The sequence below is a fragment of the Protopterus annectens genome, chromosome 11.part0 (genome assembly GCF_019279795.1).
Source record: "Protopterus annectens isolate FY-2018-M chromosome 11.part0, PAN1.0, whole genome shotgun sequence".
NCBI classification, from domain to species: Eukaryota; Metazoa; Chordata; order Ceratodontiformes; family Protopteridae; genus Protopterus; species Protopterus annectens.
In genome coordinates, this window is record NC_056745.1 from 996,478,984 (window position 1) to 996,551,072 (window position 72,089).

Below are 72,089 nucleotides of genomic sequence, written 5' to 3' on the forward strand. Positions count from 1 at the left end.
TGTTTTCTACACCATATAAAGAGATCTTTGGAATAGCCTTTTTTTGCAAGTTGTCATGTTCATATCGCCATAGTATTTGTATTGGCTTTCTTGTTTACATGTTTGAAGATGGCAGTTTATGCATAAAACAGGATACTTAATTGTTATTTTCATATGTGTAATGCTCAGGCCACCCATTCATCTGTTGCACTGGTCATATGATACGTTGACACAGAACATGTTTCCTCATTATACAAACAGACTGCCGAAATGAATTTTTACTGCAAGTTGTCTTATTCATTGTTCTGCAAAACTATTTGTATTGGCTTTTTGTTTTCTTCTGAGAATGTGTGCAATTAACTTCATATGCATTGATATTAATAAATTCAGGCAACTGCTATCAGTTATTAAGGGCACATACATAAGCTGTCACAGAACATTTTTCCACACCATGTAAACAGATCAGTGAAATAAACTTTTAATACAGGGTTGCTTTCCCCTGTTTAGACATATGTCATTTGCTCTGTTCTTTTGTTTCTTTGAGGATAGTTTGTACATATGATACTGGTACTCAACTATTTCTTTAATTCATATGCATAATGTGGGAACGCATTCAGCCTATACCTACATGACCTGAATTGGACATATGGAGAGGTTTTCCACACCATGGAAACAGACTGCTAGAATAGATCTTCCTATAAGTTGACTTTTTCATGATCCTGTGTGCAAACTTTGACTTTTTTCTTCTTTTAGAAACATGAACATATGATACTGGCAATTAACTGTTTTTTTTTTTTTTTTACTTTATACGGAAAGCGTGTAAAGACGTTTAGGCCACACCTTCATGATTTGGTCTGGGCATATGTGTAAGATGACAGAACATTTTTCTACACCATGTAAACAGCCTGCTGGAATGGAAGGTTTTGCAGATTGAAATGTTCTGGTGCTATATGCCCTATTTATGATGCATTTATTTGCTTATTTATGTATGTATGTATGTTGTTTTCTTCTTTTTGCAATTTGTACATCTATAAGTGATGCTGTTAGTTAGTTTCCTATACATAGTGTGGGAACATGTTCAAGTCACTCCTAAATATGTTGCACTAGTCATATGCTTAGGCTCATACAGAATGTTTTCCCACAGCATGTAAACAGGTCACTGAACTGGAATTTTCTGTGAGTTGGCCTCTTCATAGCTGTATGTCCAATAACTGCATTTGCTTCATTATGGGATGTTTGTACACATGATAGTAGGGCTTGAGTTTTTGAAAATCTTTTATTGTTATCTGTAACTTCAGTAATTTGCAACAAAATACTTTAGCTGTGGTGCAGCTGTGGCCTTTTCAAATAAGTTTCATATTTTGCACCCCTGCACAAAAAAGCATAATAAAATTTATTTTCTAGGGCATCCTAGAATGCATTCACTTTCATGCATCATTATTTCATTGAAAATTACACACTTTTTTCAGCATTTACTTTTTTAAACAATGGATACTTTACCATCTTTGTCAGACTGGTATTCTTTAAAAGTTTTTTTTTATTTACATCTTAGTAATAGTGATCAGAATGTATACTCTGGGTCCTAGGCATTTTGTATGGAAGGTGTAAGTCAGAATGTCCTGCAGACTTGCTTTTTAAGACATGTCACAATTTATAATCTGATTGTTGGGTAGTTATTTGCGCGTTTGCATTTAATCAGATGTCTACTTTGTTGTCTTCAAAGCATGGGAGCTACAGGAAGCAAATTATTGGACAGGACTAAATGCACTGGGGTGGGGCTTTGTTATGACAGATTAATGATTGTTTAATTTTGATCATGTAACAGCTGGTACAAGTCACTTTCACCCAGAGAATGCCTCGCTGCTCTTACTCTTTGGCCACTTTACAGACTTTACACATCTAAGATGTCGGAATGTAATCAAATAAAATAAAACTATTAACAATAATTGCCAAACTAATGCATATCAGCTTGATTTACTTAAAAACATACTAGCCCTATTGAATCAGAAATATGACTGTTTAACTGTGGTCTAATGAAAGTATGATTTGGTCTGTTTCATCCACATCTTGGTTCAGTACCCAACAACTAAAGTTAATGTATTTACCGTATATACCGCAGATGTCCTATTGATCAAATGAAACAATAAATACATACATAATGGCTGCCGTAATGCATATCTGCTTATTGCTGTAAAATTGAAACAATAGAATGTATTTCATCATCATCATACACAGATATGGTGTTAGTTACATCACGTTTAATGATTGCATGCTACTTAGTCTGAGATCAAGTAAATGAAAAAATAGATAAATAGTTGTCTTTTTAAGTTGTTGTCAGACACAAACAATGCAGCTCACTGCAACCACATACTCACATACAAATGCATGCCCATATGTATCAATCAATTAAACACACACATACACACGAGTGTGTCTGCGCATGTCCACCAATGACAGACACTTTTCTTGGCTATTAACACCACAGATGTAGTGATTGTGATCTAATAAATAAACAAATAAATATATAATATTGACAGAAATGAATTTCAACTGCCAGGTGCATCTAATGAAACCCACTGCATGCCCCTAAAACATATAACACACACACACACACACACACACACACACATACCTCAGATGCCTAAATAAATGAATAAATATGTAAAGATAGCTACATTAAATATTTTAGCTCAAAGATGTCAGATGCATACAATGTAACCCACTACAATCCCCTGCATACACACACACACACACACACACACACACACACACACACACACACACACACACACACACACACTACTGATTTGCCCACCAACTATAGCCTTTTAATTAACTGAGTATACCTCAGATATCTGAAGGTAATCAAATTAATAAAAGCATAGATAATGGCCACAGAAATGCCTTTCATCTTGTTGATAGACATATTCAAATAAGACATTGTAACTCACACACACACACACACACACACACACACACACACACACACACACACACACACACACACACACACACAAGTAAAGTAAAGACTTCAAAGAAGACAAATAATAAACACTCATAGGTCAGTGTATCCATGGGTTCACAAACAAATATAACCAGTTGGTTATGTAACATGGAAATAATAATATAGTGTTTTTGCTGTGTATCACTGATGAAGGCATATATTTTTTGCCGGAACCGGTCTGATTATTAAAGATATATATAATCAGCGAATATTTGAGTTATTGTATCATTTTTACTGTTTCACATATCTGCTGGCCAACAGTGTTTTTTTGGAATGTTCCGGCCGTGCAGTATCTACATGCATAGCACAGTGTTTGATTGCATTCTTTTATGTTTGGCTCATGATGGCTTAGGCACTAGCCACCTGATGCAGCCTATACAGATAGGAAAGGCTGCTCACTGCTTCATCTAGCTGCCTAAACAGATATATTGAAATGTCATTTCTATGCTGCAAAATGTCAGAAGAACTTGTAATAAGATATAATCACCTTATTCTGTATAGGGACAAATGTATAAATGACGGGGTGCTTTACATATAACCCAGTTGAGTAATTTGCCTGTTTTAGTTATGGAAAATGAAACTCTGCTCCTGAATTGAGTCTTTAAATAAAAAAGTTGATTTTTTTTTTTTAGGAAAAAAATTAAAACACAACAAAAAAAGGTACATAATACAAAAGTAGCAAATCATTTACTATACCTTTAATGTGTGATGGCTGCAGTCCAGCAATCAAATACCAAAAGCTTTCCATTGTCAATTCACAAATGCTGTGATGGTATTTTATAAAGTAAAATGAGTGCAATAACCATTTTACTTCAAATATATTCATTCATGTCCATCAGGAATTGTGTTATAACATTGTGATTCATATGAACAGTATTTGAGTTTAAAGTCATCTTTAACATAGGTTATGAAATTAAGATATATCAAAACATACAGAAGTATCTAGTTTTCTGTTTTACATGAGAGCGTAACCTTCAGGAATCTTGTGACAAATCCACATTGATCAGGTCTATTTGGCTATTCTTTATTTTTACATATTTATAAAATCTGTGCACTCAGGTTAATAGGGACTTGGTAAGGCCTTTATAATGTCAAACTACCCTGCAGACCTGCTTTCCAACACAGCCACACTTTATAGTCTGACTGATGTGTTGTGATTTAATCAGGCTTCTAGGTTAGCAGGTCAGGACACAGGTGCTGTAATGGAATTTTATGTAATAATATTACTATATTAACCATTTTCACTTCAAAGGAATTTGCAACTGTATGATAAAAATTATGGTCAAGAACTATTTTCATTTAGTTAGTAAAATTTTGATAATGGAGTAGGTGGACTGGTGACAAGACCTTTTTCAACCACAAGCCAGGACCATCAGAGTAACAGCTGGTATTAAATATATGATTCGGTCAGAGACAACACTTAGGTTTACTGGTGATAACAGAGCAAAATACTGCATAATAAAAGAGTGCAAAGTTTGCAATAAAGATGTTTCCTAACTGAACTTTCAGAATACGGACAAACTGAAACAGAGCAAATTAGATTTAAGGGTCAATTTGCAGCTAGGGTTACAGGCATAAAGTAAATCTGAAATACATGCATTATGTCTTAGTAGGACTCAAAATTCACAGTTGAGTATAACACAATTAGAAATAATTTCAAATGTGGCACGTTCTTCTGCCAAGATTCCAAATACACCCACCCACCATGCAGCCCTAAGGGAATTACAGAGACTAAAATTCCCACATTATCTAAACTACTCACAACTTTCACAAATCCATTTACCCATCCATTGGTCTAGGTTGTGGTTAAATAGGATTAGGGAAGAACTCAACTTCACATGGATGGGAAGCTTATTCCAAAGAATGGGTATCCTGCTTCAGAAACATATCTGTCTCTCCAATATGTCCTATTTACACATCCCATCCATGCACATTTATAACTCCAGTTCTCATCAATGCATTCCTACCAGACAATCTCAGGTAAGATGTTTTAGTTAGGCAGTTAGATTCCAGGGTTAGAGTATCAACATAGCTTAGAGTTGTAGCTTTGAATCTCCCGTTTTCCAATCTGTGTTCAATTCTGTTCCAAGATATAAAGGACTGTGTGTAACATTACAAAATGTGTATGGTGATTCTGTGATATTTGTAGGCTCATAGTTGTATACAAGGCTAACAAACACTAGATCCCTTATAAGCCTAGCTGTGCAATCCAAATCTGACCCACAAATTTGATTTATATAGGTGGTGATTTACTGACTGCCTCTGTCCATCAGAGACATAGGAGCCAGACTGGGGTAAATTTCTGATTACCCATCTATTGGTCCAAGTTGCACTTAAAAAGCGATAGGGAGGAACTCTGCCTCAAATGGATGGAAAGACCATTCCAGAGAATGAGAATTCTCTGAGAAATATATCTGTCTCTCCAACATTTCTAATTTATTTTGCTAGTAAAATTTAGGTTTTTAATCTAGTAGTTCTGATGCTGTTTGTTTTGTGGATGTGTCAAAGCTTCATCAAAACAGAGTTCAGGGATGCCGTGCTTGCCAGGCAAACATCACCTCTCAGAAGTCTGTATGATATCGAGTAAAGAGACAGGGCTTTGAGTAGATCAGCATAGAACACAGTATTTGCTCCCTGTATTCTTTTTGTAGGGAACTTTTGTGGATGTTCCAGTTGTGTGCATGTGTCTGGTCAGGTACATACCGAAGGGGCATTATACTCTATGATGGGTCTGATGAGGGTTGAGTACAATGGTATGATCACCTCTCTGGACCTAGATTCCATGCCCTTGCTTATAAGTTGAGCAACATAGAAGTATTTGTTTAATATCTTGGAAACATGCTGGTCAAAGGCTTGATTACTATCTACATGAGTTCCCAGATCCCTGATAAGTGAATCAACTTTTAAGGGTGTTTTACTGATGACATAGGTATACAGGTTGGTAGACTTCCCAGAAGGTACTACAATGCACTTCTTGGCATTGAGTTTTAAGCCATGGTTTTGGTACCAAGCATTTGTCTGTACTACATCTTCCTGAAGAGCATTCTTAACTTGGGGGATTCAATGACTGAACCTTTTTGCAATTATCTGCAAATTTGGTTGGCCAAAGGCCTTTGACATTGGCTTTGATAGCCATGAAGTACATGCCAAAGAGGACTGGGCTCAGTACAAAGCCCTGGAGGACTCCCCTGGGGGCCAGCCTCCTTGTGGAGGTGGCCACATTTATTCTAACCTCTTGGGTCCTATCAGTGAGCCAGCTAGCTGCCCAGCATGTTATAAAGGGGTTTATATCTAGTTTCATAAGTTTGTTGACAATCCCTAAGTGGGGTATTACATCAAATGCTCTAGCCAGATGTAGATAAGCAGTATAACCCATTTTCCTCTCATCCATTGCCTTAGCAACCTTTTCAAAAAAGTCCATGAGATTCAGTAAGCATGATCTTCCTTTGAAAAAAAAAAACATACTGGGATGGATCTAGTGTTTGGAGGTCTCATGTGTCCTTGGTGAAAATTTCCATGATAATTATTTCCATGGGTTTGCAAATAAGACTAGTCAGATTAATGGACTTGTAGTTTCCAGGATCTGTTTGAAGGGGGATGACTGCTGCAGTTCTCCATTCATGTGGCACAGTCTATTTTATGACTGTAGTTAAATAATGACTCCAGGGGTCCTGATAAGTCATATTTTAGACTATTCAGGAGGAATCCTGGGATGTTATTAGTCTTTTTGAGGCTGTGTTCTTGGTTTTAGTGTGTGCAGCCAGTACATGCCCCCTAATTATAGCTGGAGGAGTTATGTTTGAGGGTATTTTTGAGGGGATACTTGGTGGTGGGGTAGGTAAGTTGGAACTGAATTTGTCAGTTAACAGGTTTGATATGTTGCTAAGCTCAGTGAACGTGGCACCTTAAATCACCAGTTCAGCACATTGCACTGCGCTGCCCTTGAGGTTTTTGGTGTAGCTGTAGAAAGTCTTATCATTATCTTTCACCTGGGAGGCTATCTTAACCTCAAAGTTGGTTTGCTTGACCTAATTACCCCTCTTATTAGCCTCATCTACTTTGATGATAGAGTTTCTATTTTTATGTGAATTACCCTTCCTAATTTTTGCCATAATTTTTTTTTTTTTGCTTTTTTGTAGATCCTGTTTAATTTGAGATGCTACCAGGGTGATTTGTTTCTAGGACTAGTCCTGGGCTTACTTCTGGCAGGTGCAGTAACCTCTATGTGACCATCGACACGGCTGTACAGAGTTTCTGAGAGCAATTCAACATTGACTGCTGTGTTCCCTGGGGTTGAAAGGCACTGATGTTTGACAATCCATTACTAATAACACGTTATTTGTCTTGGAATAGTTCCTGTTACTGGTTTTAATGGGATTGTGGATTTGATTTTGATTACAAAGAAGACAACTTTATGGTTAGACCTTACCAGGGAGGATGAGACATTAGAGGGAGTGCAGCACTGTCCCATATTTATAAGCATGAGGTCCAGTATGTTGGAGCCTCTAGTGGGTGTATTCACTATTTGGTCAAGGGTGATTGTATTTAAGAAGTCCAGGAATGTCTGTGCCTGTCAGTTGGAGGCTGTGTATGATTCTCAGTCTACAGAAGGATAATTAAAGTCTCCCATGAGTAGCGTGATAGGCTGGATAGTAAGTGTATCCAATTAATGCAAGTATGCATTGTGAGTTTCTTGGGACATGAAGGGAAACCTATAGATGGCTAGAATATGGTATGGGATTTTGTCTGTGATGATCTTCACATGGAGGAACTCCAACACATCATCCTGCTTGACCACCCTAGAGGTATGCTTGTTATTGATATATACTGAGACACCTCCTCCTTTAACCCTTTTCTGTACAGCTACTTGTCTAAGTGTGTGGAAGGCAATAAAACCTTGCACTGTCAGGGTACTGTCTACAACTTTAAGCCATGTTGCAGTAACTGTACAGATGTCTATATTCTCGAATGTGAAGAGGGCTTGGAGGGAGTGGAGCTTTTTATTTAGCCTCCTGACATTGAGCAGTGATACCTTCAGGTTCAGCTGAGTTGATTTTGCTATGTCTATAGGTTTGTCAATTTGGCATTGCCTAAAAAAGGCACTACAGGGATAGAAAAGTTTTAACTAGTATTCAAAAGCCTAGATGGGAAAGGTGCAGGCCATCCTTGGCAAAGCAATGTGGTCTGTTTACCACGTTCTTCCAAGATGACAAATGTTGGATTCCCCATAGAATGATACCACAAAGATAGAAAGTTGTTGAAATCAACCATTTTTTTGCTAATATTGTGGCATCATCCTCACAGATGTAATTCACGGCTGGACTGCCTTCTGTGTGGAGTCTGCATGTCCTCCCCGTAGTCGAGTGGCCTCTGAAAGACATGCATGAATGGGCGTGCCTTCGCTGAAGGTTGGGCATTGGGCTGGCAACTTAGCACCATAAAAAAATCTACTGCCAATCATTAGCGGACCGGAGTTCCACTGTGGCGACCCCTAACCGGGAAAATCTGAAAAGATAAACAATCCTCAGAGATGTTATACGCTGCTTAATGCTAGACTCATATCAGCCTGAGATATAGAGTCTGAAAGCTCCAAAATGTCTACCTTCATATATTCAGGGAGGTAAATCTCAGGTCATTTAAACCTAGATGGACTTTGATGGAATCATACTGGTACCAATGGAGTAATGACCTGAGTGCATGTGTGGTTTTCCAGATTCTGGCTCAAGACAAGCAGCTATCAGTTCTCTTCTCCTTATTCAGCCTGGTTAGAGGGGCATCAGTATATCTTACAATGGTGTCGCCTAGGACGAGAGTCCTGGGAATGTGTTTGCTTGCCTTAGGAGCTTAGTGTTTCAGGCTCCACTGAGAGTGACAATATGTATAGTCATAGGTGTTGTTTTTTCTGAGTGCCTTTGGACTTGCTGAGTCATAGCTTTGACAACGGGTGACCCAGGCAATCTTTGTTGTTTAGGAATATCACTTTTAAGTGCCTTAGCATATGTTAGTCTATGTGTGTTGTGCACTATGAGAGGTGGATGTTGTCTGCATAGTTTTGGTAACCTGCACTTGTATGTGATAGTTAAGCACCCAGTGTCATTGTGTAACTACACCTTCACATACTGTGTCTTCTTCCTTAAGGATTAAGTGGTTGTCAGTAAACATGAGACAATTGCTACATTGCCTCAACATGCCCATGTCCACCAGGCTGGCTAAAGAGAAGTTAGGAAATTGTATAACCATACTGTCCAGTACTTTGATTTGTGAACTACAACAGAGGCGATGTATTGGGGTTAGAAGGTTATTAATGGTGATTTATCAGAGCACATTATGCTTAATAGCACTAAATTCTACTAACTTTGATGTTTACATAATACTGAATTTAACTAAATCTGTAGGTATTATGACTTGACTCCCAACTAACTGCTCTAAGCTTATTGACACATAAGGTATTTGTGCTATGTTATGGTTTTACAGGGTGCAGCTTTATGAACCTTTCTTTTTAGGTGTTTGCTGCTGTACAGGACTATACTCACTCATGCAAACATGCAAAATTTATAGCAGCACAGAAAAACAGAAAACTAACTAATGGGCCCTCTGCCCAATAAAAAAGCTCCACTGTTAGTCCATTTATATATTTCCCAGCTCAGTAAGAACAGGAATATACCTCCTCTGCTACAAGATGAATAAACCCAGTCCTCCTAATTTAAAAACAGTAGAAGAGACACACAACTATAATGCTAAAACAAACCACTTAAACAGCTAGCTGGAAATCCCTTGCTGAAGGCAATTTCAAGACAGTTTTACAGCAGTAATTGTGTGAGGAAGAGGACTTTTTTTTATATTTTTTAACAAAAAAATAAATAAAAAATCAGTGAAATGCACACACAGAAGCAGGGAACAGTAAAAAAAGCTTATAGCTTAAGTGTGATTTAGCAATCAAGGAACTTACATTTGGTGGGATGGCACTGGAATCAAGTAAAACACTTCTTCATTGCAGGCTAGGGCTCCAAGCTTTTCTGAGCTCCTGGAAAACAAGCAGGAGACAATATGGAGTAAAGGAGGTTTACTCATGAGCAATACTGGTTTGCTGGGTGGGCACTCAGTATCATGGATCTATGGAAAACAAGGTGTGGGGTGAATACATAAATAACATATACAACAGCGTATAGCAATGAAAGAGGGGGGACTTTAAAAATCAGATTATCATAAGGGGTAGAGGACAGAGGGACAGCCTTTTTTAAAACAATACTAGCAATAAGGGTGGAAAAACAAGCAGGCTACCTAGAAAGGCATACAATCGAATGAAGGCAATATTGGAGCTCTTTCATAAACTTTACTTAATGTGTTAGTGGTGAATGCAGCAGCTACAGAATGTATCTTTAAGCAAGTAAAAATATGCAGAATATAAAAGCAGTGATGCACAAACTGGAGTAGAGGCAGTTAAATCACTATTGACCTTCTGCTACATTTTAAGGCACTAGATTATGCAATAGTTTACCAGTAACACTGTTTATGGAAGAAATGCAATCAAATTAACTAAGGCTCAAAATCTCATAGGATTCCACAGATCTAACACTGTGAATTAAACTACAAGACTATGGGCCAGTGGGTATTAAAACATTAGTAAAAGACGAAAAAATGCACAAACCACCAAGAAAATCATCGCACAAGCAGTATGCAGGCAATAAGAGCCAGTGAGCCCTGAAATAATCCAATGTGTGCTTTAAATCAAGCCAACATGTCCAATTCAGTACAAGGATGCTTTCTTTATTTAGACAAACAAGTAAGTATAAGAGCTTTCGTTCCAAAAATTAAAGCAGGAACTTCATCAGGTACAAGGAAATTAAGGATGTAAACTGTTTTAAATAAGAAATCTTACATGGCATCACTTCCTGGATTAATGAAAACCATTCCCAAGTCTGAAACACTACACATGAATGTGTCAGCACAAAACAATATACATATCAAAATATAAAAATACATACAAAAACTGATTGTGCAAATGTCAACACTCTAATTATATATTATAAACACAAGAATGAATATGTAAATATGTGTATATATATATATATATATATATATATATATATATATATATATATATATATATATATATAACAATGCATTTAAGATGCTTTTAAAACATATATATATATATATATATATATATATATATATATATATGTATATAAAAATACATAAATAAAATATGCATACAGTTAAAAATCCATTAGGAACAAATTAATATATTTCATGTACATATACATACAACAGGTATGAAGGCCATTTATAAAAAACATTTTTGTACCAAATCCATATCTAAAGGGAATGTTTCACTTATCAAGAGCCCTCAATTTAAGCAGATTGCTTATGGAAAAGTTGTCACTTAAGCCTGGCCAGTGGGTGGCATCATGTCATAATTGCCATAGCAACTCAGCTTTTTCGAGTAAATATGGCCAGGCTGCCCCCCTATTATATCTTTTTTGGACTTCAAGTACTACAAATAAATATTGTGGAAAGAAATATCCAGGGAATTGTTATGGCTAGGCTTGTATAGGCCCTAGGGGCAATAGCCTAGTACCAGCCTATGAACCTCTGAACCTTCAAATTTGAACTGATGATTGTTGTACACACTAATGTGTCTAGCAAGTGCATTCACTTCACTAGCATCCCTTATATTCCTAAGGTGCTCACTGATCCTATTTTTAAGCTTATGTTCCATCTTGTCCACATAAAAACATGGGCAAAAGGAACATATAGCATGATAGACTACTCTTTCAGTTAAACTACACTTCTCAGGTATTTTTATTTTTGTTCTATTAATTTCACATTCACTGACTTCCAAAATGAAGGGGCAAAATTCACATGACCTACACTTAATCATCTGACCCTTCCTATAGATTTCATCATTATTATGTTCGAAAATGTTCTGCAAGTTAGGGCCCTTCTTGAAAACACACACAGGTTTTTCTCCTAAGATTTTAAAAAATTCTCTGTCACTACTCAACAAATTCCAATTCTTACACAGAATATCTTTAATGGTGTATACGTCATTTGAGAAGACAGTGGAAAAACTCATGTGGTAATTAGTTATTTCAGACCCAGAGGAATGGTGCCCCCTATATGTTTCTTGGTTATGGACAATTGTTTGGTCATTCACAACAGTGCCCGTGATTGTTTCAGTTATATTTAACTCAGTCAAATTGGGATGGTCAGTACTAGGGGAGCCCAAAATTGGTGCAAAATACCCGCATTGTCTTTTCTCACTAACCTCCTTCATGATGTTGTCAGTTAAATTGGGGGGGGGGTAAACTCTTCTCAAGAACATTTCCTTCAAGTTAATGCATTCCGTAGTAAAACCTGTCCAAGTTGTCACCATGCATGCTGTACACACAAATTGCCCCTTAATAACTGCACATTTCTGAGTGAATAGGTGACAGCTGTCAAAATGCAGAAAACTATTGGAATAGGTTTCTTATCTGAAAACTTCAGCCACAAATCTCTGTTGTCCCAGATCTTTCTTTAACAAAACATCAAGATAGGAAATTTAACATGCATTAACACTATATGTGAACCTCAAAAAAGAGGTTGGGTTGTTAATATATTTAATGAATTCAAAAATTTGGTCTCTATGGCATTCCCATAAAATAAACACATCATCCAAATACCTCATGTAAGTATTACAGAATCAGAAATATGTTGATTGTTTCAAAGTACGTTTCTCCCATTCCAACATGATGATATTGGTGTTCAGCTCCCCACATGCTGAACCCATAGCAACCCCTTGTGTTTGCAAATAATACTGATTATCAAACAAGATAAAGTTGCTTCTCAGCACCATATCCAAAATCTGTTCATACATATTGATTTTGTCCTGGAGTATTCCCTTAGAAAACAAATAATCACAAAACCATTCCTCCCCAATGGAATGTGGGATGACAGAATATAAATCTACTACATCAATTGTAATAAATAAAAAGTTGAAACTGAAACAAGTGTTATTGATTTTCCTTAAGAAGTCCCAGGTGGGGTTCATCCAAAAGTAACGTCTTCAGTTCAGTATCCAGAAATTTAGCTATGGGATGAATGATTGATCCCCGAGCATCAACAATGGGATGCATGGGTGGTTTTTGAATGTTTTTATGGAGTTTCGGCAAACCAAAAATTGTAGGTATAATTGGAAATTCCATTTTCAGATAGTGTAGTTCGTGGATTGAAATGAGACCATCAATAAATAAAGCCCTAGGTAAGTAGAGAGCAACCTAATCCAATAAAGGCAATATTGGAGCACTTTCAGAAACTTTAGCTTAAGGTGTTAGTGGAGGATGGGGCATTTCTCAATGGGCCTTCACTGAAAATGAGACCAGTGCCTGGTAGGACTTTTCCGGTAAACAAACACAGTAACTAAATAAATCCACAACTGGATAGGATAAATGAGGAACACATACACAAAACTGAATAAAAATCAAAATGCCACTTAAATAACAGGAAGACTAAGCACACAACAGTTAGTTTAGCAGTTTTGTTCTTTAATGTACTTTCAGAACTTCATCAGAACAGGTTCTTAAGTAAATTAAAGAATAAAAGTGCTAAAGTGATATTGGTGTGCTTAGTCTTCCTGTTATTCAAGTGATGTTTTGATTTTTATAAAAGCAATAATTAAACAAAAATAAATAAAAATGTATTAACCATAACTATATTAAATTAAGTTGGAAAAAATGGTAAGAGCACTGAAAGCATGTGCAGCTAAAGCATTGTGTATACCATATATATTTGATAAATATTTGATATTCACCACATTTATTTGCCTACTCCTTTTCTTTGCAGCAAGAGCACATACCATTCTTCAGTAAGGACTCTTTAAGCTTGCTTTTGAACAGGTTGATAATATTTTCAAGTCTTGTTTTTTTTTTTTTTTTTTTTTCTAGAACCATTGATCATTCCCCATATATATATATATATATATATATATATATATATATATATATATGTGTGTGTGTGTGTGTGTGTGTGTGTGTGTGTGTGTGTGTGTGTGTGTGTGTGGGCTTATGGTAATTGTTGCAGGAAAAAACTCCACTTTCATTCAAAATTGTAGTCTAAAACGTTCACTGAATTACCAATAATCTGAGAGGTAAACTTCAGAAAAGGAGTGGTATGGTTGAGATAATGTACAAAAGTAGTAGCCAAATCAGAAGGTCCCATCCACAAGATAAATACATCATCTAAAAATCAAAGGTAAAGTTTAATATGTTGGTAAAATTCAGAACTAAAAACAAATTTAGATTCCCAAGATGCCAAAACCAAGTTGGCAAAGATAGGGCCACATGCAGCCCCCTTGCTACCCCCTTGATTTGTTTGAAAAATTTGCCTTCAAAGAATGTATAGTTGTTACTCAAAACTATTTCCATATAATCAGTGATTAACCTTACATCCAGGGAAGACAGAAATTCAAAGTTCTATAATGCACTGTGGAATATCTCCATACCAAGATCTTGCAGAATACACAAAAATAGATTGCTAACATCAATTGTAAAGAACAATAAGTCCTTGTCCCATAAGCTAGATGTTAATCTCCCCAAAAAAGTTCCAAGAGTCCTTGTACACATGTGTGTTTAACTCTTGGATGGGTTTGAGCAATTAATCAATCAGAACAGCAAACAAATATGTTTTTGAACCAGCTGCTCACACTATCGGTCTAAATGGTGGTCTAGTTATATTTATGTGTACTTTCAGGATGGCAAAAATAGTTGGCAAGATAGGATTAGGATTTCTCAAAAAAACTTAAGTACTTGCATCAATACGTTTCTGTATAAAAATGTCTACCAAGTATTTTGTCAATTTTGTAATAGGCAATATGTAAGTCATTGTGGGACATAACCATGCATGCTTCACTGTCGTGCAAGATGCTATTCATTTAACCAATGTAGTCAAAATGTTCAGTGAGTACTACCCCCCCCCTATCAGCTTTTATGATTCTTAAAGAATGATTCTCCTTTAGTTCTTAACCTAATTTCATGAACTCATAAGTTAGAACCATAGGATTTCATTTTTCCTTTAGCAAAATGTTTGTAGAGTTCTGTCTCAACTGTATTAGACAATGCCTGTACTGTTGGGTGCGGGCAAGGCATAGCAAAACTCTTCTTGTATTTAGATCTTTTAGAGTCAGAGTCTACACTATTGTTGAGTTGAATAGCAATATTTAATTTATGTGTATACAACTTGAGCTCTATGAATTACTTGGCTAAATTAAATCTAGGGGTGGGAAGCTGTCTTGGGATATTTATAGAAATCTGACAATCAACATAAGTGTAAACACAAACTACTATTAAAATGCAGGATAGTGTCCTTAACTATGGACCTCTCAAATAAAACACTATCTTGAGCAATCCTGATACTCTTTCCTAGAACAAATCTTTTGGAATAAATCTATGACACACAAATGTCCATAGTATAAAAAAATAATTAGATCTTCACAGTTGGATATCTCAGAATAATCAGGCATAATCAGAACAGAAACCAGTCTGAATTCACAATAAAAGATGAAGAGATGTTGTTTGCTGCCTACAGCCTACTCTATATGATTATACATTTAGCAATCTTTGTATATATTCAAAACTGTTTAATCTTGTGATGTACCCCACACTAATATGTAACATCAGTAATGGTAAAATTGTACTGTTTACACTTAAGATTAACCTACAAAACACATTATATTTAGTAACACTGTACCTACTTTATACTGCAGAAAATTCATGCTCTGAAGACAAATTATCCTGGATAACTGCAAATATGTCTCTTGAAAAAAATAATCCTAGGTGACCTTAATATTAATTGGGCTAAAATACTAATAAGACTATTCGTTATCAATCAAAATAGTTTAATATAGTTTACCCACACATCTGAAATTATTACTGCAAAATAAATTTACCAATGTATGAATTACTCCAGCAGCAATTATTGATCATGGCCTGGTTATTCCATGTGGAAATGTAACACAGTTCATACAAACATCTGATATAAAGTAGTCAGAAAAGCAACCACATTCAATAAGGAATCTTCATTTTCTATCATTAAGTATAACACCTAGTAATCATTACCCAGTAACCCACTTCACCAAATCTTTCTTCACCATATTAAATTACTAGGCAATCCATGTAAAAATTAGTCAAATCAAAACCTGCAGCAATGATTAAAATAGGAATATATCAGTTAATGCAGATTGCAGATAAAGCATGGAAAAGATAGCATTACAAAAAAAAAAGAATATTACCTAAATGTTATACAAAACAATATTAGCCTACAGGGAAACTACAGTAAATCTCCAAACAGTTTTGGTCAACCATCAACAATGTCATATAGAATAATAAAAAAAAAACAAACAAACAAAAAATACTTTGCCAGATGAAACAGACTACAAAACAGCATGCAGGTTTAGTTCATAGTGCACATCTTTGCTAACTACCCTAACAAACTTAATACATGTATGATGTTAGGAAGTGACATGGACAGTGCCACTTTTACCTTCTCACTTACCAAAACTTCTGCAACCAGATCAAAAAATAAAATGTATTCAAAAATTAAATCTACTTCTCTTTTGGCTGACAACCCATTAGCAGAATATCTCACAAATGGCTGCAAAATCAGCTCATACTCAATATCTTTATTTATAAATGAATCACTTCAAGTAGCTAAAGGCTCCAAACTCTGGAAACAATTATATGTTATTCATACTACATAAAGGCAGCAAAGCTCTTGAATAAGCAAACTGCCTGCACTATCTGTAGATAGCCATTCTTTCACCTCTAGCCAAAATACTTGAAACATATCTCTAGAGATGGTCAATTACCTAACAGAGAAGCAATTTTCTTTCACAATACAACATGTATTTAGGCCAGGCCACAGCACAGAAATAACACTACTACCTATAATAAACTGAATTCATAGAAAAAACAATCAAGGTGAATTGGCTACATCCCCATTTTTTAGACCTTTCAAAAGCTATTGATACAATTTCATATCCCAACTTATTATGTTGACTCAAAGGACTGAGCCTTGTCAACAATGCAATAAACTGGTTTAAAAGTTACATGATCCACCATCCACTATATATATATAAATATATATATATATATATATATATATATATATATATATATACACATAAATATATGGAGGACAGATTTGCTTTCATCTCCTTAGAAAATAACAGTATGTGTGACACAATACTAGGAACTTTAATCTTTAATATGTTCTGAAATAAAAGGCATATAGCCTTGCACACAACAAATTTAATTGAACATGCAGATGGCTAAACAATAGTATGTGCAACGTCTTCAGTCAGGTTTCTAAACTGGCATACAGCATTCTTCAACAAAAACAGAAAACTGCCTTGAGCAATCTAAATTATTTCTAATTCCAAATAAAACTAAACTAGTGGTATTTTGAAATCTAACCTAGCAAAGGATTGCAAATTAACTCTATTATCAAACAACAATAATAGACTTGAGATAGTACAAAATGCAATATTAATGAGAATAATTTATCATAGTTTAAAGATTGGATCAGTACAACCAATGCAAAGTTTCTTTATGAACCTTTCTTAATCAATATGTACATAAGGATGTTATTCAAACCAATCTGTTCCCTGTTTCATTTATGAATCATCAAGTTTCATTAATTTATAGCCTTCTCAGCTAGCCAAACTGGATTCCCATTTTGACTGAAACAAAGTTTGATCAATTGAAATGAAACCAAATATAGACAATATGTAATGTTCATCAATATGGGCATTTTTGAGGAAATAATGGACTGTCCAGGAGTGTTTTAAAGCCCTATGCTGCAGGCATGAGGGTGTTACTGCACTTAGAAAATGGGATATCTGTTACACTGGTTTGTATTTGTTTTACTATCCTCATGTTTCTTTTTTTTTTGATTCTCCTCGGGATTCAGTAAGCCCTGCACGACATGCAGGAATACTGCAGAAGCTGCTGCGCACAATATGTCCAGTGAGCAATCCAGTATAGCTCTCCCAGGACGTGCATGAGTGGTCCTATGAGTGTTCCTGCACAAACACAACTGCCTTATGCTAATTACCTCATTTGCTGGTGAAAACCATGCAAATGAGGTGAATTAACAATCCAGCAAACAGGCAGGTGTTCATGCAGAAATAGTGTAACCTGCAGAAATGTATTCAGTTACTATCTGAATGCATTTCTGCAGATGAGAAAATGTAGGCATGACAGCTTGAAAGAAAGGATGTATTATATCTAGTAGGCATGCCAATGGCAAAATATATGGCCACTGGCATGAAAAATAGTTTTAATTTTTTTAAATAATACTTTTTTTTGGCTGATCTTGGCTGTTTAAGCATAGGGCAGCGGAGCACAAACGGGATCATGCCGAAAATATAAAAAAAAGGGGGGGGCAATTTTTACAGAAATCTGCATTTTGCCACTATAGTCAATGGCATGCAGAATGAATACAAGAGAATAGTGGTTGCTAAGGGGAAAGGCGCAGCCTAGGTGTTGTAACTATGGAGTAAGGCAGTGGTTTATGCAAATGAGGGGAATCTTGAATCATAAATTTCTTCTAAATGTCAGACTGCACCTAACCATTTAGGTGCTCTAACACCACCGTGTATACAGGAGGAACAGCTAACATGGAAAGGGGGTGTGTCATGCTTGCTGTAAGCATATTGGAGCTCAGAAGGGCCACACAGCTCCCCTCCATTACCAAGGTCTCCAAAGGCACAGAGGGACTCGAAGGAGGAACATCTTAAGCCTGCCCCTGTAGGCAGATTGAGGTGTGCCCAGTAATCCCTGTCCTTGGCAAAGAAGCAATGAATAGCACATACACTGATACTGTAGGACCCAAAGGACTGATCTCTCTCTCTCTCTCTGACTTGCACACACAGTAAAATGGATGCCAAACATCACGCCATTTATATCCTATCATGTATAGGCAGTGTACTGTGCGCATCTGACATAGTCAGCCCTCAAGCACCATCCTCACAACAGCCTCAGACATAACGAAAGTCAGTCTCCTTAACAAAATTAATGAATGGAGTGGAATGTTCTGATAGCATATATATGATATTGATTCAAGCATGCAAGGGAATGGGGTGGCTTACTGGGATAGCAGCAGACAACTGACAGCTCTTTGGGACAGCAGGAAGTGTATTTCCAGTACTGGCCGACCCACAACATGCAGAACCACCCTAGTTGACTAATACCACTGCAGTATATGTGGTGAGCCAAATAACTGTCGGGTCATAGGACACACGCATGGATATCAAAGTGGGGGTCCCATACCCACCCCCAGCCTCACCCAGCAGATCAGCTGTAGGAAACCATACAGTAATACCTGGCAAAGCCCCCCACATGGTGACATCCATGAAATCCACACCTACAGACTTTTACGCAGTGATATCACAGCAGGTCTGGGAGTGGTAGTATGGCTTTGAAAGGTAAAAAGTCTGAACTACAAATGTCTATGCCAGAACAATCTGACTTGTGGTCGATACTGTTATGTCTGTAATCTGAAAGATAGGGCACACCACTATGCTAAATGGGACCAAAATGTTAAGCAAATATCAGCGCAGTCTCTCTGCAAATGTGTATGGTGTACAGATGTGTCACCCCCCTCCATAGTCCCATAGAAATGTAGTAACATGTCCCTAGCCTTAAGCAGTATCCAGCTGTCAACTAGAGTGATGGCTCAACACAAACAGAAAGCAATTGTCAGTAACACCCACAGTCAACTTACTGGTGCCACCCCAGGGTTGTCCACTGCCGGCAGCCTGGGAACATATGGTCATCAGAATGCACTGCCTTGCTACAGATGGCTTACATCTGTCACACCTGGCCTACATGCCTCTGGAAAATGCCCATGCCTCACCCACAGTGCCCTGTTAGGGAGTGTCATGGGGTCCAGAACACAAACATAACACAGTCTACAAAATGCAAAGATAGGCCATGCTGCTAACTGCTAGGAGAAAACCTGCCAGTGTCAGAGAACCATAAATCTGGCCAAAGCCATGAATAATGGGGTGAAAAAGGTCCAAAGAGAAGGGCACTTTTGAAATACTTCTCTAATAATGTAATAAAGTTGATGGAATGATTGTAGTAGCATGGAATGTCTGATGGTACAAAGTCAGAAACTGCAATGTAACTCTTAGTAATATCAACCCTGAGTGACTTTCAAAACACTTTTCCTTGAAAACCACACTTGTTTGCAAAACCAACAAGATATATGAGTCATGAATGTGGACATTCTGTGATACTCTGTACAATTGACAGGCAGGGCTAGGAGTCTAAACACTGGAATGCACTCATTGCAGGGAGTCCTAACCCTGGAAGACGGTAACATGTCTGCACCCACAGAACCCTGGCCCAGAGCCATGGGGTATAAAACACCCTTCCCTGATCACTCATCCTGTGCAACATCCAGACTACAGCCAAGCAACATGAGGTGAGCTATACATATATGTCAGACAAACTATGCTATAGGCAAACATATCTGACCCAGGACACCCCCCATATTTATCCCCTACAAATCTATCTGGCGTCTGCCTGTCACCCTGATCCTGTCTGACTTATATTACCCAACCGTGGCCTGGCCAGAACAGAAATGCGCAGAGATTCCACCATTGTAATATATCACCACAGTGCTGGACCATTTCCACAGCTCCAGCAGTCAATTGCTTGTAGGCACACCTTTCAACAGGCTGGATTGTGCCAGAATGCATAGCATTTGGCCCATAATTTTAGTGTGTGCATCATCAATCCTGCATTCCTCTGGTAAATCACTGTGATGATCTGAGGAGGTATGTCACGAGGTACTGAAACAATACATGAGTGTCAAATAGCATATATGTCAGACATCTGCTAAAACAAGCCCTGTAACCCTAGCAACCTATATATTACTGAGACAAATAGTCACAATCACTGTATGGCCCATTGTCTCCCAATTTTGATAGGCTATTTCCAGACATCATGCACCAACAGGTTGAGAGGTATGGCTGTAGCACAAAACAAACTGGACTGGAGTACAACAATCCCTGGAATGGAGTCCCACATGCACTATAGAAGGTCACACTGGGCATGCTCATACACTTGAAATGTCAGTAGGATCTAGGAATGAACAGGTCTTCCCCACCCAGTGCACTTTCCATTGCCCTACTTTAGCAGTCCTGAAGATGTCTGTCACCATAGAAGTCCCTTTCATCAGGCCTTAGCATTATAAGCCCTGTGGCATGTGCGATAACTTTGTAACATTATAGTACAAATAACTAACTAGGTAGGAGATCTAATCTGAGTCCTGCTAAATGTAAAAGTGTGTGTGTGTTTAGAAATTAAAGCTTTTTGGTTCATTCAAACCCAGTACACTTCCCCTTTCCCACTTTAGCAGTCCTGCAGATAGTCACCTTAGAAGTCCCTTTTGTCACACCTCAACCCCATAAGCTCTGTGACATGTGCAATAACTGTGTAACACTATAGTACAAATAACTAATTAGGTAGAAGTTCTAATTTCAGTCCTGGCAAATGTCAATGTCTGTGTGTGTGTGTGTGTGTGTGTGTGTGTGTGTGTGTGTGTGTGTGTGTGTGTGTGTGTGTGTGTGTGTGTGTGTGTGTGTCTGTGTCTGTGTGTGTGTGTGTGTGTGTGTGTGTGTGTGTTTACAAGTTAAAGCTTTTGGGTCCATTCAAACCCAGTACACTTCCCCTTTCCCTACTTTAGCAGTCCTGCAGATATCAATCACCTTAGAATTCCCCTTTGTCAAACCTCCACCCCATAATCTCTGTGACATGTGTGATAACTGTATAACACTGTAATGCAAACAATTGGTGAGGTAGGAGTTCTAATCTCAGTCCTAGCAAATGTCAAAGTGTGTGTGTGTGTGTGTGTGTGTGTGTGTGTGTGTGTGTGTGTGTGTGTGTGTGTGTGTGTGTTTACAAGTTAAAGCTTTTGGGTCCATTCAAACCCAGTACACTTCCCCATTCCCTTCTTTAGCAGTCCTGCAGATATCAGTCACCTTAGAAGTCCCTTTCGTCAAATCTCAGTCCTATAAGCTCTGTGAAGTGTGCAATAACTGTGTAACAGTTGTAGTACAAATAACTAATTAGGTAGAAATTCTAATCTCAGTTCTGGCAAATGTTAATGTGTGTATGTGTGTTTATAAGTTAAAGCTTTTGGGTCCATTCAAACCCAGTACACTTACCTTTTCCCTAATGTAGCAGTCCTGCAGATATGAGTCACCTTAGAAGTCCCCTTCGTCAGGCCTCAGTCCCATAAGCTATGTGGCATGTGTGATAACTGGATAACACTATAGTGCAAATGACTAGGTAGGTAGCAGTTCTAATCCCGGTTCTGGCAAATATGTGTGTATATGTGTAGTTTAAAGCATTTTGTGGCCTCTCACCCAGTACATCACCCATTGCCATACTTTTCAAGGGCTGGTGATGTTCCTCACCTTAGAAGTACCTTTGGACAACCTTCACCCTGTAAGCAATGTGGTGCTCATGATAAATGCATAACACTGTAGTAGCAATAAATAGATAGGTAGGGGTTTTAATCTCAGTCTGGACGTGTGTGCATGTGAGTGTGTGTGTGTGTGTGTGTGTGTGTGTGTGTGTGTGTGTGTGTGTGTGTGTGTGTGTGTGTGTGAACAGTATCCTATCTGTGGGGTGGTTGTTGTGTTTGTGTGAGAACCATATCCATTGGCAGGTGGATTTTGCTACTTTTTGCTGTTTTCCACACAGTACATGTCCCAGTGTCCACATTACAAGGCTCACAGCTGTCATCCACTGTAGAGAGACATGTAGACACCTGCAGCCCTATAAGCATTGTGCCATGTGCAATAACTATGTGACAGTATGGAATAGATAACAATATAGGCTGCCCATCTAATTCTTGGATATCACTCCCCACTCAGGAATCATACACAAACACGCTCAGGTAGGCAGCCACACCTACATACATCAGTAGGTGGCTTGCAAACGGGTTCACAGATAAAATCCACAGTGTGAAAACAGCGGACTCTATGTCAGACTGTGGAACAGTCATGAGTGGAGTCCCACATGTTGTGAACCTGGATTCCCTCATGTTTGGGATCCACACCTCTGAGGACCAGTCCAATACAAAGGCACCCTGGCTGACAATGTTTGCAGCTGACTATAAGGTGGGTGCTATTATTACCCCACCACGTGAGGTTGACATCCTTCGCAAAGGCATCTCTAAGACCTTTGACTGTTGTCAGAACCCTGGATATAAGCTCAATGTCAGATGATGTGCCATCATCCCCTTTGGGTACGGCATGGCTCCCATAAATTAATACATTGATGGTATTCCACTGAACACTGATGCTGGTATAACAGAACAGGGAACACAGGTTGACAGTGAGTTCGATGGTGACCATCACAGTGCCACTGTCTTCTGAAAGGCCTTCCATGTGTCACTTCTCCTGACTCAGGGTGTTGAATCCAAGAAGTAAAAGGACAGTGTTTCCCTTTACACTCCCCTCAGTAGACTAATCAATGTGCTATGGCCCATTTGCCATGTAACCCACTGGGCACCAGGAACAACAGGAGAGGCTGCAAATGTACCTCACAAAGAGGATCTTAGGTACTACACACTTGCCCCATACGAACAGACTCCAACAACTGCAATGAATCTGTCTCACATTGGCTACTTAGGTGTGATCTCTGCCTGATATACACAACCATGTCTGACCCAACCCTTTCAGGAATGCTACATCGGAGGAAACCAATCTGTCCACACAACATGCCCCCGATACCTCAATCCCATCATCACAATCAACAGTACATGCTGGAGGAATAGGTTCACAATCCAGAGATTGGCCACGCTATGGAATAGATGGAACATACATGTCAAGCCAAGCACATCACTGGCCCTCTTCAAGAGAAATCAGGAGGAGTGGATGGGGAACAGAATACCCACACTGGGAATCACTCCAGTGACTATACTCAGTAGACACACTGGGGAGTATCGTCAGGTGGTATGATGACATTTTATTCCCATGGGCTAGCCTTGCAAAGCCTCCATGGCCATTTGCCACGTACACACCTATGACTCTTTGAACCCATGGATCTCAGCACTGTAAAATGTGTGTGTGTGCGAGCGTGTGTGTGTGTGTGTGTGTGTGTGTGTGTGTGTGTGTGTGTGTGTGTGCATTAGTGTGTTTTAAAGTGTTTGTGAGTGTGCAAACATGTGGGTTAAAGTAGTTGGTGGCCCATCTCACCCAGTACAACTATCACTGCCATAACTTATAAGTGCTGCAGATGTCATTCACTATATAGGAACCTTGGGACACACCAGAACCTATTAGTGATGTGGTGTGTGCTGTAACTGCAGAACACTATAATACCAACAACCACATAGCTGGAGGTTATAATATGAGCCCTGGCAAGTGTGTGTGTGTGTGTGTGTGTGTGTGTGTGTGTGTGTGTGTGTGTGTGTGTGTGTGTGTGTGTGTGTGTGTCTGTGTGTAAGTGTGTATATGTGTAGATTACAGTATTTTGTGGCCTATCTCACACAGTGCATCACCCATTGTAATAATTTGCAAGGCCTGGTGATGTCCCTAGCCTTAGAAGTACTTTTGGACAAGTGTCACTCCATAACCTCCATGGTGTGTATAGTAAATGTGTAGCAATAAATAGATAGGTAGGGGTTCTACTCCCAGGCATGGCAAATGTGTGTGAGAGAAAAGTATCTTGTCTGTGTGCAAACGACATCCATTGGATGGGCATGGATTCATATTTTATGCCATGGTACATACAATAGATATTCCTAAGTCTACTGTATGACGTCTGCTGCTCACATCAATCATAGTGGTATCTGTAGATACTCATCAGCCTTATAAGCCTTTTGCAAAAGTATGGAATAGCATGGTACAAATAACAAGATAGGTTGGTCTGCTAATGTCAGTATTGGCAAGTGTGTGTGTGTGTGTGTGTGTGTGTGTGTGTGTGTGTGTGTGTGTGTGTGTGTGTGTGTGTGTGTGTGTGTGTGCGTGTGTGTGTGTATGGCAGTGATTGTGAGTGTGTAGACTTGTATGTGGCCCAATTATGAGTACTCTCACACCCAGTACAGTCACCATTGCCATACCCCACAATACCACGTGATGTTTTTCACCTTTCAGGTACCTTGTAACAATCATCACACTAGTAGTCCTGTGCCACCTGCAATAACCACATAATAGTGTGGTACCACAACTTGATGGGTAGGGGTTCCAACACAACACTGGTAACTGTGATCCTGTGTGTGCATGTGTGTGTGTGAGCGGTATTCTCTGTGGGTTTGGTTGACACAATATCCTCTGGGATTGAGGGCATTAGCAATATGAGGTGTGTTCCACCCACCACACTTACCATTGCCCACTATACCAGAGCTGTCAACCACCATAGACTGAGATACAACCCCTCAGCCCTATAAGCTGTGAGGCACATGCAAGAACTATTGCACGCACTGGGGAAATGTATGCAGATACAGCTGTACCCCAACAATGATGTGGTTGATGTGTTACTACACTGCCATACCCCTTGTTGGTTATGTCTGCAGGACCACATCCTGCTGACACACAGACACCCAGAACACAAACAGAATACAACATGTGAGAACACATTTGCGTAGTGCTACTAACACCAATAATGCATCACAACTGAAAAGGTACACACACACTCTGATGTGTACCCATTACAAATGCCAGATGACAGCAATTTACACAGCATGAAATAGGTACACTCTACTAAAGTCACCCTGTGCATTGGACCCATATAAGCATGTCCCTGCATCGATGGTATGGATGGCATGGATGTGGCACAGTTATCATCATATGCACAGGGTGTTGTGTGGGTTTGCCAGAAGCATAGGCTGGGCCTCATGGTTGACAGCATGTGTGTGTGCATGGAGGTTATTCATTAAATGGGCAGTGCAGGGGTGGTGTATGTGTGTGTGTGTGTGTGTGTGTGTGTGTGTGTGTGTGTGTGTGTGTGTGTGTGTGTGTGTGTGTGTGTGTGTGTGTAGGTGACTTTTCTGATGGTGATGTGTGTGTATGTGTTTATGCACACAGTCCCACCATGTGGGTGCCCTACACCGGGGTATTTTGGACAGCTGTGGGTCGTACATGTGTACAGTTCACCATCTCTGGTCATTGACATGGGAACTGGGCCTGCCGAGGGTACCACTGGCATCACCAGGGCTGAGTCCAGATGCAGTACTACTCCCTGCTGGTAAATGCTGCTTGCTGGATCCGTGTCACTGTTAAGACTGGTCAGGATCACGTGCCCATGGCCTACTGCATCATGGTGTGGACAGCACTCCCCCTTCAGTGGTGCTGTTAGTACTGCCAGCATGGGAATGTGATGGTGCATGGACACGTAGACCCTCATCTAATCATGGTGCTGCCCTACAGCCACATTGCTGCTGGCTAGTGTCCACCAAACACTCAAGCACAGATATTCTACAGTCGAGGAGTGCCAAGTCTGCCACCACCACCTATCCATGACTCCATTATGCTCACAGATGGCTGCAGTGAGTTCATATTGCTATGGGCACCAGGGACGTGCTCATCCACAACCTTTCGTATATGTATGGTATTAAGTTCATTACATGCTTGTGTCCCCATGACAGCTTGAAACATGGCTCATATGTTTGGTCTGTTCCTCATAACTCCTGTGTTTGTCTGATACATTACTGGGTTGGTTTGTGGAATGGTGACATTAAGTAATGTTCTAACTGGAGGTGCAGACTGCATAACCTGCAGTACGTGTATTTTAAAAACAAAGCTGGTTACTCAAACAACTTCCCAAGCTTATAGTGGATATAGTAAATGTACACACACCTGTTAACATTGTAAAGAAAAAAGGCGTACTTGCTGTAGATTGAAACACACTTTATTCCAATAAAAGGTGAGCACTTTCGAGGTTACCCTCTTCTTCAGACCTTAATAAAAACTAAAAATACATTCACAGTTTAAATATATAAAGCAGCCAATAAAAACTTGCAATAAAAAATCATTGGGGCAAGCCCCTTTTCCTTAAAATAGGCTTTAAAGAAACAGCGCTGTTCAAACCAGGTGGAGCATAAGCCTTGAAGTCAACTATCCACCTTAACTCTATACATTCACTCTCATTACAAATGTCTCCTTCTCTAAGGCTTTCTTAAATTTTTTGTAATACTAAAAACTTAAAGGTGTGCTGAGCACCATAGTCAGATACATGCTTAGCTTGTGCATTTGTAGATTTATTGTTGCCTATATCATTTAAGTGCTCCATAACCCTCTCTTTCAACATACGGCTAGTTATACCTATGTAGAATGCGCTGCATAGGTTGCACTTAGCTAAATACACTATATTTTTGGTGCAACAATCAGCATAAATATGAAATTCTGTAAGTGTTAAATGCAGCGGATGTTTGACCATTCAAGTGGACCATATACTTGAACAAATCTTATATGCCCTACAGGCATATGTGCCTTTACGCTGCAAAGTGAATATTTCATTCATTCTGTTACTTTTATAGCATAAACGTTGTTTCAAGTTTCTACTGTTCTTAAAACTAAATTTTCATTTCTCCTCCCCCATTCATAATGGGAATTTCTACCTACTCTCCTAAACTCATAGATCTTGCTCTTGCTTGTATTAAGCTTTTTCTGAATACTTAAAAATACCTAAGTGTAAATATACCCTAAGATTGAAAAGGTTCTGTTTCTCTATTGAAAAAGTTCTATGTCAGCTCATATACCTTTCTCTTGCTTGTATTAAGCTACTCATCCTAAATGTATGAAAGATACCTCCAGTGTAACCCACCCTAAGTTGTAAAAGCTCTTAGTTTCTATATTGTAAATTGTTTGCAGTTCTACAAGATTGTAATATTTGTATATATTTGTACACTAGTCTACTGCATTTCCAAGTCCATAGTAATTGTATAATTGAAACTAAATACCTTATTGTAACCTTGCTAATTGTTTTTGGAGCTTTTCTCCCCAGGGACTCCATTGAAAACAGGTTCTTTTGGCCCAGTGGACTATCCTGGTAAACCAACTGCAAATAAATAAATAAATAAATAAATAAATAAAATAATAAATCTTGGAATATGGCCTACAACCTTACCAATCTCTGGATCTGTCAATATAATGGCCCAATTCTTCTTTACTATGTCACAGATTTTATTGACATCACTAGCGAAAGTGAAGCACAACCTATTAATCATTTCTGTGCCCTTTCTCCCTCCATCATGTACAGTAGTAGCATGTCCTTCAGAGAAGTATGGTCTAATTTTATTACATTCCAAGATATTTGTTTCCTCTATAGCTTTGTCTACTTCATGTATCTTGTATCCCCTATCAGCAAGATCTACTTGTAAATTCACTAGTGCCTCTTGTAGATCTTTCTCATCAGTATACAGCCTCCTGTGATGTAAAACTTGATTCTTGACTATATTCCTAGTTATATGTCTGGGGTGCATACTCGAGCAGTGGTGGATGTTATTCTTCCTACAGCTTTTCCTATGTAGCTTGGTCGAAATACTGCCAAACATATTCTTATTGATGTTAATATCTAAGAAATCAATCTTCATTTCAGAGCAGCATACTACTACCCATCTTTCATTTTCTATGTGCAGCTCTGAAGAAAATGTATTTTTAGTTTTTATTAAGGTCAGAAGAAGAGGGTAACCTCGAAAGCGCTCACCTTTTATTGGAATAAAGTGTGTTTCACTCTACAGCAAGTACGCCTTTTCTTTATAATATATTCATGTTTTGTGTTTATTGGTTCCATCACATTCTTAGTTTTTGACACCTGTTAACATGCCAGGTTTTTGTGATGTATCACATGAGACCTCAGAAATGAGGTAATAACATTGCAATCATTTCATATGAAATATAACCTGTGCATTCCAAACTGAACAACATACACATCAGTTACAGGTAACATCTGGTAAATGAAATAGGTACAATAGGCTGGTTGCATGAGTGTGCACACCCTTAAAGTAATACTCTGTTAAAGCAACTTTTGATTTAATCATAGCATGCAGTCCTCTTTGGAAGATGTCTATCAGCATGGCACATCTTGAGTTGTCAATATTTGCACAATCTCCCTTGCAAAACACCTCCAACTATGTCAGATTGCAAGGGCATCCCCTGCGCACTTCACTCTTCAGGTCACCATGCATATATCCTATTGGATGTAGGTGTGGGCTCTGACCTGGCCAGTGCAGAACATTGCATGTGCTCTGGTGAAGCCATCCTTTTGTTAATATAGATGTATGGTTTGAGCCATTGTTGTGTGGAAAGGTGGAACTCCTCACCATCCAAAGCTATGTGGCAAACATCAGAATGTTTTGGAGCCACAAGGTACCAGTGTTTGGAACTGTTCATAATCCCCTCTAACTTGGCTACAGCCCCAGTTCCAGCTTGTGAACAGCAACCCCAAAGCAGGACACTGCCATCCCCATGCTTCACCATGGGGGTGTTGTTGTTGTGGTGAACAAACCAGTCAGAATTGTGGCCAATGAGTACAACCATGGTCCAATATTACCATAACATACTTTTTGGATACCTGATGCATTGTTTTTAGATTTTCACCAAGCCTGGATAGTGTTTGGTGTGAGGACCTTTTGCCAACTTCCAACCCTACCCTATAGCAGGACATGTGGAGACCATGGAAGGTTGTTGTGACATGTAGTACACACCCAGTACTTGCTGGAGATTCCTGCTTCTCATTCACTGTTGCTGTAGGGCTCCTGGGTGCTTCCTTTGCCCGTTTTGTTCTTGTATTCTCATAGCCATTGGTGGGATGTCCACTCCTTTGCAATGTCACTGTAGCCCCATATTTTCAACACCATCTGATGACTGTCTGCACTGTGTTCCATGGTATGTGCAATGCTGTGGAAATGTTTTAGTACCCTTCTTCAGGCTGATACATCTCAAACATGTGGTCCCTTAGCAGCTTTGTCAGCTCTATGTAAAGCATGGCTGTTGCTGTAGCAGGCAGCTGGGTATATGTTAGGATAATCCAGGTAGGACAGCTGACCATTATTTGCTGTTAATCAAAGAGTCTCTGTAATGGATGGCAGGTGTGTAACCAATAAGATGTACTGCAGTAGTTATGTTGAATGCTGCCTCAGCACAGTACTAGCTTTAGCCTGTGCACACATATGCATCTAGGTTGTTGCACTATTGTTATATGCCATTACTGTTCCCATGACAGATTTGTTTGCTTTACAATTGAATTGTACAGGTTATAGGTCACATGAAAGGTTGGCAATATTATGAACTTGTCTATTGTGCTGTTATTTTTGTATATCACACATACCTGGCATTCTAACAGCTGTGTACACCATTTATATGCACTTTATACCAAATATGACCCTAGTTTTGGGCCTTTGTCTCCCCATTTTGTCGGTCTTTGTCCAGGTGTCCTGCAATGACAGGTTGTGAGGTATGCTATAGATACGTGACAACTCCTGCAGATAGGGCCCTGTCATGACCACTATGATGCAATGCAGTAAACACCACCACAGGTGAACATGCAGATATTGCCAAATGGCTGAGTGTAACAGTTGTGTGCATGGTCACATGCATTAACTTTAGCATGCCTGAGGTATTCGTGAGCCACAACAGGAAATCCCCATACTTACTGGTTTCAGGCTTCTGTCCCATGTGCAGACCAGAGGGACCTATGTAGTTGTGAGGGAGAGGTATTGTCAGCAGATTCACATTAGGCATTGTGACAAGATGAACGCTACATTTCCGCACAGGTACAGTACACACTGTGATATTACACAATTTGCTGTCCTTCACCATAGATGTGCACTTGTGTGCATTACTACACCCCACCCACTAATCCATTTTGCACTGACATATGCATCTAGAGGCTCTGTAGAAAACAGTTTAAATGCTACTTCATTACATTGATGTGCACTTTGGCCGGATGCTCCTCACCTGTTGCCTGGGTGCCAACCACCTACACAACTGCCGTTTCCCGTGTTTGAGTTTGTGTGGGGGTTACCCCAAGGCTGGAAAGGAGCTCCACTGTTGCTGTAAGTGGGGCCTGTGTGGCTGGGTCCCACTGGTAGCAGTACAGTCCCTCACTACAGCAACAGCCCTTTGCTGGGCAAAACGTATCAGGTCAGTTGCTTTATGCCTGACCTGATCATATGTGCATCCATGATGGCCCAACATGTTCACTCTATGGACAATCTCATCCGACAGGGCAGTCCACTCCTCCAGTTCTTGCAGGCTATGGCCAGAAAGGATGCCATAGTTTAAGATTGCAGCTTCTGTGATGGCTGCTGTCTCTGCATCAGTGTAAGGCATTTGCCACTGCATGGCACCTGGATGACATACACAGGGAAACACATCAGAGGACCTCAGACATTGCCCAGGGTTCTTTACAGAGCCAGCACATGCATATGGACTATCATTAGCCACCACTCACAAGCACATCATACCCCTGTACCTGGCAGCACAGTATGAACATGCATTGTACTCCTGGCCCTGATGTGTCATGCCCCCCCCCCCAATGAGGGCTAGTACATTGCATAAACCATCAGTCGTCATTCACGATTGTGTAGAGGGAAGACAGTGGCCATGTTCCTTGCAGATGGGATGTCAATAGTGCTCAGGCGTTGCTTGCATACAGTGTGTAATGGAGCTGGAAGCATATGCCTGGGTTCATGTAGAATGCAGACAGGAATGTTATCAGGCCCCAAGGGAACTTGCTTTTGTCAACTTTGATTAGGCAGTTTGGACCTGATCCATGATGATGAGGGGAGGGGTGCATGTGCTGTGCATATCCACCTATACTGATGGTGATCTAGGGTGGTGATGTCTGCCCTAAACCTGTCTGCAGCAGGTCGGCTGTAGCTATGGTGTATGTGTATGTACTGTGATTGACCACCATTACTGAGTGGGTTGTGTTGGTGCCTCTGAGACTGCAGACATATGTGAAGATGGCCTTGTGATTGCCCTTAGTGGATGTGTCTAATTTGTACTCATAGTTAGCCTTACAGTAATCCACCTGTGACCTATTATGCTCTTTCAGACAAAGGTTGATATGCTGCCCAGTTGATGCCTTCTCCTACTTTGACCTGTACAACTAATATAGCATCACATTATGTGCTTTGTGCATTGCTGCTATCCAGCAAATGGGTTTTCTCTACTTTGGTGGAGACAGGTTTTACAAGCAAGGTATTGCTGAGGCCATACATCTATGTGGGTGGTCATATATCTGTTTGTAGTAGGCATGGACACAGCGTCAGAAAACAGTTGACCACCTCTACAATTTCAGCATGATACTCATGCTTATTTACCCATGTCTATGTCAGGGCAATGACACCACTAGTAGCTGTAGAGGTGTAACTATGTTGGATGCACAGAAACTAAAGTTACACACATGTACAACATGTACAGCTTAATCAACTGATGTTTTGCATCCCATGTCAGTTGTTATGAGGCAGCCAGGTACACCTACCCATTCAACCATATGCACATGTAATACCTGCTATATATTTTTGTTCTATGTCAGTATGGCACACTGTAATGACAGTCTTGCTGCTGAGTCAGTCATGTCAACCTGTTAGGGCAGGACATCTATAGGATGATGCACATACATGGTGGACTATGGGCCACAATTAATGACACTTTCTTCATATTGCTGTAACACACATGTCATTTGATAGTGCAGTAGCCTTTGCATTCACAGACATACCCTGGAGGATGTCTGATGCTCATATGGCAGGCAGAGAGGTGAAAGGCTAGGTGTGTGGTAATGGCTAGCTGATATGCTGGACAGAGGAAAGGTGGATATATCGTGTGTGCCAGGGACCAGATGGAAGGGATGTACAGCTGTGTGTATCAGAGTTGTGTACAAATAGTTCTATCATGGTGTGTATGGGAGGGGAAATGGTGTAGGGGTTAACCTGAAGGAACATTATGCCAAGAGTGTTTGTGGAGGTGATAAGAGTGTCAGGTAGAGTGATGTTCAGGATGCTGTGAATTGATAGTGTAATGCTGACAGTTGTTAGTGCATATGCTCCACTAATTGCATGTGTGATGGATGAGACAGATGTACTTTGGTGTGATTGGATGAAGTGGTGATGCGTGTACCCAAGAGTGAGTGAGTGGCGATTGGAGCAGATTTCAATGGGCATATTGGTGAAGGGGACAGAGGGGATGCAGAAGTGATGTGTAGGTATCATGTTAAGCAAAGGAATGCAGAAGGTGAAATGGTGGTGGAGTTTGCAACAGAGATTGGACATGGGTGTGGTGAATACATAGTATTACAAGACTGAGGGGCATATGGTGGCATACAAGAATGGAGCAAGATGCACACAGGTGGATTATCTCCTATGCAGGTGGGCCTGTTTGAAGGGGATTGGTAACTGTAAAGTGTTGACAGGGGAAAGTCTAGTTAGGCAGCATGGAAGGTTAGTCTGTGGGATGATGTTGGTGATCAAGAAGAGGGGGAGGCGTGTGAGGGCAGCACCATGGATCAAATGGTGGATACTGAGAAAGGGTGATTGTGAGGTTGAGTTCAGGGAAGAGTTAAGACAGGGAGTGGGTAGCAGTGAAGAGTTAGAAAATATCTGGGTAACTACATCCGAGCTAGTAAGAGAGATGAGTAGAACGGGGCTTGGTGTGACATATGCACAGAGGAAGGAGGACATGGAGACCCGGTGATGGCATAAAGAAGTACAGGGGAGTATACAGAGAAAGAGGTTGGCCAAAGAGAAGTGAGATTGTCAGACAGATGAAGACAGTAGACAGATGTATAGGGAAATGGAGTACATGGCAAAGAAAGTGGTGGCAAAGGCTAAGGATGGGGTATCTGAAGGGTTGTATGTAAGGTTGGACACCAAGGATGGAGAATAGGGTCTGTATCAATTGGCTTGACAGAGGCATGTAGCTAGGAAGGATGTGGAGCAGATAAGGCTGAGAAAGGATAATGGTGAAAGTGAACTCACTAGCAAGGACAGTGTGTCAAGCAGGTGGAAACAGTACTTTGATGGGCTGTTGAATGAAGAGAATGAAAAAGTGAGATGGTTGGATGATGTGGGTATGGTGAATCAGGATGTGCAACAGATTGTCAAGGAGGAAGTAAGGATAGCTATGAAGAGGTTTAAGAATGGAAAGACCATTGATCTTGTGGAAGCATGGATGTGTTTAGGAAACATGGCAGTGGTCTTTTTAACCAGATTGTTTACTGTAATTTAGGAAATTGAGAAGATGCATGAGGAGTGGATGAAATGTGTTTGGGTACTGATTATGAGAATAATGGTGGTGTGCAGAGCTGTAGTAACTACAGAGGGATCACATCGATCAGTCACCACATGAGATAATGGTAAAGGGTGGTGGAAGCTAGGCTAAGTAGGGAGGTGAGGATTATTGATAGGCAGTATTGTTGCATGCCAGGAAAGAGCAGTACAGATGCAATGTTTGCTCTGATGTTGGTTGGGACATACAGAGAAGGCCAGACATAGCTGCGCTGTGTCTTTGTGGACTTAGAGACAGCATATGACAGGATGCCTAGAGAAGAGTTGTGGTATTGTATGAGGTGGTCAGGAGTGGCAGAGGCATCCGTAAGAATGCTACAGGATATGTACAAGACTAGTGTGACAGCAGTGAGTTCTGCATTGGGAGTGACAGGTGTGTTTAAGGTGGAGGTGGGAGTACATCAGCAATGAGCTATGAGCCCTTTCATATTTGCAGTGGTGATGGACAGGTTGACAGACATGATCAGACAGGAGTCCACCAAGACTGTGCTGTTTGCAGATGACATTGTGGCCTGTAATGATACTAGGGAACAAGTTAAGGAGACCCTGGAGAGGTGGAGGTATGGTCTAGAGAGGGGAGGAATGATAGTCAGCAGGACTAAGATGGAATATATGTGCTTGAATGGGAGGGAGGATGGAGGAATGGTGAGGATGCAGGGAGTACAGTTTTCAAAGGTGGATAGGTGTAAATACTTGGGAACAACAGTTCAGAGTAATGGCGAGTGTGGGTGAGACATGAAGATGTGAGTAAGGGCAGAATGTGGGTGGTAGGGAAGAGTGTCATGTGTGATTTGTGACAGACAAGTACCATTAAGAGTGATAGGGAAGGTCTACAGCAGGGCAGTGAGACCAGCTATGTTATACAGGTTGGAGACATTGGCATTTAAAAAAGAGGCACAAGTCAGAGCTGGACATAGCAGAGTTACTGATGGTATGATTTGCACTGGATATGGCCTATCAGTGTCACAGTCAGTATTGTGCAACACACACTACAGTAGTGCTAATATGTGAGCCATCCTTTCCTGGGGTGGCTCAGGGCACTGAGCTATGTTCTATGTCACTGCAGACAGACACAGTTTCTATGGCCATAGGTTCTGCTCAGCAATATATATCAGTACAGCATGTGTTGTTGGGACACAATATTGTTTGACCTTCCTATTTTCCACGTTTACATGCCCCCTACTACATTCCATTACAGGTTTAATTGTTTGTCATAGCTGTGTTTATTTGTTTTCAGTTCAGTTGGTATACGTCATCAGTCTCAGTGTGTGTGTGTGTGTGTGTGTGTGTGTGTGTGTGTGTGTGTGTGTGTGTGTGTGTGTGTGTGTGTGTGTGTGTGTGTGTCTCTCTCTCTCTCCCTCTCTGAGACAGTTGTAGGATATACATCTGTTTTGTATAGGCAGCATCTTGCTTTTAGTAGGTGATGTTCATGAGCAGCTGATGGCCTGTGCACCAATTGGACCCCACTAGCTAATTGCATGTGGAGCAGCTGTGGTATGATTCCCATACCCAATAGCATGGAAACACACTCCTATAACTGAGTACTTCATGTGGGTGTTTCCCATTTTCCTTGCCTGGGAGGAGTGCTTCATGGAGGTGTGTGCCAAACAGCATCACAAAGTGCAGTTGGGAATACCTCTTACAACAAACACTGTGGAGACAGCCCAACAAACTGGGGGAGAATGTTCCAGACATAGGGACAAAATGTAAGTATTGCTGTTATACAGTTGAACTAATGCTAGTTTGAAAGGGTTTGTGTGGATATGGCTGCTCTGCATGAATTTAAGTCTGATAGTGTTATTAGTTGACATAACGTCCGACTGTAAGGCTATCCACAGACTGGCCAGAGTTTGGACTCTTAAATTTTGTGTGTTATTCACACATTTTTTGGCCTTGGAAATTCAGTAGCATACTCTGAGGACTGCAGCTAGTAAATGATAACATCCATGTGTGTTTTTGACTTCATATCCCTCAGAACAGATATGTTACAACAACCCTGTTACACCAGCAACTTTCACAGTTTATGACAGCAACATGTCAGTAATGCCCCTGTGTTTGGGCTTCTGCCCCCAAATATGTCAGGCTTTGTCCAGATGCCATGCTGTAAGAGGTGTATAGGTATAGTATATCATTATATAGTGACTGCGTTCCAGATATCATCCCAGTGATGTATAAGACTGCCAGACATGTTACGTGTAGAAGGCCTTATATATAAGGATGAAGCCTGGACATTCTATGGGACTCTATACTGTTGAGAGGACTTTGTATTTCTGGCAATTGCTGACAGATTGTCAGGACTGTGTAGCAGTGCATTGTGAATGTGTTGTTTGGCCTCTGTAGGGAGAGGGGTAAATGTAAGTGTTGAGGGTCCTTTTCTATCTGAATTTGCATGCTGCTCCACCTTCTGGTGCACTATCAGCTGTATATGTTTGTAGGGGCAGACTGAGACATGTCCTATACCACAGTCAGGGGTCAGACTACACTGTGAATTAGGCCAGTATCTATAGGGGTAATGTGTGAGTGGCAAACATGCTAATGATTTTGTTCACACAGTCCATATACTCTACTGTTCCTGTGGCTTACCAGTATGTCACTTTGAATGTGGTGAGATTGGTTCTTGGTATGCACTTTCACACTGGTGTCTCTTGGTCAGTGCTGTTACATCCCTGTAGTGCCTGATATATTTGCAATTACATGTGTATCCCCCCATAGCAAAATTGGGTTTGTGTTGTGTCAGTCTGCCTGTAGTTTAAACAGTACTTGGTGACATGCCTAACAGCTCAGTGTAGTTTCCCTACTGTGATGTTATGTCTCACTAGTAATCAGATGTACTGTTACCTGGCCCCCATATGTGTTGTGTATGTCTGACACATCAGTGGGATGATGTGAAGATTTATGTCAGTAAGTAGTGGGGAGTAATTTGGTTTTGGACTTAGGCTATTCCAGTCAATATATGGTATAACAAACACTGCATAAACTGTGTCACCTTATCTACTCCAGTATTTGGGATATGTTCCTAGTTTAATGGCTTTACACCCTCTCGGTCAGGCTTGGTACAGATTTGTTGCACTAAGGGGTTCTGAGCATACCTCTAGACTGGCCAGATTGTTTCAGACTGTCAAGGATTATTGCTCATATGTATGTTCTGATCCACAGTAAATTATGACATACATTTCAGTTTCAGAATGCACATCCTTCTGGACATGTATGCTGACACGAACACTGTTACTGTAGGTACATTCTACATCTATAACTGCAGTACGTACATTATGTCCCTGTTCTTGGACCATTGTCCCCTCATTTTGACAGCTTTTGTCCAGAATTATTGCACTAAGAGGTGTAGAGGTATGGTGTTGGGTATGACTCCAGTACATGTTATGGGCATATGTATATATATATATATATATATATATATATATATATATATATATATATATATATATATTCCTTTTTGCTATCTATACCTATGTTTATATAACAATATATATGTATATATTCTATACATATTTGTTTATTTGTTTTATATGTATAGCTCCATATTTCTGATGTATATACTTTTTAATATGTATCTATCACCATACACATCTATGTGTGTGTATTTATATATACTAAACATGACTGATTCCACAGAGTTTGCTCCCTGTGCTGAATGATACATTTGAAAATACAGCATTCTTTATTACATCTTAGATGGTGTAGTGGTAAATTATTCTGATTATGGTGTACAGGCTCCTGGGTTCTAGACTTGGCATGGCTGATTATTTTGTTGCTGGGCAGAACAGTGGCTGATGGAGACAGGGTGATTAAGGCAGTTTTAAGCAGTTATAAGCAGGTTTGCACAGGTTTGTGCGATGGTAAGCAATGCCAACACATGGTTAAATGGAAAACAGCTTAATCTATGTAGGCATTGCTTAGCATCACACAAACTCGCTTACTACTGCTTACTGCAGGTTATTCCCACTTACCCTCATGCTAATTTCATTAAAAGAAAATAAGAAAGGGGTGATAAAGTGGTGTAAAAGGGGCATACAGAGGGAAAAACAATGTGACAGATAGCTAAAGATGTGCAGGACAGGTGTAGGGAAGGTCCATAGCTGTCTATTTCAGATATAGCAACAGCTGTGCATTTGTACAGAATTTGGACATGAATTTGGATACTCAAACTGCTGAGAGGGTGAGGACAACAGTAATGTGTTGTTAAGTCAGTTAGACCAGATTACTTGTGTCCAGTGGACACATGTGTGAAATGGACATCTATGCATGGGGCGACCTTTTTTGTGGGAAAAGATTGCCTTTTTTTAATAAGGTGAGATTGAGATGTTGGGGAAGGAGAGTAGGTATATATGGGGTGGTAGGTTGGGTAGGAAGACAGCCAAGACAGACAAGACAACAGACAGGGTGGTGTATGACACATGGCGGATAAACACCTTGGACGGGGAGATTGGTTGGGAATCGGATGCCCACAAGCCCCCAAATTGATACAATGGGACTGAGGTCCCCACCCATGGGCAAACACCACTGCACCTTTTTGGCCCCAAAGTTGGCTGTGCTGGGGGCTGAGCAGGAGGGGCAGGATGACCCTCAAGATGCGCCATGTGGCCCTCAAGCTGGCATAGCAGATCTCCGAACTCATTTCAAAGCTCACTACATACCAATCCTCGGACTTGACAATGGGTGACAGTGCCCTGTCTGTGCCTGCTCCCGGGGGGGTGGGCCCCATCCCCTGAGGTGCTTCCACCCGAAGATGATCCAGGATCAGCAGACGAGGAGGTCCCAGGTTGGGTCCCAGACATGCTGGGGCCTGGTGCCATGGCCAATTGAGGTGGGACAGGCAGATCTACTTGGTTCGACCTTTCCAGACTTGCTATGGTGTTGCAGTTTTATAACATATGTCGGTTAGTCATGAAAAACACATTCCAGGATTAGTATTAACAGTATCCATAGGTATTCCCATTAACCCCAAACAACAGATTTGGAACAGTTGCATTGCAAAGAGAACACATGTATATATGGAACCACAGGGGACATTATAATGGCATGCAGGTTACACTGATAGCAATAGGCCACCAATTATAGTATTTGAACAGGGAACATTAATAGTCAAACATTTAAATATTAAACATAAAGGGAGGGGAAATTTTTCAAAAAACTTTTCTTTCGAATTAATGAGGTAACAGAAAAGAGAAACTAATAGAACAAAAACCATTGACAAAAATATAATCTTCAAATTAAAAACTAAAACACACATAAATCCCAGGCCTGATGGGCTCACAACAGAATTACTGCATCCAAAAATAATATTCACAAAAGGAAAAAACTGATATAACCTAAATATATATATGCACTTTATAGATGCACAGAGGCCTTTGATAGAGTTAACATAAATTTTTACTACAAATTTTACCATACTTTAATATTCCTCAAACTATATAACAATCATGACATACCTCTATATAAATAAAAACCTGGGTATAATGGGAATACAAAATGGTGCTAGACAAGGGATCCCCCCCTATCTTATTATTTATTTAATTAATTTAGAACCCTTATTCTTACAAAACATAACAAATAATATACCATAATGCTCAATATTAACAATAATAACCATATGTCAGCTGGATGATGATGATCTTATATATTAATATACAACACCACCAGTCTCAGACAGAAAAATAATGTTGCTATTAAAGACTTTTCTTCAATATCAAACTATAAAATAAATATAAAAAAAAACATTTTTCCGTTAAAATCACGCAACTAAAATTGCAAATTTTCATTTCACAAGAATTAGTTGGTCTCCACACTGGGCTAAATTAAACCTTAAAATATATTCAAAGTTTGAATATAATATATAAAGCGCTTCTACCTTTCTTAAATGGTGAAAATATAAAAACACCAAAGCTTAATGGAACCCTCAAAAACAAAACTCTATTACTACAAGAACCTATTCAAAATAATGGGTCTTTTTCAACATACATATGATGATTCTACAGCCCATAAATAAAACCTTCTGAAATTAATTAATAAATAATTGACCTGGGAAAAATTTCCACTATTATCTCATATCCACGATTCATGTAGAACAATAGGACACATGTCCTAACAGCAGATTTGGTGAAAAACATACTCATTGATTTATGTGTTTAGAATATTGGTGCAGATAGGGTGCGGGAGAGAGAGAGAGAGAGAGATGTCAATTAACAACTGTATAGGCTTCATTTGCTCACAACCTTAATGATCATTGCTCTAATCATTACTCTCCAGGTATTACCTCACTTTACATCGACCTATGTCCTTGGGTTGGGCAGTGGTATGTTTGCACACAGTCTATAATTACAGCCTTCTTACAACTAATTTATACCTTTTTTTACCTGGCAGACTTGCGAGGAAGTTTCTGTTAACAGTACCCGACTATTTTTACCCATATTCCCATAGTCAGGGTTACATATGTGCATTCATACTGTGTGTGTGTGTGTGTGTGTGTGTGTGTGTGTGTGTGTGTGTGTGTGTGTGTGTGCTACTGCCATACTCTGCCTTGATTTCTATCAGTCACCCTGGGTGTGGGTGGCAGTGACTGCTAGCTGTCACAGCGTGACATTTAACAAACATTTCTTGGAGGAGACTACTTGGTGTATGTATCTTGCTGTCATTTGCAGCACTGGGGTTGGACAGTGGGTGTTGTACACAGTATAATAGTACAGCCTTCTTACAGCTAAGATATACCTTTTCTTACCTGGAAGACCTGTGGAGGAAATTTCTGTTAATGCTACCTGACTGTTTCTACACATATTCACATTTTTCTGGGTGAAATTATGCATACAGCTTGCTACCTCTCCCGGGATTCGAACCGTGCCTGTTTGTGAAAAAAATACAACAAAGTTTATGTTTCATCAGAATGAGTAATTGAGAAGGTGGTGTTTCTTGTTTGACTGTTTTCTGCCAAATATTCTCTTGGTTGTACAATCTGACCTTGTAATTCTGACATTCATGCATGGCAGATAGTTCTTATACTGTGTATTCATACTTTGACATAGCACAGTCTGGAAAACACTAGTTAACACAACATTACTATTCTGGCATCAAATCTTGGTGCATGGAACACTTCATATAGTTAATCTCCTGTTTACAACCCCACAATCTTTGTCAGATGAGCTTTGATTATCTAATGCTTTCAGAACTATAGTTGCTGTGCAAAAACTGTACACATTTCGATTCATACCATCACATACCAAAGTAAACACAACCAGTCCAGAGTTTTGACTTTTATTGACAGGTACTGACACTTTTACTGATATATACCCTATACGTCACTATTACTCTGCTACTGTCTTGTTTATTCAGTAAAAAACATACCCATTTTTAAATACTGACAGGTGACATTCTACTCTTTTCTATTTATTTGCCTTGAATACTACAAGCTAGATTTGTACTCATGAGCCTTGCAACGCAGTCTTAGCAGCCCGCTAGCATGGGCGTCCCTGTTCACACCTCTCTAATCTGTAGCATTACAAGAGATAGAGAAACATTTATGCATACCTATCCATCACATACACAGGCTGGACTTTTGAAAACACTTATTGATACTAATACTTACACACAGCAGGGGACATTCCTCGCCTGTGCATCTTGGATCTACTGGTCCAAGAGCTCCCTCTTCATATGCTTCAAGTCAGCAAAGTGGTGTCAGACCTGCTCACCAGTTCGAGGGATGCTAGTGGCACTGGTGAGAGCACATGCGAGACGGTCCCAGGCATCCACTTTGTATTGGGAGCCCTAATACTGGTCCTGCAGCAGTCTCCTTTCATGGTCTTTTACAAGGAGTCCAACCATGATGCTGGACACCTGAATGCCCCAGCGCGGCACCTGAAAGTGCCCACCCTAACCAATGCCAGCCATAGTGCCTACAGCAATGATCTACAACTGGTTATTGGCTGTATTCCCACCTACAAGGTTTAAATAGGGCTGATTTCCAGCCCTGTGCCATAATTGGATGGTTTTGAATATGCTGAGCTAAGCTAAGCTACTGGTAAACCCACTGAGCTAAGGTAAGCATTGCTTAAAGGGGTAGATGCTAAGCACTGCTTACCAATGTGCAAATCCACTTAGCTACACTAATTCTTGCTTAGAATTTACATTTAAGGAATGCTTACACTGGCTAAGCAGGGCTGAGCTCAACATAGCATTGTTCAGCTTTCATTGTATGGACTATCAGGATTGTGGGGTTCATTCCTCATTAATGACATGTTATGATATGTATGTTGACCTTCCATAACATCCCCCTATGTGCTTTCATGACATTACATTTTGTGTGACTATACTGTATGGGACACTTGTTTATATGAGGGGTTCACAACTTTATTACACTGACACCTCACATTTGGACCTACTACACTACTCAGGTTGGCAAATATATGTTATTTTCTACCTAAATATAAAAAACAAAACAAAACTAGTAGTGCTTTCACATATAAAAATGAAATGTCTTCATTGGGGTTCGAACCGTGAAAGACTGCATGCAAAGCAGACACTCTATCAACTACACTATCTCACATTCCAAGAGCTGGCTGTATATTTCTATTTATTTCCTTGTGATGTGTAAGCTAGGTTGAGCATAGCTGCGTGACACTCACACCCACTCTGCTACACTTAAACTTTATTGCAGACAGAAAAAAAAATAATAAATATGTGTTCTATTTTTATTTACAGTAGGGTTATGCACATTGCTTTCTGCATCTTAGGGTAGGACATCTGGACAACTACATCATACATGGGGCAATTGGTTTAAATGTTCCTCTCAGGAACATGCTTACTTATTTGGTATGCCAGCATGTACACTGGCATAGCATATACACTGGCATACCATTCTGGACATATCTGTGCTGGACCATTGTGGAGGGCTGTCCTTTTGTGTTTCATTACTTCTGTTGTCCACGGACACTGTTATGTTGACATAACAGTGTATGCTGACACTGTAGATGCTTTAGATTTGCCGTACAGCAATTCTGGAGTGCAGGGGGAGTGTGTACTGTGCAAGCACTGCATGGACACACCCCCTGTGCTCGTACATGGATTGTGTAAATGTGTTGAATACAGCAGTGTGCCTTCATGAATATGCAAGGTGCGTTGCTGGTCTACATGGGCATGGCCGTCTCCATGCCAGAATATTCCTGCATGGAGTTTAATGAATCTAGGGGTCTATGTTTTTGATGTTAAATAGTTCCATTGCAATGCTTCAGAGTTGCTAAGCACATAGGAAATGTACTTGTTGTTGGGGGCTATATTTTACATCCAAAATACACGTTATGTTTCTACAAAAAGACAGACAGACAGACAAACTCACATGCGCGTGCACACATAAACACACACGTGCACACACACACACACACACACACACACACACACACACACACACACACACACACACACACACACACACACACACAGAGTCAGCAATTGCAGTCACTTTCTTGTCTATCTACTTTTTAGATGTCTCGATGTGATCAAATGAATGAAAAAGTACATACAGTACAAACCATTACAACATCCTCCTCCACATATACCTCTCAGCTGGCCTTGATTTTTCGCATCAACCCTGATCTCGGCTCTGTGCAGGAAAATGTTTAATTTTCTACTAAAATTTTGAGGTCTTCAGTAAATCCTGATCCTTATGGCCACAATCTATATTTATATTATTTTGAAAATTTATATGTAATTAATCATCAATTTGATGTAATGGAAATTTATTTAAGGGTTTTGATGTTAATTAATTATATATTTACATCAAGCTGATGTTTATTATTTAAATTGGTGTATTATTTGTTTTCAAATAACACTAAGAAAGGCTTTTTTGGCCCAAACCAGTTTATTTGTAGCAATAAATTAGTCTTAAGACTTTTTGCATGTGATATACTTCATTTAGGTGCTGGCAGATAGTGTATTCAGTAAATTCTACCATTATTGTTTGATAAGTCTTGCTATTCACAAAAGGTATGTTCCTGCAAAACATCTTGCTCCAGTAACTTTTTAAGTGAATTAGGGTAATATTTAAAATCATCTCCAATTTTTGATGTTTGTCCACACATTATACTAAACTTTATCTTGAATTCTTAGCAAAGAAGTTGAGAAATATACTGAACATGTACACCTTTTCTCTGTCGGTCACTCACTCACAGATGTACATGCATGCAGGCACACTAACACACATATGCACACACACACACACACACACACACACACACACACACACACACACACACACACACACACATGACCATCCAGTAATTGCTATCGCATTCTTAACTATGTACATTTCGGATGTCTCACTGTGATCAAATAAATGAAAAAGTACATACAGTACAAAGCATTACAACCTCCTCCTCCACATACACCTCTCAGTTGGCCTTGATTTTTCATATCATCCCTGATCTTAGCTCTGTGTAGGAATTTTTTTCATTTTCTACTAAAATTCTGATGTCTTCAGTAAATCCTAATCCTTATGGTCACAGTCTATGTTTATACAATTTTGAATATTTATATGTGATTAGTCATCATTTTGATGTAATAGAAATTTGTTTAAGGGTTTTGCTCTTAATTAAATATTAATTTAAGTTAAGCTGATGTTTGTTATTTACATTCATGTATTATATATTTTTGGATAACACTGAGGAAGGCTTTTTTGGCTGAAACTTTTTTGTTTATAGCAATAAATTACAGTTTTTAGACTTTTTTCATATGATACACTTCATTTAGGTGCTGGCAGATAGTGTATTCAGTAAATTCTGCCATTATTGTTTGATACGTCTTACTATTCACAAAAAGCATGTTGCTGCAAAACAACTTGTTCTGTTAGCCTTTTTAGTGAATTAGGGTAATATTTAAGATCAACACCAATTTTTGATGTTTGGCCACTTATTATAGTAAACTTTATCTTGCATTCTTAAGCAAAGAAGTTGAGAAATATACTGAACATGTACACCTTTTCTCTGTCATTCACTCACTCACAGACATACATGCATGCAGGCACACTAACAGACATACAGGTGTGCACACACACACACGCACACACACACACACACACACACACACACACACACACACACAAACTCTCACACACACTGACACACACACACACACACACACACACACACACACACACACACACACACACACACACACTGCATTGCCATTTTTAACCATCCTACTTAGACACTGATATTTTAATCTACTTTTAAGAATGGGAACCTGAAACAATAACTGCGTAACTGAGATTCAATAACTTTGATATGTTAGTTATGATTTCCCTGTTCACTTACTTTTTTCCTCTGACTAGACTGCCATGTTTAGTGAGCATAAAGAAGATGGCATTGTGTCAGTTATTCCAGTCCATGCTTCATATGCTGCTTTGAAGCTGTGGACTTGTTCCAGGACTTTCCATCTATGCTAATACCGTCTTCAAGCATGCTTGTCTTTCAACTGGGTATTGTTTTGAAGATCTACCAAATTTTTTAAGTACAATATAATAATATAAGTTATATTCATATATATTGGTATACTGTAAATAAATGAAGAATCATTAAAATGACCTGTGATTCTGAGCAATTTTATGTAAGACTCACCTTCTCCTAGAACCACTACTTCTGTGAAAAACTAACTGATTGTAAAAGAAAAAAAAAGTTAAACAAAAAATACAGCATTAACTTGTAGTCATAATTTAACTACATAATAATACTACTAAGAAAATGTGTTTACTATCCTAATGTGCAGGGTTGGGGTTGGTAACATATGTAGAATTAGGGTTAGTTTACGTAAGTAATTGTAGCAAAGGGGTTTCATTTGTAAAGCCATGGAACATATTGTAAGTGACCTCATAAACTAGGATATCAAGAATCTTGCTAGACTTGATCTCCTGCAGTTTGGCTTTGTAAAGGGTGAATCTTGGCTACTGAATCTAGTAAACTTTTTAAGAAGGGTGACAGAGGCTGTAAATGGAGACCATGTGGTACACTCAGCCTGTCATGACATGGTAAAGGCCTTCAAAACCACCCCTATGCTAGCATCATACAGAAACTAAATGCATTAAATTTAACCAGTTTGTGGTATGAAGGATAGCAAAATGGCACTGGAAATTTCAGGTGCCTCATCAGAAAGTATAGAAGTTACCAGTGATTTCTCTCGTGGCTAGGTGATGGGACCTCTTCTGTTTAGCATTTACTTCTCAGATCTTCAAGTAGAAAACCAACACCAATGACTAACAAGTTTGCAGATGGCTGCAAACAGGAAGTGATAAATCACCCAATGGCACCCAAACCTTCCAGAATGAACTCTTCCAAATAAACACATAGTTTACTAAAATGGGCTCATACTAAATGCTAAAAAGTGTAGCATCATCACTTCTGGTAGAAAATCCCTGAGCTCATACCCTTGAGGAAAACATACCAGTATAAAAAGAAAATGAAGCCATGAGCCTAGGATCTTTGGTTGATAACTGCCACTCTCTTGACCATAGTGTGACAACAGTTGTTAGGAAAGCTTTCTGTTTAGCATAGATAACTGCCAAAGGAATATCATAAACTGGTAAATACTCCTTTATTATCAGCATTGGTTAGGCAATTTATGGAGTACAACATGCCTTTCAGAATGTATCTCGCAAAACATTACATACTTAGAAAGGCCTCAAAGGTTCCTAACCAAAATGACCTAAAGTCCATCAGTTATCAAGAGAGGCTGGAAGCACTATTGCTTTATCCAGTATGTTACTGACGCATGAGGAGAGATCTGTCTCATTTACCATGCCATTACAGACCTAGTTGTTCTGGAATCTCTGTATCTCTGCAAGTCCAATATCCCCACTAATAGTAGAATATGGCAGAAATCTTCACAAACAGATATATTAACATTCTGAAGCAGTAGGTTTATAGCCTGAAACCTCCCAATCATCTGGAATACACTTCCCCTGCATGTTAAGCACTATGGCTTGCTATCTGCCTTTCAACACAACCTAGATGACAAGATGAAATAACCGCAAGCTTATTTCAAATTTATTCTGGTATTGACTGGTATGGCCAGTAGAAAGGAGGTGCATCCTGAGGGAGGGTATTGGCAAGACATTAGGTGATCATATGAATCTGTTAATCATTTGGAGACACAGACTGCAGAATAGGAAACAGAAGGCTTATTAAAAAAAATCACATTGCTGTGACTGTCACCACAAAGTCATTTGAGATCTAACAAAATAAAACTTAGTAATGTGTTGCAGTGACATCACTATTGCATTGGACAACAAGATGTAATAAAAATATATATATGTTTTCATTTTCTGGCAATAGTGGTGCTTTAGAGATGTCACAACCTGTCCTTAGTGAGCTGAGTAACACTTCAAATGCTGTTTCTCCCAGAACTTTTATTAATAGTAAAATATATCCCTGTAGGAACCTTCCATAGTTAGATAACCCGATGTTATAGTTTCATAGGTTCATAACTAAATATTAGGTTAGCTGCCCTTGTGGGTCATTTTAAGCCTAGCCAATCTCATTTTCAAAGGAGAGAATTAAACTCTGTTCCTTGTATCTATGAGGTTAACCATTATACCAACCCCTCAACTCCCTTTTTTGTTTTAAAATAGGATGTTTTACTGTGTTTAATATTATCAAATCACAAAAATCAGGATCTTTTAATGTGTTTTAATATTATTATTATAGGTTCATGGCATTTTACAATGTACTTGTATATTATTTAGTTTAACTTTATTTAATTTTAATGTATTAATTTATTTGGGTAAGTGAACCAGTCGTTGTTGACACCCTTTCAGCCAAGACCCTGGCCATCCAGTAATTTCTGTAGAAACTTGTGGAAACTGAAGTACCCAGAGAAAATACACACACACTAGGAAACAACAAAGAATCATGAAACAAACTAATTTAAAAAAAGTGCACATCAATGTGAGGCTGCTAAGCCAATAACATCAAATGGAACCTGAGTCACTTGTTAAAACTTTTTAATATACATGCAAAAAACAATAACAAGCTGATAATAGATAATAACATATGAGTGCTTTTGACCCTTTAATTATGCAAGACATCATCAGATCTGGTGTTGTAGGCTTAGCTACCTCTCATTGACATGAAAATATACACACAGCAGTGAAAAATGCTAATTCCACAAGGGTTATTACTGGAGATCAGAAATGAACCCTAGACCTTGGAGCTGTGAATCAGAGACTTTATCCACTGAGTCACTATGCTATCAATATAGGTTAGAAAGTGAAAACAGAACAGACGCCAAATATGTTTTTAATCATTTTTGCATGGGTTAGTTTTATGATTGAGTAATAACAAGATAATTAATGTTTAATTGTTTTATTGGTAATTATGTGGCAATAATTATGTGTTAATGGTATAAAAGTGCTGGCTTGTCTTGATGTTACAGTTCTGAAGAAGTACTTAGTAATTTGGGATTAAAGTGCTAAACTGAAATAAAGTGTGGTTAATGTGTCTGTTCTGTTTTTGTTTTCTAAGTTTTAAATAGAGTTTTTGATTTGTCAGGTTAGAAAGTGGTAAAAGAGCACAATAACAGTATATATCTACACTGGCTATATGTATTTGAAGATGTTTATACACAGCATGAGAAAGAAATGTATACTCATAGAAGTCATTCACTTCTGGATTCAAACCACCTACTTGTCTAGTTATACAGTATCAACAGTTAGTGCCACAGGTGAAGTTGCAAGAACTGTAAGTAGTCTGTAATATACTACTGGATTCAAACACCAGCCTGTCAGCATTAACACCCTGTACATCAGATGATTATCTGATCATACCACAAAGCATGTCAGTTTTTTCAAAGTCACGCATGAGAAAAAAGTTTGAAGGCTGGACAATGGCCATGATATGAGGATTTCTTAACTAAACAGCCACAGGCTATGTTACATTGCAAAGAGTTGTCTTTCCTTATAAAACTTACGCTGAACACTAAACTAAACTATTGGGTCCCGATAGTTTAGTTAAATTTTGCAGCATGCCTATATTGCATAACAAGTAACTTCATTTTGCTGTTTGTGGTTAAAATAAGATGACAAGCTTAGTATCAATTCTTTTTGAAAACTGAAAATGGGCTATCACAGGAGTAGAGTTTATTTTTCCTTGTATCAATAAAGACTTTAGCTGACAATACTTTCATCTGATTAGCAAGGATCTTTAATAATTCTAGGAGTCTCCTGCAGAGGTGTTTTCAAATTCTCAGAACACTTCCAGATACAAGTTCAAACCTTGTTGTAAGCTATGCTTCTAGATAACATTTGTTTAATAAACTTTACTCTGGCAGATTGCATCAGAACTCTCAAACACTTTTTCACATGTCTAGACCTGATCTTCTCTTTTATTAACTTATCTGACTGAAAATACATTAATTTGTAAGTGACAGAATCCATCTTTTCAAATGTAACTTAAGTTTCCCAAAAAGATAACAATCACTTTAAAGAATAGAGAGGAACGTGTAGATAGATTCTCTTCTAAACAATAAAATACTCTTAAACCTATATATGAGATCCGAGGCTGGGTTTGAGGTGATATGGGGAGCCTCCCTTGTAGAGATAAGGTAGCTGTCATCCTTCATATACAGAGTGCTTCACCAAATACTAACATCCCTGACAAAATATGTCATCAGCTCTTGGTAAACATATTATTATACCTGTATTTTAAGTTTTATTATTTACTCACTAAAATGAGGGGTATGAAATAAAGACAGGTTGATGTGTGTTTTGTTTAGTTTGTCTATTAATGTGATTTTCTGTGTGATATATCAAAGTTATATCCCTCATAATGATTTCCTCTTATTGTATGTTTGGAGAATTATATAAAAAGCATGTTGGAAAGGAAATTAATTAATATCCTTTATTCATTCAGTTATGATGTAAATGCCCATGTGTCTTTCTTTAGAAAGATTCTTATTGGAAGCATACATGCTACAATGAGCATAGCTACGTGGAATAATTGGGAAACAATATAACTTAGTTTCAGGGGTTTCCTTCCTTGGTGTCTAGTTTTGTCCATGCAGTTTGCAACACATAGTGGTTTGACTTCATTTATCTTATTCGCTTCATTGCAATCGCCAGGTAACATGAAGTTAAGATCTTATTTGACAGCTGCAGCAGTTAAAAACTGATTAAAATCCTTTAGATACATTCTTCTCCCTGATGAATTTCAAGTAAAAACAAACAACAGGATTGTGAAGAATGTAATACTGCAATTAGAAAAGCAGCAACGAAAAACATAAAAGGTTAATGACACTGAATATCCCTTAGGGCTGGGATGTTCTTTTAGGTAAATGCCTTACAACTTTCCATGAATTTCTGCTGGCTTCATTTCAGGACACTGCTTAATGCGATCTACAGCATTCCTGCTATATTAGCTGTTCATCGCAGAATTATATTCATAACTGTATTTGAGTTTTGTAAAATAAACATGATGCACATTTACAAATTTCAGGATTGAAGTGTGAGAATTTTTTTTGCATGCATAAAGTAAGTAGTAGGGATGAACTGGAGTCATGGGGACATGAGCAGCGTGTTGTGAAAATAGTATGAAAATGTCTTTCTCTGCAAGATGATTGTATACACAAAGTTAACACAAACCCAAACATTTTAGAACACTAGCAGACTATTTCTATTAATACTTGAAGCACTGAAATGTAAGCCCATTAGTCCTAATATTACATATCCATTATTAATGCATTCTGTGCCTTCTTTAGCAAACACAAGATGATTCTCTGGTGCTGGAATTAATTATACAGTTACACTAGAAATAAAAGATTTACACTGTCAGAAGTGCCTTAGATGCTTTCAAGACATCTGATCATGTCTAAATACTGTTCTTAAACAAGAATTTGAAAAATTTCCACTTTCATTCTTAAATGAAATTGTAACTTTTCTCCCCAGGCCTCAAATGAAAATGGCCTCCTTCCCCATCGTACTTTCCTGATAATCAAATTTCAATAAATAAATACTTACTTTTTTACTGTATAAATATTGTATAATCATATGTGCATGCACTATACATTTATTTGCATGTATATATAACACAGGATTAAATTTTGAACTCTCCAAATAAACACAGGTTATCTCTGAAAAATGGGAGTGGCCCAGTTAGGCTAACTCAGTTAACAAAATATAAATACATATTTCCTAAAAGCCATCTTAATATCTGTATGTTATACTTTCAATAAGCTCAACATTATCATTTTTTTTCCAAACCCACATAATAATAAATATTGAATTTATTTAATCTATGCCCTTTTCCAGTTCTTATCTAATATGTATCTAGAGCCACTGACAGGTCCTATATTCAGTAACAATAATATTTCTGCTATGTCTATCAGTAGCCATCACATTCCTATTAGTGTATTTGCATGGAACATCCTGTTGTAGCTGTCTCACATAGCTGTCTTTATATTAACCTACTTAAAGGTAAATTATTTTTTCACTATTTAAGTTATTTATTTTTTAATTACTAACGTAATCTAAGTAATGCTATTTCATTTCCTTTACCTTGCAAGGTCCCTTTACAATACCTACATAGCTGGGGTACGAATTTATACCAATGTCATAAACAAACATATATATATATATATATATATATGGGTCTATTTTGTCCAACCACTTTGCTGAAAACTCATTTCACTGAATCTCATTTCACTGAACTGCAATTAGTATATATGGCGCTGTGTAGATTACTATAAGGCAAGTAAAAGCTATATGCCCTTTTCCCCACTGTAGTGTAATCCTGGAGTTAGTATATATAGTTAGGGGGTATGTGAGGGGGCACAGCCCCCCAAATTGGATGGTTTGGGGGGTGTATTCCCCCACTTAGTTTGAGTACATATTTTCTTCTGGAAAGAGTTAGTCATTGGTGTTGCAACTATGCATGTCTATTGTTTAAAATATATTGTTTTGAAGTTTTTGGTAAAATACAATATAAAATAAACAAGGTGGGGAGGGCTGTTCCCTCCACACACCCTTAACTATATATAGTAACTCCAGGATCACACTACAGTGGGGAAAAGGGTGTATAGCTTTTACTTGCCTTACAGTACTCTACACAGTGCCATATATACTAAGTTCAGTTCAGTGAAATGGGATTCAGTGAAATGAGTTTTCAGTAATTTGTGTTGTCAGCGATATGGTCAGGGTGAAATAAAATTCAGTGAAATGAGATTCAACGAAACAAAATAGACCTATATATATATAAAGCAACACACCTCATGGAACCAGACCTGATATCAAAAGAAGGGTCCAAAGTCAAATTCTTCTATTTATTTACACCCACAAAATAAATCAAGCGCTTTCGTCTGCCAAACTACAGGACTTTATCAAAACAGTTAACATCCAGTCACAAAGTGCTTTTATCCCTGAATTAGTTAACTGCAATTAAATACTTAAGAAGTTTAATTATCCATTAAAAATGTTCATGAACTTTTAAAACATTCAAGTAGTCGTTCTAAAATCACAATATATTAGTTGTTACCATTTTAAATGAATATAATTGTTATTAATGAATATTAAATAATTGTTAATATGAATACAAAACAAACATATATTGTTCAAAAACTTTCTATAAAAACTTTCACAGTTCATAGTTTAGTTGCTCTTTCTTTAAGTATAGGTACAATGGAAACATAGTCATTCAGACCTGGAGGGTGGGTGGCATTTAACAAAATCTGCCATCTATACTCACTTCTATATATGTTATTAGACCAGTCTTCCCCTCTAATATCTTTCTTAATAATTTCCAAGATACTAAAAGGAAATCCTTGCCTTACCCCACAAGAGAGGTATCCTTGTATAATGCTTTGAAAGTATTGTGTATCTCAATAGCATATAAATGTTCATATATTCTTTTACGTAGGGATCTCTCGTAGAACATGTAACAGTTTTGACAAATAACTATATATACTAACCCACTGCTATAACAGTTCCCTTTTTTCAAGTAAATCTTTCTCAGGGGACTACCATTAATTCCTTACCTGTGTAAATGTACGGACAATACTTGCATAAACCACAACTATTTGTACCTCCTTGGGTGAGTTGTTGGTGGATGGAATGTGAAAACAAAAATTTCAAGTTATGTCCCACCTTAGTTGTAAATAATGTTTTTTTCTCCCAGTTTGTGACTTAGCTCTTGGTTACATTGTAATATTAATCAATTGTGAGTCAAAATAGCCTTGACTTTACTATCAAAAGTTCCAAACTGTGTAACCATAGTGTTGGTGTATTCTTGTTTTTTATTATTGTTGGGTCTCCCCACCCTATTTGTGGTTGTATCTTGACCTAAAAGTGGAACAAACTTGTTTCCCCACCCCCTCAGAATTTTTTCAGCCAAATCATAAACCATTTTTGGGGGGTACCCTCTGGCCAGAAACATAGAACTCAAATTTTGTCGTTCTAATTTAAAATCTGTAATAGTGGAGCACATTCTGGCTCCACGGATCATCTGGCCTCTAAGTAGGTTTCTTTTGATGTAATATGGGTGGCTACTTTCAAATGCCAAAAAACTGTTTGAATATGTGGACTTGCGAAAAACCTTGGATGTAAACCCTTGTGTTTCATAGTTCTTTTTAATGGTGACATCCAGGTAGTTAATTTCTATAGTATGGAAATTATAAGTGAACTTAAAATATTCACAAATGTTGTTTATGTATTCACAAAAATGTTTTACTATTTCTTCTTCCCTTTTCCATAAAACAAAAATATCATCCAGGTAATGCAAGTAAACAAACCACCCTTCTTCAAAACCTGAGTTAAAAATGTACCTCCTTTCCCATGCTGCTACCACTAAGTTGGCATACATTGGGCCACAGCTCGACCTCATGGCAACACCTCTTAGCTGCATGAAAAATTCACTTTCAAAACTAAAATAGTTGTGCTGTCAAATCATCTCCATAGCATCAATAATAAAATTGAAAAGAGGCTCCCTCAATGTAATATATTCTAATAAAGCCTCTGAAAATAATTCTAATCCTATTTCATGTGGTATGGAGCTAAACAATCCCTTAGATTCTAAGAAATATTCTTGTTTAATTCTTCTAAGGAAGTCCCATGAATCTGTTAACACATGCTTAATAGGAATTGATGTATCTTTCAATAAATGGTCAATAAAGACCCCCATTGAGTAAGTAGAACTGTTATGTGCTGCTATAATGAGACGGTATGGTGGGTGAAAAACATTTTTATGCACTTTTGGAATTCCAAAGGTAGTGGGGTCATTAAACAAAAATCTAAAAGTCTGTTCATTAATCACACCCTGGAATAAGCTGTCTTCCAGAAAGAGCATTAGTTTTTTATGGGTTACGTCTATTTCACCTCTGTAAACTATTTCATAGTGATTTGTGTCATAGATTGTGTTTGCTATATCATTCACATAGTCTTCTTTTTCCACCAAAACCACCCCACCCCCTTTATCAGGTCTCATCACCCTATATCGATCTGAGTCCCTTAGTTTTTTCAATTCTAAGGCTTCCTTTCCTGTGAGGTTAAAAGTTTTATTTTTATGCACGTAATAGGCTTGATAGATTTTCTTTGTACATATTCTTTTGAAATCCACTAAAGTAGGATGTATAGGTGGGTTGTATAAGCTCTTATTTATTTATTTATTTATGTATTTATTTATTTATTTATTTATTTCAGTTTGATGACCGGGGAGGTCCACTGGGCTCGAAAGCCCATTTTCAGTGGAGGCCCGGGGAGAAAAGCTCCACATACAAAGACAACAAAACAGTAAAGAGACTATTTTGAGTTTAAATCATAAAGCAACTATTACAGTAAAACATACAGATACAAAATTAATAACTAAGGATGCAAATTTGAGGATACAATTATAATGAGATACTAAATCAGTGACATCATGAGGTAAATAGTAATATAGCAAGTGAGTCTTAAATGAGTGTTTCATAGGTAGGAGGGTAGTAGGTTAGGTTTGGAGAGTGCAGTTGCACTTCCTGTTATGGAGCAAGTAGGAATGGAGTTGGGTTTTGACGTTGTAGAAGTTATTGGTGGTTCTTAAGAAGGAGGGGAGAGAATTCCATTTTTTGGCTAGGGAAAAGGACAAGAGGTGTTGTCCTGCAGGACGCTTTGGTTTGTAGACAGAGATTAGGTTTTGCTGAGCAGATCTGAGTGGCCAGCTAGGGGTATTGTGCTGTAGGATATTGGATAGTGCTGGACATTTAGAAGGGTTAAATAAAAGCCTATGGGCAGTGGTAAGTTGGTGGTAGTCTAGAAGGTTGGGAAGTTCTAGCCAGTTCAGTGAGTCTATTTCCTACTGGGGTTCTTTCAGCCTCTTGTTTAAACTGTAGTTGAAAATTCAGCTTCCTAATATAAATGTTAAGTTCTTTCAGTATATCCACTATATCTACTTTACTCCCAGGTACAAACTAAACCCTTTCCTAAAAATACAGAAATGTGCTTCAGTGATTTCCATGTCTGTATAATTATAAACATGGAACCCTTGTGAACAAAGTAATTTCCCCTTAAATGGTGAAACACAAGGTTGAATCTGTGTACTTAAATTCAGTACCTGTTCCCCTTCCTGTTTCTCCAAAACTGTCTTTGCACTTTGGGCCCTTGTCCCCTTGGTGTCTGCTGTCGCCCTAAAACATTATTGTTGTTTTGGTTTCTGTTCCTATTCAGAATTCTTTCTGACCCCCTTGGAAGAGGGAAATCCTGCTCAAAAACTTCATCTGTCTCATCTTCATATAACTCTGGTTCATAGTTGTTAGACTCATTTCTCTCATCATATTGGCCTATCCTAACTTCTGCATCTTGCCTATTCTGGTTAAAAAGGGGGGGGGGGTCATAATAACTTTTTTGAAAGTGGGAATGCCTCGTTGTGTTGATAGTCAAGTTCATCCCTCCTTAGTTTCCCTTGTTTCCTCAACACATTTTCTTTAACTTGTTCAATTCTGTCAAAAATATTATCATATTTCACTTCAAAATTCATAAAACAGTCATCTTCCACAATATTTTGATATATATATATATATATATATATATATATATATATATATATATATATATATATATATATATATATATATATATATATATATATATATATATATATATATATATATATATATATATATATATATATATATATATATATATATATATATATATATATATATATATATATATATACACTATAACCACCACCCAAACTTTTTTAAATCAGAGTTTAGAGTGGAAAAATAACTAGATAAATTAATTTTAGCTTCTCCACTCTGTCTTAATTCATTTAACACTTTCACAAATATTCTTTTATGTAATAAAAATTCCTTCCAATGTGTATAAGTGCTGTGATATTCCTCAAACTGTTTCTAAATCTTTCAGCTTGAAAAAGAAGAAAGAAGAATTAGCCACACAAAAGTAATTGACTTCCTAATCATAAAGTGGATGTCATCATCCGGGATTTAAAGAAATATTTCTTAAGCAAATCATTTTCTATGCACTCATAATCATCTCATACAGTAAATACAGTTTTAGTAGCTTGTATCCACCTTCAGTTAAAAAGTTTCATTCAAAAGCATATACTTTAGTTTTGCCCTAGAACTATTCTACATCTTCTTCTTCTTTCAGCTTTTTCTTGGTTAAGGGTCACCACAGCGGATCACCTGTCTGCTCATGATTGGCAGTGGAGTTTTATGGTGTTGAGTTGCCAGCCCAGCACTAAACCTTCCACAGAAGGCACACACTCATACCTAGGGCCAATTTAGAGTGTCCAATCCACCTGCAGCATGTCTGTGGGATATGGGAGGAAACCCACGTGACCACAGGGAGGACATGCAGACTCCACACAGAAGACACCCCAGCTGAGAATTGAACTGGAGAACCTCTTGCTGTGAGGCAACAATGCTAACCACTGCACCACTGCGGCTGCCCCTAGAACTATTCTACATAAAATACACAAAACACTCATTTTCCATTTCTATATTCTTTGCAAAACCATTAAAAATGGCAAAAAAGGTTAAAAGTCTAAAAGTAGTGAGATTAAACAGAAAGTGCAAACTGTATTCTAACTTCTGTTTCAGATAATTTATGATTAATTTGGACTTATTTCCCAGATTGCCACTACTGTATTTGATCTTACTGCCACTTAAGCTTTCTCTTTGCATAACACTATCTTTTATTCTAGGAGACCTCAACATTGAGTGGTATAGTATCAACAATGATAATCCCTCTTCTTATATCAACCTACATAACTTTAAACAAACTATTACCACCATTCTGCATCTACCTACCCCCTGGCCATAACATTACTAATATAGAAGATACCCTGTCCTGGATTTCCTCAACCTACCCACAAGAAACTATTATTCTAGGAGACCTCAACACTGACTGGTATAGTATCAACAATGATAATCCCTCTTCTTATATCAACCTACATAACTTTAAACAAACTATTACCACCACTACTAGAATCAACAAACCTAACAACAAAGAGACCATCCTAGACTGGATTCTAGTCAATAAACAAAGACAAAACTATCAAGTAGGAACCCTGCCAGATGATATCAGCGACCATTTGCCCACGTATATCATCAGGCATAAAAACGACATAAACAAACCTCCCAAGTTTATTACTGTCAGAACCAAAAAACATTTTAATCCTGACTTATTTCAAATGGAACTAAATGCCTGTGACTGGAATCCCCTAAAAATCCTCCCACTAGACGAAGCTGTCAGCTACTTTAATCACAAATTCTTAACAATACTAGATACCCATGCACCCAAAAGATCTATCAGGATAAAGTTAAAATCTGCTCCCTGGCTCTCAAAAGACACAAAACATAAAATACTAATAAGAAACAAATCCTGGGCTAAATGGAGAGCAACTAGAGATGTCTCAGAACACCTGAACGTTAGACAACTATGTAATACTACTAAAAAAGCCATACTCTCTGACAAAAAAGCCTATTATAGTAAACTTCAACAGTATCACACTAAGAATCCACAAAAATTTTGGACTGCCATTAATAACCTTCTTCAGCCCGGCCATTCTAGTACCCCTCCACCCCTAGAGTCAGAAAATAAAACCAATCTAGAAATTGCCAATGCCTTCAATACCTATTTTACAGAGACCATTCAAACCCTGGCCACACAGCTAACCTCTACAAACACTAACCTAACTAATTCCCAACATGACAATCTTCCTATTTTCAAGATAAAACCCATCTCAATCTCCTTTATCCAGAAACTAATTCACAAGTTAAAACCCTGTACACCCTCTGATGACAACCTTCCAGCTGAATACCTTCAACTTGCAGCCAGAGCAATTGCTCATCCTGTAGCTATTCTTATTAACCGTACCATTTCTGAAAGCACTATCCCCAATCTTTGGAAAATCTCCCACATCATTCCCTTACATAAAGGAGGCAACTCTAATGAGTACTCCAACTATAGGCCCATAGCACTACTCTCACCTTTAGCTAAGATCATGGAGAAATGTATCCATCATCAGCTAATAGACTACCTAACTAGAAATAGCATCCTGGCCAGCTGCCAACATGGCTTTAGACCCTTTCACAGCACCACCACTGCCCTTCTATCTTTCACCAATACTATTAACACCAACCGGAACAATAACTACCTCTCATCTGCACTCTTCATTGACCTGTCAAAAGCCTTTGACATGGTCAATCACTCCCTACTTATAAATACCCTACAATCCCTCTCTCTGGATTCTAATTCTATCCTTTGGTTCAAGTCTTACCTCAGCAACCGAAAACAAGCTGTTTTGTGGCAAAATCACTTGTCTTCATATCTCCCTGTTTTACTAGGAGTCCCTCAAGGCTCTATTCTAGGACCCCTTCTCTTCTCTCTGTTCATAAATGATCTTCATGTAGCTATTCCTCAATCCACCTGCATACAGTATGCTGATGATTGTACTATCATCTGTTCTGCAAAATCTCTCCCTGAGCTTAAATCTCTAAGCCAAACTATCTTCTCCATAGTAGAAACATGGTTCCAAAACCGGTGCTTACTCTTGAATGCCAAAAAAACCAAATTACTTCTGATTACTCCTAATAACAAGACCCCTCCCATACACTTCTCCATCCTAGCTAGTAATGGAACCCTTATATCACCTGAACTGACCTGTAAGTTATTAGGAGTTACAATAGACAATAAACTCACTTTTGACAATCATATTAATAACACCATTAAGTCCATTAACAGAAAATTAGGCTCCTTGTATAGGATAAGACCCTTCCTCACCCCTAAAGCAAGAACTACTGTTGCCCACTCTCATTTACTCTCTACCCTCCTCTATGCTTCTCCCATTTATACCAATTTAAAGCAAAACAATCTCAACAAACTTACCAAAGCCTACTACAGTATTGCAAGGTTTGTAACTGGTAAGCCCTATAGAACCCATCACTGCATCAACCTACATCAGCTAGACTGGCTTGAACTGCAAAATGCTCTGCTACTCTCTCAACTAACAACTGCTCATAAAATCTTCTACCTACCTAACAACACACCTACACTAAACAATCTTATAACACCCTATAATAATCTTCATTCCCTACGCTCCTCTAATAAACTCCTAGCTTATATACCCAAATCTAACAACTTGGCTGGTGACTCCTTGTTCTCCATCACCACAGGTAAGCAATGGAACATGCTGCCACCCAACCTAACCTCTATTTCTTCCTTTCTCCTCTTCAAACTTAATCTTAAAAATCACCTAAAACTTCAATGGTTATGCCCTTGCTGTAACCCTGACTAATACTCTACTATTAGCTTGTAACCTCACTTCTCACTCTTCCTTTACATTACTACTCTGCCAACAAATGTTATGTAAATGTTATCTTCCACAATTTTTTAATCCTGATGGTTTACTGTACAATGTTATGTTAATTCCTTCCTAATGTATGTGGCATTGCCTCTTATTGCTTTGTTTTTTCTATATTATTATTAAGTATGTGGAGCTTTTCTCCCCGGGCCTCTACTGAAAATGGAAATATATCCAGCTAGACTAGCCCGGTCAACAAATGTAAAATAAATAAAAATAAATAAAAACTGAGGTGAAAGTGTGTCTGCATGTATACATGTGCATGTGTCTGCAAGTGTTTTTGTGTGTTTCGTGTGTGTGTGTGTGTGTGTGTGTGTGTGTGTGTGTGTGTGTGTGTGTGTGTGTGTGTGTGTGTGTGTAAAATATAAGGGTTCCCTCATATTTATTAAGCTGGCATGTGGCCAACTGCTGCTTTGTTGCTCGCAGATGTTTGACAAAACAGCTGATTGGTGCACTTGGGGGGATTGCTGATATAATGGGTAAAGGAGTATATATTTTCTCGACTATTGCTTGATCTCAGATTTGTTATATATACGTAGTGGGAGTGGGGTGGTGGTACAGCTTCTTTGAAGAGAGCATCCCATCCTGTAGTAAAGAGTGCTTTTTAGTTTAAATGTTCTGGTATTATGTTCTATAGAATGTGCATTTTACTGTTAATTTTTTTAAGATTGATGATTTTTGTGTCTGGGATATGTCAGAAAATCTAATGTGTAAGATCAACTTAAATATATAGATAGAAAGATATAGATATATGCATATATATCTATAACTATCTATGTATATCTATAGTTCAGAATATTTACATCTATATACATATATCTATATTTATATATATCTATCTATATATGGGTATAGATGTGCATTATTTGAAAATTTTGAAAAATACACAATGAGCCTTCAATGACTGACTACTGCTTTTCTCCAGACATTTCTGCATAATGAACTGAGGTTTTAAGTCCATAAAATATCACCCATAACTGGGTTCAAATATGTGCTGCCAAACTATACTACAAGCAGTTCATAATTAATCACAGTGTTTACAGAGTACCTGACAGACTTGCAAATTTTTTATCTTCATTTAAGCGTCCTAATCTCCCCATGACAATTATTCCTCTGACCCTATTAATCTTTTTAGTCCACCTTATTCTGAGCATCCTAGGATATTGGGCAGTGAAGCAAGACTTAGGGATAGTTACCCATATTCTGGGGGTTTTCAGAAATGATCCTTTCACTCTGAATCTCCTTCCCATTTTGGGGGTTGTCAGAAATGACTCTTTTGCTCTGAATCTCCTTCTCATTAGTTAACAGGTGCCAGCATTATACTCAGGTGAGCTCAACTCCTATGGATAATTAGAAAACAATGCCCTCTTTGGCATACTTGGTCGCCTACATCCTATCCTTTCACACAATGCTTACACATCATATGATCCGCAAAAATTGCTGCTGCAGCAGGATACAAATTAGCCATTCCGTTAGGTATGGGGAATTTGCTTCAGATGCTCATGCCTGTATTCTACAGAACAGCATACCCAGTTATTCATATGCCATTTTATCATTGTTATAAAGTAGAAGTAGCTAATATAAAAAAAACATGCATGGGACTGTAAACTCATTTCATGTATCGGGGATAAAATATTAACCAATTATATTGTGCATAAGCCAATGCATCCTAAACCTCACACTCATCTGCTCATATCTTAATGTCTTCTTAGACTTGATTTTTTGAAAAATCCTTACAGCAGATAGATAAGCTGTCAAAAATAGAAAAGGAATTTTCTTGTTGCACAGTAAATTTATTGACGGCAGGTATGATTAATTTTAATTTCAATTTCTCAGCCATGTGAATACTTTATATATACTGTGAATAGTAAGCAAATATTTTTAGACTTGCATAAACAGTGTGATGTTTCTGTACCATCAATATTACTAAAGTAAACTTTTCTTAAGTAAGTCCATACACTTGAATTAGCATACTACATATACTTAAACTAATATATTTTAGCAATAACCCAGGGATGGGTGTGGGTAAAGCTTGGTTTACCTGTGGCTGGTCTGGTGTCATCATTTGGAATAGGCTGCTCATGTTTGGTTTTCCAGGAAAACCCTGCTGTGAAAAGGCCCATTTTTTGGAAGGGGGTGCAATGAATGGATGCATATGACATTTATTTACAAAAGTCAAAGTCAGACAAAATTAATTATAATATTCATTCATGTCATTGATTGGCTGATTGTTTACATTTGAAAACTATTTTCCAGAAAATTGTTTTCATTTTTAAGTTATTGTTTTTACTCAATGATATCCTGTTATATTAATGAAATAATACTCCTATTTTAGAATAAAATTTTCTTCATTTTATTTTTCCATACCTTAATTTCCCTGTGAGTTTAACAGTTTCATTGGTGCATTACATGTGCATCAATTATATTTGAGCATACAATAAACTGATTTAATTTTTTATAGATTATCAAAGTAATCAACTTATTGAAAAAATAAATAAATACAGCAGTAAATTAATGTTCATATAAATAAAGTGGAAAGTTTACAGGACATGAAAAGAATGAACTTACAACTGGAGATGCTAAAGCAGGAGAAAGCAAAGAAGATAGGGAATTGTGTAGCTCAGGCAGTACTACACATCCTACTGAAGGCTCTTCAGTGGATTCTAAACTAAGTTGTGCTTGAATACTACTTGCAAGAATCATTTACCTAATGTTGACATTTTCTAGCTGCTCCTTTAACTATAATAATGCTTCTGCCCTTCGCTGTATTGACATGTAGAGTGTAAAGATTCAAAGTGAAATCAGTTTTCACTGTTATTTGGAAGTGGCCATTCTGCTCTTGGGCCAGATTCCAGAACATTCACTCTCAGAGTAAGTAATTTACTGTGAGACTTGTTCTCAGAGTATGTGACTTACTCCAAGAGCAAATCTTTTGGAATCTGGTCCTCTGGTGTGAGTCTGATTAAAGGTAGGCCTTATAGGACACTTACACCAACAGCAAGCTTTTTGGAAGCAGGGAAGACTTACTTGAAATAAGCCTCTTACACTGAGAGCGAGCCTTATCTTCATCACATAAGTGCTGCATACCACAACAGCAAAACTATTTTGCATGGATTCAAACATACTCTTAAATCAGATCTGTTGAATCAAACCTAAAGTAGGTGACGAAGTGATGGAAAAAAAATTAACAAGAACCCTGATTTTCCACTTGTGGATAAATGCCAGTAGATCACAAATTTAGACTGAACACTGAGAAACCATCTGCTTTTCTTGAAATTTGTCATTTTAGGACAGAGAACTCATTCAACACAACCCACACTTCTTCTTCTGTATATGATGCCATCATCTTACTTTATTCTGTGTTCTGAAGAGGGAATCCATTTTCATTGTGCATATAAACAGAAACACTAAAATCATTATAATGAAGTCATTATAGCCAGTTGAAATTACAGTTAAAAATCACAGGAATAATTATCAGATTTTATCTTATGAAAACTGAATTTAAATTAATTACATTAGTTATTCATTTAACATTTGTTTACTGGGAAAGTCCGACTGGGTTAGGAACCCATTTTTAACAGAGGCCCAGGGAGAAAAGCTACAAATGATACATGAAAGTTATGAGAATTTACATGAACAAGATAAAAAAATAGGTATTAAAGCCCACATTAATAATAACTGAATACTAAATAAGTACAGATAGGTAGATACAACAATAAATATAAAATAAGTACAGAGAGGTAGGTACAATAATAAAACATCTACTAAATTAAAGTGGTACATTATAAACTCTTTTTTTATATATACATCACATAGGAGTAAGGTAAAGAGTGAGAATCAGAACATTAGATGTAATTAGATGCTTAGAAGGATGGGAAAGTTAAGGGTATAGAAATGTGGACAGCATACCTCTCAACTGTACAGATTTTCACAGAATGTCCAGATTTTTGCCTCATATTTTTGATCTGCTCCTCAGATAATTTGAGATTTTCTGGCAAATCACTGGGATGATCTGTAGAAAGAAGTCACTAAATGATGATATAAATTTGTATTTCAGACTTCATATCCTTCAGAAAAATGCATGCTTACACAAACCCATTATTCTAGCAACTTTCTAAGTTTATAAGAGCAATATTTAAAATATATGCTTTTTTGGGCCTTTGCACCAGCATTCTGTCATGCTATGTCCAGATTTTTTGCACTAAGAGGTTGAGAGGTATGATGGACAGTCTGTTAGTCCAATATGCTAGTGGTTAGTAGATTAAATTCCTTTTTTAGGGATAGAAATGAAAGCCACTAGAGAGTGAATGGAGGTCACCTGTTAGGGAAAGAGCAGGGGCAGGTCTGGTGACATAGAAAATGTATTTTAGGGTGTGTTTGAAGTTGTTAAAAGTCTCACTGGTAGTAATGTCTGTTGGCAGAGAGTACCAGAGCTTGGCGGTGGCATGAGAGTATAGGCACTGTCCAGCTCTTTTGTTTGGAATGTAGATGGTTAGCAGTTGTTTGTTTTTCAGAGCAGAGGGCTCTTGTAGGTATGTAGGGTTTTAGGACAGATTTGAGGGCTGGACATCTATCAGGTGTATATATCATTTTATGTGCAGAAGACAGCTGTACTAGTCTTAGGTGTTGTGTGAGTTCGAGCCAATTTATTTCTTTCAGAACTAGACAGTGGTGGGAATGTTAGGGGTAACATGGCAAATTTAGCAGTTTTATGGTAGCAGGATTGGAGCTTGTTTTTAAGAGAAGATTGTATATTGGTGTATAATGGGGGCTGCATATAAGAATGAGAGAAGCAAATAAGTGCTGGCGAAGGTTTTTCTGGTGGAGCTATACAAGAAACATTTTTGTCTGTAGAATGTTCCTAGTTTGATGTGTGTTTTTTTAATGCTATTGCAGATGTGGTGTTCAAAAATTAGTCTATTGTCTATGGTTACACCTAGAAGCTTAGCTGTGGGAACTTTTTCAATTTTTGTGTTATCCTGTGAGAATATTTTAAAGTCAGATGAGATTGGTTTTGTTGAGAAAAGCAGGCGTTTTGTTTATTTAGGATTTAAAAGTAGCTGGGCTTCTCTCAGCCATGTCTCTATTGAGGTGAAGGTGGTTTGGTGAGTTGTTGGAGCTGTATGTTACGGGAGGAGGAAAGTATGGTAGTGTCATCTGCATATTGGATAATGGAGATAAGGGGTGTTGAGTTATGAATGTTGTTAGTGAAAACATTGAAGAGTAAGGGTCCAAGTATGGACCCTTGTGGTACTCCAGTTATGTTGGTTTGATATTGGGATAATTTATTTTTCCATTTGACGCACTGTTGACCTTTCGCTAGGTAACTTGCAAACCATTGGAGGGATGGTGGGGTGCACCCTACAATGCATAGCTGATGAAGAAGTTTGTTTTGGGACACTGTGTCAAGTGCCTTCGATAGGTCTAGTAGTAAGGCAGAAGTGATATTATCAGACTCATTGGATTTGGACATAATGTCCATGAAGGAGATTAGGGCAGTTGTATTGGTGTTTGATGGGCAAAAACCATGTTGGATAGGAGTAATTATTCTGTTTTGGATGAGGTGGTACAACTGTTGCTTATGTATGCATTTTTCCAGGAGTTTGGAAAGAGGAGAGAGAATGGAGATTGGACAATAATTGGATAGTTCAATGGAATTGCCTCCTTTATGTAAAGGGGTGATGAAAGACTTTTTTCAGCGGTTAGGGAAAATAAACTCTGTTATAGAGTGATTTATAAGGATACTGACAGGATATGCTATGGCTTCTGCAGCAAGTTTTAAGTATTCAGTAGGGAACTTGTCAGAGGAGAGGGAGCATGGTTTTAGTTTTTGAAGTAGTTTTTGAATGACAGAGGTAGGGGCAGGTTTAAGAGAAAACAGGATAGAACATGTAGTACTGGTTTGTTGGGAATGTAAAGGGTTTTTTGTTTGTGCTGGAGTCTTGAGATAAGGCTAGAGGGAGATCAGAGATGGTGCTTGAGGTAGTTGTGGAGTTGGGATTTATTAACAGTTTACTGATGGTATTTATAAAGTGAGAGTTAAACAGGTTGGCTATCTCTGAGGGGGTTTGTCAGGGTATGATGATGGAGTTTGTTTAGAGCCTGGGGTAAGTAGATTTGAGATGTGTTTCCAAAATTGTTTTTGGGTTGTTTTTGTGGTTTACTAATTGATTGGAAAAGTATGTTTTTATCTAAGTTCATTAGTTTTTTGCTTTATTTCATAGCTGTTTATATTTCATTAGGTTGGCATCAGATTTTTTATTGTGCCATTCATTCTATGCTTTATCTCTATCTTGTAGAAGCTGTTTGCTATTATTTGTTAGACAGGAAGCATGGGTAGTGTTTATTCTTTTAGTGTGGAGGGAGGCTAGACTGTTGATGGTGTTTACAAATACATTGTTGAAGTATACAAGAGCATCTTCTAGTGGCAGTGTTTTAAGTGGGTTCCAGTTAGTGTATTTTAGGATTTTGTTAAACTTTTGCTGGGCAAAGTTTCTACAATTTCTGGTAGTTTTGTATGTGTGGATTCTTGTAGTTTGTGGTGTGGATTTATATATGATTTGTCTAGATTAGAAAGAAGTATTCAGTTGCGAGTTAAAATTAGGGTTTTGCTGTTATGCATATGGGTGGCACTGGTAATGAGCTGGGTATAATCATAGAGGTTTATGCTATTAGTAGGGAAGTCAGTCATCAGATCCTGACAGTTAATGTTGATATTTCCCATAATTATAGTCTTGTCACTGATGTTTTCAGATATCCAAGACAGGATATCTTCCATAATTTTGTTGTTTTGCCCAGGGGGGTATATATAGACCAACAATGCATAGTTGTTTTATTTTGTTAATTTGTAGAGTACCGATTTGAATTTCAGCATTGTTAAAAGTTGAATTTTTTAGGGAACGGTGAGATTGTGATGGTGTTGGGATAGATTAAGGCTACTACGCCACCATTTTTGTTGGCTCTGTCTTTTCTGAGTATATTATAGCCCGAAGGTGTTATTTCAGTATCATGCATAAGGGGTTTCAGCCAAGTTTAGGTGATTACTAGGATATTTGGGGTGCATTGACTTAACCGAGCATGAAATTCTGTGGTTCTGTTACAGATACTACATGTGTTTAGGGTAGCTCGAAGAATATTTTTAATGTTTAGGTTTTTAGCAGAGGAGGTTGTAGTTGGGGGCCCTGAGTTGGGGTGGATTTTCCCACACAGAGATAGAGTGTGTTGTTTGGGGAGGTAATGTTTGAGGTATTGGGTAGATTTATTGCTATGGACTATTATGTAGAAGGCAGGTTTACTACTGATTATGTCTGGAAGGATTTTTAGTTTGGAGAGATACATAAAGTGATATTGAATTATGCTGGCTGATATGTTACTAAAGCTTTTTGTGGGGTTGTCATGATTTAGAGGAAGAGTAGCATGTGTAATTGTTGCAGGGTTTGGTGAATGGTTTGGGTAGGTGATGCAGATTAGGAGACTGATATATAATGTTAGAAGCAGGTTAGGGAGACAGTAGCACAATTTTACTGACATGGTGTAGTTTGAGTTCTAGAAGGTAGGGGTAGTGGACTGTGTGGTGGAGTGCAAATTGTGAAGCTTTAAGTTGAAGCTAGTGCAATGTATGGGGTTGTGGTCTTGATTGGATGTATGGAGACAGGAGTGTTTGTAGTTGAACAACAGGCTTTAGGGGTGGAGTAATTGTGGTTATTATTCTAGGTAAAGCAGGGGTGTGTGGGAATGGGGGTAGGGTAGATGAATGGAGTGAGCCTGAGAGAAGAAAGGGCGAATGGAGCAGTTTGAGCAGAGCCCAGAGATAAGCACAGTCCAGAAACACTCAGTAAAAACTCTTCAACAGAAAAAAGGGTTTGTACAGTTAATAGTAAGAGAGAATTTTTATTCTGTAGTACTATCAGGTAAGAAATGTCTTAAAGCAGGCTGATTACACCAGCATTTAATAAACAAAGTACTACATTAGCCTAGAATCCCCTTGAGTACCCATTTCCCTATAGGTCCCTTCTGACTCAGTTACACAGCAAACTTTTTCACTTTTCTAGCATGTCAAGGGTCAGTTGCTAGCGCCCTCTCCTGTTCAGCTGGTGAATCTGGGCATCTTGAGGCAATGTTACAATTGCCTCATGTACACAGACAACCCACTCCTTCTCCCACAAAACACAAATACATGTGAGAGATGCAACTATATAGCCAAACTGGAGGCTGAGCTCTCTCAACTCAGGACTGGCAAGACCAGACAGGAGGAGAAGGAAACCACGCACACCACAAACCCAGTTTCACATAGAACTATCACAACTGCAAAACAAACACATAAACACACAAAGACATACTCGGAGGCACTGATCAAAATCTACCAAAACTACAGAGGCCTCCAAAGCAGACACCCAAGCAACTGCCACCTCAAGACATAAGACATGCAACACATAGTTCTCAAAGTCAGTGTGCTAAACAGTCACAGCCCTTAAGGCCAAACACAATGCCAGACACACTTGTTATAGGTGACTCCATAGTCAGACACACTGACGTCCCACTCACCAGACTGAACAAGGAAAAGATCACAGTAAGCTGCCTGTCAGGCGCTAGAATCCACCACATAACACAAGCACTCAGGTCACTCCACAGCAAGTACAAGTATGACTCAGTCATTGTCCATGTCGGTGTGAACGACCTGAGACGTACCTCCCTGGACTACATGAAAAGAGACATAGAGGAGCTCACAGATTATGTAGCCCAGGCCGGTATGACCCTGACCCTGAGCAGTATCCTACCCTCACCAAGAATGATGCCACAATACAGAGACAAAATGATCAGCTTTAATAATTGGCTTAATTGCTGGTGTCATTCTAAGGGGATCTAATGTCTGTCTGCCTGGGATGACATGCTTGACAAGCCACGCTGCTTCGCAAGGGACGGCTTGCACCTGTCACCCCTGGGCTTCCGGATATTGGCAAAGGCTCTTGCCACCCCATAGTGCCTTTTTAGGCAAGGCTCAAATGATAAACCTACTGCCCTAGAAAACAAAAATGGAGAAAACTAAGGTAATACTGCTCAATGCCAGAAGTCTAAACCTCAAGATGCACACCCTCGAAGCCCTCCTCAGTATGGAGAACATCGATGTCTGTGCTGTGACTGTAACCTGGTTCAAGGCTCCTGAGAGCACCCCAGCACTATCAGGTTATACCTCATATCATGCCCGCCCCAAAATCCAGACCGAACCACAAAAGGAGGGGGAGTATCCATATTCATAAAGGATACCCACACCTCCAGGTTAGTGGCAACGCACGAAGCATCGGAGACCATCCAGGTGCAATTAACCATAGGTAAAACTGCCCTACAGTTTGTAACATGCTGCAGACCACCTTCTCAAACTCAGGAAACCTACACAGCCATCCTGAAGACACTGGAGAGTATGAATGTCTCTCCAAACACCATCATATTGGGTGACTTCAACTACCCAAACATAGACTGGGAACATTACTCAAGCCCCAACACCCTAGCCCAAAGGTTCCTTGAGTTCATAAACTCAAATGCTATGGAACAACTAGTCACCATTCCCACAAGAGGAGAAAATATACTAGACATGATCATCACAAACATGGGGACAAAATGCTCCACACCCAAGTATATCCCTCATTGGTGAGATCAGACCATAAATTAATCTCACTGGAGATCCACATCCCGCCCCCACCCCCAGCAAAAAGACCACAGTGAAGAACTTCTCAAAAGCAAACTTCACACTTCTTAAGACTGAGTGGTATCCTTCAAGGCCCCCGAGCCAGTGGAAACCACAACCCACGCTGCTGAAACCCTTACAAATGCCTTCTACAAGCACCTCCAGGAATGTATGGATCAAGCAATCCCTAATAAAATCAAAACCCTTTCCACCAAAGGCAGGCACCCGGTCTGGTGGACTCCAGCCATAAACAAACTCTACAACAAGAGGAGAAAGCTACTACATGACAGAGCAAAATCCCTAAATGGGAAGGCATCTCTGATCAATACTAGCAAAAAACTATGATCACTCATAAAATCATCCAAGGCCAACTTTGAGAGAAAAATCGCTAATGACACAAAAGACAATCATAAAGCCTTCTTTAGCTATGTTAGAAACCTGGGTGGAAACTCCCAGATGTGCTCAGAATTAGTCCAAAATGATAAAAATCACTGTACCCACAGACATTGCCAACATACTAGCAGACAGGTTCAGTGCAAATTTCTCCCTCCCTCCCCCAAAAGGAGAAATGTCTATGCCACGAGAGCCTAGACTCGCAAACATCTCAGATGCCCAGGTGAGAGGTGCTCTCTCTAAAGCAAAAAACACAGCATCAATGGGACCGGACGGTGTCCCCAGCTGTGTGCTACACGAACTCAATGAGGAACTAAACCCACACATAAAGCTGCGGTTTAACCTTAGCCTTACTCCACGATACGTACCCAAAGAATGGCGCACGGCAACTGCGGACCCACTCCACAAAGGCGGTGCTTCACGGACCCTGAAATTACCGCCCATAAGCTTGACAAGCCTTGTCTGCAAAGCTATGGAGAGGATCATAATGGAACTCATAAATAAAGACATTGGGGACCTACAGACACTGGATCCTACCCAATTTGGCTTTGTCAAGGGCTGATCCTGCCTCTTGAACTTGGTCGACTTTTCAAACAGTCACTAAGGCCATTGATGAGGGTAAGGCAGTTCACACAGCCTACCTTGACCTAGCAAAAGCTGCTCACACAATACCCCACTGGCATCATAGAAAAGCTCACCAGCTTAGATGTAAACCCATATGTCACAAGATGGGTTGCAAACTGGCTCAAGGACAGAACACACAGGGTTAGAGTTGCTGGTGCCATGTCAGACTCTAAGCCAGTCACGAGCGGTGTCCCACAGGGCTCAGTCCTGGGCCCCTCTTGTTCGGCATTTATTTTCTGAAGTACAGGCAAACATAGGGGATTGTGGCTGACAAAATTTGCAGATGACTGCAAACTTGGCACCATAATTGACACTCCATCAGACACAGACATCCTCCAGAAAGGTCTCATAGAAATGGATAACTGGTGCCAGAGCCATGGCCTTAAGCTAAATGCCAAAAAATGTATAGTCATACCCTTTGGGAAAAACAAGGTAACCCCTAATTACCACATAAGTGGTAATCCATTAAACACGGAAGAAGTTATCAGAGACCTGGGGACCCAAGTTGACAGTAACCTTTCTTTTGACACTCACATTGCCAAAGTGGTTAGGAAGACCTTCTACATTGCCCACCTGATCATGAAGGGATTCACATCCAGATCAGGAGAGGTCATTGTACCCCTGTACTCTTCACTTATCAGACCAATGATTGAGTACAATGCCCCATTCGGAATGTACCTTACCCGACACCGGCAGCAGTTGGAAAGACCCCAAAAGTTCTTCACCAAAAGGATAAAGGGGCTCAAACATATGTCATGCGATGCCCGACTGAAGAAACTCCAGCTCTATTCAGTCGCATACCATCTGCTCAGAGGTGATCTGTGCCTGACATACAAGGCCATGTCCAACCCGGAATTAATGGACATGCTCCACCTCAAAAAATCCAAATCCACCAGAGCCACGAGAGCAAGAGACTTAAACCTCAACATGGATATAAATAGGACGTGCTGGAGGGACAGATTCATCACCCAGAGACTCCCTACACTATGGAACAGAATCCCAGTCCATGTGAGGCAGAGCCCCTCACTGACTCTGTTCAAGAGAAATCTTGACAAGTGGATGGGAGATCGTAGGTTTACCCCGGAAATCATCTCTGTATCACTACTGGACAGAGGCACAGCAAAGTAATGGGTATAGTATTCTCATCCTAAGGGGTGGTGAAAGCCACACACACTCTGGCTAGGCTTATAAATGCCCTAGGGCAGATAGCCTAGTATGAACCTGTGAACCTATGAACCTATGAACTTGACCCACTGTTGACCTTTCGCTAGGTAACTTG